At 42.6% G+C, this 60948-nt stretch overlaps 2 protein-coding genes across 3 annotated transcripts; one reads left to right on the plus strand and one right to left on the minus strand.

Moving 5' to 3' along the window:
• The first annotated feature begins 28873 nt into the window (after positions 1-28873).
• Positions 28874-29812, plus strand: LOC147613824 (uncharacterized). Its single transcript, XM_086781240.1, has 3 exons — positions 28874-28913; positions 29024-29089; positions 29271-29812. Exons 2-3 carry the CDS (start codon positions 29027-29029, stop codon positions 29739-29741), a joined length of 534 nt encoding a protein of 177 aa, XP_086637366.1. The 5' UTR covers positions 28874-28913; positions 29024-29026; the 3' UTR covers positions 29742-29812.
• An 8255-nt stretch (positions 29813-38067) lies between these two features.
• On the minus strand, positions 38068-42791 carry LOC147613825 (protochlorophyllide reductase-like). 2 transcript variants are annotated; one of them, XM_086781794.1, is made up of 5 exons: positions 42469-42791; positions 42279-42356; positions 41043-41571; positions 39370-39728; positions 38068-38505 (listed from the first exon to the last, which is right to left on the minus strand). In XM_086781794.1, the coding sequence occupies exons 1-5, from the start codon at positions 42532-42534 to the stop codon at positions 38350-38352; spliced, it is 1188 nt and encodes a 395-aa protein (XP_086637920.1). In that variant the 5' UTR covers positions 42535-42791; the 3' UTR covers positions 38068-38349. The 2 variants fall into 2 exon arrangements, with proteins under 2 accessions (XP_086637920.1, XP_086637919.1); XM_086781793.1 differs by having other exon boundaries at positions 42279-42374; positions 42469-42670.
• Positions 42792-60948: the final 18157 nt, after the last annotated feature.

Raw genomic sequence — 60948 nt, forward strand, 5'->3', positions numbered from 1 at the left:
TTGATGGTTTGCTACCCCATTTAAAGGTCAGGGTTGAGTTGAAGAATCCCAAGTCTTTTGATGATGCAGTTAGGGTTGCTAGGGAAAAGGAAGGCAAGGTTTTGAAGCAGATAGAGATGGGTATTTATCCATATGAAGGTATTGAGTCTGTAAGGGATATGCATGTAAATTTGGTTGAGGTGGATAAGAGTTCTATGCAAAGCTTGATTAGACAGGAGCCTCAAAGGCCGATACAGGTGCAAAGGGGGATGTTTTATATGCCTTCTGATTTTTTTCCAAAGCATGTGCAGGTGGATGAAAAGCAGGTGAAGGAGACTTTTGCAGATAAGAAGTTGCGAGTGGATTCTTCTTTGGACGAGGACGTCGTGGCTGTTCATGATAGTGATTTGGAAGGTTCTATTGAAGATCAATTGCATTTGGATCTGGATGACATGCATGCACATGGAAGTAAAGAGGATGATGCCTTGGGATTGGCTGATGATGAGAAGGAAGAGGAGCTGGATACAAGATGCTTTGAGGATGATTGTTTGCCAGATTCTGCAAGGAAGGAGGATGGGATAGAGACTTCTGATGAAGTGAAGATGGTTTATGATGCGGATGTGGAGAGCATGGAGGAAGATCCTATCATTATGGATTTTCTTGAACAGCTGGATGGTGATATGGTACCTGCGATGGATGATGTGGATGTTGTTCCATTTGATGCATTAGGTGCTGGGGAGTCTTTGGACAATGATACCAGGGGGGTTGGCAACACTCAAAAAGATATGCATGTAGATTTGGCTGATGAGGAGCGTTGTGAGGTGAGTATTGTGCCTGAGGATAATATATGGGAAGTTGCTAGCCTTGATGAGCAGGAGCCAGAGGTGGAGATGGATGCAGGTATGGTCGAGAGTGTAGCAAAGGCTTCTTTGCGTGTTGCTGAAATGCTGAAAGCAAAGTGCATGGATGATAAGGAGCGTTGTGAGGTGAGTATTGTGCCTGAGGATAATATATGGGAAGTTGCTAGCCTTGATGAGCAGGAGCCAGAGGTGGAGATGGATGCAGGTATGGTCGAGAGTGTAGCAAAGGCTTCTTTGCGTGTTGCTGAAATGCTGAAAGCAAAGTGCATGGATGATAAGGATTCTGAACCACTTGAGCTATATGATTGTGAAGGGATGCCTAAAGTACAAGAACTGGAAGTGCTTGTGGACACTGCTGTTGGAGAGGATGTGGATTTTTGTGTGGATAAAGGTCAAAATGTTGGAACCTGGCCTTCATTGGTGATGATGGATGGGATGCTAGATGCTGCAATGCCACAGGTTTTGAAGACGGGGAGGTTGGTTGTGGGTGAAGAGCGAAGGCTTGAGGATGATGCTGTGTGGTCAGAGTCTGTGAATGCTGATCAGATGATGGACAGAAAAGATTTTCTGGATATGGTTGATGTTTGGTATGCAGTGATGCAGCCATGGTATTTTAGAGATGCTGGGGAATGGGATGGTGAGTTGGAGCTGTTTCCTTTTGATCCTGGTGGATAACTATTGGACCTTATGTGTTTTGCTGCTGAGCATGAATGCTCTAGCAGATGGGGGGGTGGCAAAGTATGTCAGGCATTTTTTTGAAAGATCTTTTGGGCTCGTGTATATATGGATGCGTGGCGTGTGTAAGGGTTTTGCCTGTGAATGCGTTGGCAGAGTGATTTTGTGGATGGATTTGTTTTGAGGCTCGTGCAGGCCTATCCGGAATGTGATCAGCTGCTGCTGCAGGTGCTATCAGCCGTTCGATGGCTTGAAATGTGGGCGCGTCAAAAATAGAGTGGGCACTGGGGTGGAGAGTTGCATTTGAAAAGGGTGTGGAAGCCTGGGGGGTAATTAAAGATTACGGGACCAAGGTAGCCTTGAAACATGGTGTGAAATTGGAGGCTCTAAGCATTGTGGCTATATTCCAAGAAAAATAAAGAAAATAATAATAGTAAACGTAGCCATTAAAAAGAATGACCATGTGGAAGGACGATGTTGCCAGCGCCTCTTCTGGAAAGATGGCGAAGCTGGCGAGTTCGAGAAGTCGGCGTGGGCTGGAGAGAAAAGGAGACCGTCGAGTTGTATGAGGGGGGGCTCTCTCGCATAGCTGCAGAACAGTGCCAAAGAAAGGCTGCAGGCAGGCGCAGCTGAGGGCGCCAGCTGTGTGTGGATGGGCTGGTGTAACGACGGCCTTTGACATGGAAGCGAGGGTTGGCGCCGACGTGTGGGTTTGTGAGGGGTAGCGAGGACAGAGTCTGGAGCGGAAGACGAAGGGGTGCCTTTTGTCGTGTGGTGAACACAACTGAAGACGGGCTGGCATGGCTGAAGCACCGGGGCGGGTGTTGGCAAGGACAAAGGGGGCTTCTTGGGGACGCTAACAGGAGAGAGCGCAGCTACAAGTACAGAGCCACGGGGGTTCTCGGGCGTGTGCAGCTGAGACGGGCTGGTACTGTAGGTGCTGGTGTTAAAGGCCGCCATGGAAGCCTTGTGACGACTGGATGTTACTGTAGCTGTTGCAGGTGCGAGAGGAGAAGGCCCTTGAGGTGATAACAACAGCGTGGAGGCACCCTGGTCATAGGCTGAGAAGTTAGCTGTGGAGGGCCGCCTTGTGGTGGTAACGGGACGTGCAGGCGCGCAGGGCTGCTGGTGAAAAGCCGACAGCAGGTCAAGGTGAGGCTGGCCGTGTGGGCTGGGAAAGGAAAACGTGGAGGTGGCAGTTGATGCGTGAGCTGCAGGTAAAGATAGCCGCCTTGTGGGCTGGAGTGAAGACAGCCGACGTGGTGTGTGGATCGCCTTGCAAGAGAGTCTGCACAGCAGATAGCTGGCGAAGGCGTGAAGACATTGGTAGCCACCTTGTGAAGAGCTTTGCGGTTACTGTTGCAGCAAGAGGCTGGCGTCAAGACATTGGGGCTGGTAAGCTGAAGCAAGGGACAGGCTGGCACAGGCAAGCAGAGCCGCCTTGGTAAGGACAGCTAACAGGCTGTGAGCGTGGAGGGCACGTGTAAGTGGAATTAGGGCTTGGGTCAGTCGGAGAAGCTGACGGGGAGAGGTGTGTGGCCGTCGTGTAGCAGAAGAGGGGCTGGACCACCTCAGTGAGCGCAGCTGGCTGGCAAGAGGGAGGGCTCTCTGGGGACCAGCGTGCAGATGGAGAGAGCCTGGTGGGGTTGTGAAGTGTGGGAGCTAGTGGAAGCACCGGCGGGTGCTGGCATCAAAGGGAGCTACTAACGAGGACAAAAGGGAAGCAGATAAGCTGCAGGTGACAGGCTGGCTGGTGTGGGCCGCGTAGGTAAAGCCTAGAGCGGGGATGGACTGAGGTGGTGTGGCCTTGGTTCGATCAGTCAGAATGGACGCTGAAGACTGGTGGCTGGTGTGGGCTGCCTAGGAGACAGGACAGTGGACAGAGTGGGTGCCGACGAGTGAAGCAGAGAGAGATAAAGTGTTGCTGCTTGGTGGTGGGCCGGTAGTAGCAGGGCAGATAAGCTGCAAGAGGAAGGGTTTGAAGAGGCTGGCAGAGGATCAGCACAGAGAGTGAGAGAGAGATGATGGTGTAGCTGCTGGCTGACGACATATGCAGAAGAGATGGGCTGCAGAGAGTAGAGGGTTAGCTGGTGTGGGTGCCTTCTGAAGTGAGAGTGGCTGGGTTCTTTCTGGTGTGATTGGTACAGCAGGCATGCGAATGGTTCGCGGTGATTGGGGATGTTATGTATCCTCGGTAGTGTGACAGGTCTGAGTGTTTGTGGGTTGTGTGAGTAAGGCTTCTGTGTCGGGAGAAGCTTGTATAATGTTTTGATTTGGAATATAATTGCTGGGTGTTTGCTTTTATCTATGATGCCCCTGTTTTTTGATGTCTGTCTGGCGTGGGTGGGTGAGTTCCAGCCGGTGGTGGCTGGTGGTGCCCCCGTTCGTGTGTGTTTTTCCAAGTTTGTGAGGTGGAAGAGCTGTAGAGGCAGGGTGTTCTTTCTTTTTTTCACCTCACAGTGTTGAATGGTTGAATCGTCAAGTGGTGGTTCGTGTATGTGAGCTCTCCCTCATGGGATAAGCCTTCATGCACTAATCGGGTCGAGTCCTCGGATTGACATTGTGTTTCTTAACACATTTGTTGATCGGTAGTACTCTAGGAGCACTATATTGCACAGTAGAGAGAACCGCTCTACAATGGCGCCGCTACCGGGGAGCGAGTGCCTACATTAGTTGAGCACCATACACACACTACCACTCCTTGTTAAGCTCCAATCGGTTGCAAAACCATTGGATAGGAGAGCAGGCTTTGGGACTAATTTTGGTACTTATTTAAGACTAATCTTTTGTTAAATTCTCTTTATTGTCTTGCAATTTGAGTGCGATTGGCTAAGCTACGCCTCTCCCTTGAGGTCACAACGATAAGGATTCAACACACGGGAAGGATTGGAGGTAGGTGCTAAACCTGCCAATTTCAATTTGTGTGCGAAAGAGAGAGGCCTGTTTTTGCATTTCTGTCATTCTATTTGAGGATAATTTTTGCTGTATGAGGTTAATTTTTACAGTTTCAATTTTCTGCATGTTCGTTTTATTTTCTGTTCTTAGCTTAGTTTAGTTTTCTGCATCTTTAATTTTGTGCATTTTAGTTCTCTGTTAAACTTGCACCTGTAGAAAAATTGAAACCTGTACACACACATGAAGACTGAACATTTCGAATTCGCTAAACAAATCTCACAACTGCACACGCATTGAATTCGCTCTGTAAATCTCACAACTGCACACGCATTGAGTTCACTGCACAAGCACTTCAAAAAAGGAAAAAATAATAATAATAATAAAAGAAGGCGGCTATGTGTGAACAGTGCACTGCACGAAAAGACCCACACACTGCACCATAAAGACCGCCACCGCACCATAAAGACCGGATAAGGGGGTGCAAAAAAAAAAGATTCTGGAAAATTTTTCATTTTTTGCCGCAAAAAATTGGGAGGTTATCTAACTTTTCGAGAGGAGTTAGAAAACACCCATCGTCGAAATTTCGGTCCCGGAACCATTTTTCCATAGTGAGTCAGTATGGGAAACTGGTAAATTTTAGGCGATTTTCGATCCTGAAAAATACGCTATTTTTTTGGCCTAATGTGTTCGAGGGGGTTCAAAATGGGTTCTGGCAAAGTTTGAGCCAACTTGAAAATTTTTGGATTTTTTTGAAAAAAAAAAACCTTAAAATTTGACCTTATGCACTTGCGGTCGGGACGTCATATAGACACTTCCATAGGGTCTAGGACACCTTCTAGAGTACCTACGCAGGAAAGTGGGACCCAATCGGTAGGAAATTTGGCAGATATTGCTGAAACCTTTTTCGAATCCCAAACTGATACCCTTTCTAAGACAACTAGCTCATTGTCTATGGACAATCTAGGGCCGTCAAATAGTCATCCCTTAGTCCCAAATAGGACACCCACAAGATCTTTTAATCCATTTGAAGTCGACATCATGGGGTTACCACTCAATGTGAGACTTCAATATGTCTACACGAATGCTCAAGGAGCTGAGATCTTTAGGGATCCACAACAATGGTATCTCGTTAAGATTGCAGACTTTTTCTCAAAACTTGATAGAGCACCTCTAGTCAATGACCAGGGTAACATGTACATGGGTGGAGATGGTGTTCGCTCTACGAAGTCACCTATCATCCAGAGAATGTAGACAAATTAGGAGAGCTCTCTAAGAGTGAGTTCCTAGATTTATCAAAGCCTTCCAGAGCAAGGGAGTCTAGAGATGATTGGCTCATTGAGCCAGACATGCCTGGACCATCCAATGCCCAGTCCTCAAAGCCATCCATAGATGATTTACTTTTTGTAGATTTAAATTTGGAAAGGGACAAGAAAGGCAAGAGCAAAATGGATCAAGAACCAATGGGAGTTTGTACGACAAATTCCAGTGACAAAGGTCTTTCAGGATGACCCACTTCAAGAGGTCTATAAGGACTCTTTAGAAGGATATTATGCCACAACGCGATTGCCAGAGCTAGATCTTCCTCTAGCACTTGTGGTGGTAGTCGAGAAGCTTGCAGGAGGATACAAGAACCGAATCATTGATAAATGGGCCAATGAATACCGAACCTTAGATTGGAACGAGATTCGTGAGCTCATGTGGAGAGGACAACCATTATTCATGGCAAAAGCAATTGTATATATGAAAGATTTTTTTCTTACAAAACAATGTCAGGTCTCTTACAAAATTAATGTTAATGTTACAAATGTAAATATAAGTCTAATGATGGTGATGCCGATCAGAATAGTCAGGGGCATGGGAACGACATCGTGATTGAGAGATCGACTGCGCTTGGGACTGAGGAGGCCGTCGATTTTGCTCCTCTTGCAGCCTTTCCATTTCTTCCCATAGTGTTTCTTCTCTTCCCCTCTCTGCGCCTGCTATATATATAGCTTGACCTGCCTTCTGGAGTCCACCCACTCATCCACCTCCGCTTGCAGCTTGTCATACTCATTCAGGGCAGCCACATGTTCTTGGACTTGTCTTTGCCGCTCCTCGCCTTGCTGACATATTCTCTCTGTAGCTTCCCTTGCAAATTCATCCGCCCTCCTGATCTCTTCTTCTCCACAATCATGGACAGCCAAAATAATTCTTTGTACAGATTTTGTCCTAAATTGTTTTACGTGTGCAAGGGAGAATATTTGTTCAGACTTATTTCCTGTACACAGAGAAAAGCTTTGTTAGGGACGTTATAGCTACGTTTGATTATGCAAGTCTACGTTACAAACATCACTTACATCATGAAATCTAAAATTTTCTTTATTAAAAGATACGCGTTAGGGCCGTCCTCCATCCACAACTGACATCATTTGGCTGGACTGGCACCCTTATCGTCCTATGATATGTCATGCATTGAACAAGGTTTGGCTCCATTAGGAGATGTTCCAATGCATATACAAACTTTTGAGCATATCTGAGAGGTTCAAAAACCCGCATCATCTTATCCTGCTTAAAGAAATATACATGCTTGTGGAAGAGGGAAATGTCAGTAGAGGGACTTACTCTCTAATGCGGCCATGATATTGCTGAACAGAGTTAGCAAAATAACATGTGTTTTGCTCAATATGGTACAACATCAAACTTCAGTGTCGGCTGAAAAAAACTAAGAGGACATAGGTGTTATTAAAGCAAACACATATAGATTACTAAATATTTGATGTTAATTTTAAACTTAACATGAGACTCACTCTTCATGGTAAGCCATGAAAACAAGTCTTGCCAAGTCGAGGTTCATTGGTTCAAACTAGGATATAAGGTTCAAAAATGTTGAGCTTTCATTTTGTAATGCCGTGAAAATGAGAGGATCCACAGTATATGTACAATTTTGGACCTCTTCTGGTAGTAGTAATATACAATACCTAAAGGCAACAATGAAAGGAACAAAGAATTACTCCACTGGTATTATAGCTCAGTCATGCATCATACTATACATACCATAGTAAAATATTGACAATGTTATCTGTGATTTCGAATGCGTCATTCCTCAAAACATTTAAATCGTATGCATCCAGATGCCTGACAACTCTTTGGCCCTGAAGTGAAAAAGCCGCTCTAACCGACGCAACAGCCTCCAAAACTCTCAACTCTCTAATATTGTCTACTCCCTCTCTATCCTGTTTGCATCTTCTTCTTTTGCAACAATTTCAACTTCAACTACGGAGAACTATGGTTGTGCTATAGTAGCCTCCAGTTGTGGTTATGCTTGAGGGGCATCATCACTGAAGTGTTCAAGTGTGTCAACCTACTCTGAGATGAGTGTCCTTGTCGTGAGGAGCACAGGAGCTCTCAGATGGCCTTGTACGAGGATGGAGGGAGGGAACTGTAAGGATACACCGCATTCAAGGATCGCTTATTATAGGAACAAGCATCTGGTCATATCTGTATCGCAATCGACGAAGGGTATCAAAATCCCTCGGCATTATTATCAACCTGTGGTGGGCATGAGCAACGAGAAAGTAAGCATCTTCAAAAAACTCAATGATCTAGTCCTCAGTGATTTCTTGAAGACACAATAATGCAGATGATTGCCACCGCATGCCGATACTCCATTGCTCACAAATTTCCCTCTCACAATCCTCTGGAAAGGGATCGCAGGCTGCATGTGTCACTCAATGCGACGAAGCTCTTACAAAACTACCCTATGAGCTTGATACCTCCCTGTTCTGCCTTGCACCTGCAGTGACTCGATAGGTCTTTCAAGCCTCCGAGTAGTTGTCTTGGTACAAGCCATCTAAACAAATAAACAAAGCGTTATGAGAAACGCATTTAAAAAAGTCAATACCAAGCGATTTAACAGAAATAGGATTCCAGAGTACATTGTATTGCTTGGTACTGACTCCATGACCCCATGACTCACAATGGGGTCGGTACCAAGCGATATAAAGGAGACAGGATCCTGGAGTCCTTTGTTTCTCTTGGTACTGACCCCGTGACTCACAGTGCGGTTGGTACCAAGCGATATAAAGGAGACAAGATCCCGGAGTCCTTTGTTTTGCTTGGTACTGACCCCGTGACTCACAGTGGGGTCGGTACCAAGCGATATAAAGGAGATAGGATCCCAGAGTCCTTTGTTTCGCTTGGTATTGACCCCGTGACTCACAGTGGAGTCGGTACCAAGCGATATAAAGGAGACAGGATCCCAGAGTCCTTTGTTTCGCTTGGTATTGACCCCGTGACTCACAGTGGGGTCGGTACCAAGCGATATAAAGGAGATAGGATCCCGGAGTCCTTTGTTTTGCTTGGTACTGACCCCGTGACTCACAGTGGGGTTGGTACAAAGCGATATAAAGGAGACAGGATCCTAGAGGCCTTTTTTTGCTTGGTACTGACCCCGTGACTCACAGTGGGGTTGGTACCAAGCGATATAAAGGAGACAGGATCCTGGAGGCCTTTGTTTTGCTTGGTACTGACCCTGTGACTCAAAGTAGGGTCGGTACCAAGCAATATAAAGGAGACAGGATCCCGGAGGCCTTTGTTTTGCTTGGTACTGACCCCATGACTCACAGTGGTTGGATACCAAGTGATATAAAGGAGACAGGATCCTGGAGTCCTTTGTTTTGCTTGGTACTCACCACGTGACTCACAGTGGGGTTGGTACCAAGCGATATAAAGGAGACAGGATCCCGGAGTCCTTTGTTTCACTTGTTGTTGGTACTGACCCCATGACTCACAGTGGGGTCGGTACCAAGCGATATAAAGGAGACACGATCCCGGAGTCCTTTATTTCGCTTGGTACTAACCCCATGACTCACAGTGGGGTGGGTACCAAGCGATATAAAGAAGACAAGATCCCGAAGTCATTTGTTTCGCTCTTGGTACTACTGACCTCGTGACTCACAATGGGGTCGGTACCAAGTGATATAAAGGAGACAGGATCCCGAAGGCCTTTGTTTCACTTGGTACTGACCCCATGACTCACAGTGGGGTCGGCACCAAGCGATATAAAGGAGACAGGATCCCGGAGTCTTTTGTTTCGCTTGTTTGGTGCTGACCCCATGACTCACAGTGAGGTCGGTACCAAGTGATATAAAGGAGACAAGATCCCGGAGTCCTTTGTTTCGCTTGGTACTGACCCCATGACTCACAGTGGGGTCGGCAACAAGCAATATAAAGGAGACAGGATCTTGGAGGCCTTTGTTTTGCTTGGTACTGACCCCATGACTCATAGTGGGGTTGGTACCAAGCGATATAAAGGAGACAGGATCCGGAATCCTTTGTTTCGCTTGGTACTGACCCCATGACTCACAGTGGGGTCGGCACCAAGTGATATAAAGGAGACAGGATCTCGGAGGGCTTTGTTTCACTTGGTACTAACCCCATGACTCACAGTGGGGTTGGGACCAAGTGATATGAAACAAACAGGAGTCCAGGAGTCCAGAGAGGTACCAATATCGCTTGGTACGATAAAATAATCTAAAATACTGAGTGCTCTATCAATATCAGAAAACCAACCTAACAGCAGCCAACCAATGCTTCGTATACCTAGGCTATGCATAAATCTACTCAACTGTGAGACCGCATACTGTATATCTGGACTCGTATTGCACATATAAAGAAGGGATCCAACAGCCTGCTAGTACAAACCAGCGTCAAAAGAGTCTCTTGCATCTTGAAGACTAAGTCAAGTATCTGTCTCCATAGGTGTAGCCACAGGTTTATAGTCTTCAAGATTAAACCTCTTCAATAGATTATGTATATATTTAGACTGCAGCATAACAATGCCATCATTGCACTACATAAATTGAATCCCCAAATAGTAATGCAAGAGCCCCAAATCTGACATCTCAAATGATTACTGCGAATCAGCCTTAAAGGCTAAAATCTGATCTATATTGAGTCCCGTGAGCAGCATGTCATCAACGTATAGAACGATAACCAAAATGTGTTCTTACTCCTCTTCACATAGAGGGTACTCTCTGTTGGACTGTTGCAAAAATCATTTGCAACCAAGTATGAATGAATCTTCTCATACTATGCTCTAGGAGCCTACTTAAGGCCATAAAGAGCCTTTTTCAACCTGCATACTTTAGACTCTTCTCCTTTCATAGACAACCAGGAGGCTGTGATACATGCACCTCCTCATGTAAATCACCATTCAAGAATGCAATATTAATATCCAACTGATGTATAATCTGGCACCCATGATGTGCTGCCAAAGCAATGAGACACCTAATGGTAGTCATACGAGATGTGGGTGCAAAGGTCTCATCATAATCAATGCCCTTTTGTTGGGCGTACCGCTTTGTAACAAGTCTGGCCTTGTAGCAATCAATACTACCATCTGCTTTGTGTTTTAACTTGTAAACCCACTTAGTACCAATGGCCTTCTTTCCATGAGGTAGATCTATCAAATACCAGGTGTCATTCTTAAGTATATAGAGTTATACTCATCCTGTATAGCATGCATCCACACCAATGATCATCATCCTCTGCTTCCTCAAAGGAAACAAGTTCCTCCTCATTACAGAAAGTAGAAATGAGAACATGATCCACATGAGAATAATCTGCATGATGAGAACTTGCACGAGTTCTACTAGGTAAAGGAGCTGCCAACTTGCTATCCCTCAATGTCTGTACAAGCCATTTTGGCATACACCTAGATTCTTCTATGGCTGCTCTCTCCTCATCCACTACATCCTCAATAATTGCCTCATTCAAAAGGCTGATTTGCAAGCTAATTTTGCACCTACAAAGGCTGAATTTCAGCACTTGGTTGAGCATTCAATTGCTATACATATGGCTGCCTCCATTAAACAAAGGTAGGAGCGAATCAAACATGTCTTGTGAGCATACATTTTGCTATTTTTTGCATGAAAGCATGGGTTGAACTGAGTTTTCTACAAAAACATCTCTACTTACCGAAATCCGCTTTGAGGCCGGATGGTAGAGTCTATATCCCTTGCTTTCTGAACTGTATCCCACAAATATGCATTTAACTACCTTATCATCAAGCTTATTGCGTTGTTTCTCAAGCAAAAGAGCATAAGCAAGACAACCAAAAACATGCAAATGAGCCACAGAAGGCTTCCTTCCATGCCAAGCTTCATAAGGAGTTTTAGACTGCAAGGCCTTGGTAGGGCATTTGTTCAACATATAGTTTGCGCACATAGTTGCCTCTAACCAAAAACCATGAGGTATTTTGGGCTTTCACCATACATCGTGCCATATCCATGAGAGACATGTTCTTCTTCTCAGACACACCATTTTGCTGAGGTGTGTATGGCATTGTACATTGATGCCTTATGCCTTTTTCAGCCATATATGCATGCTTGGACATATACTCCCCCCCTCGAGCACAATGAAGGGTGCCAACTTTACATTCACATGCATTTTCAAACATGGATACAAAGTGCCTAAAGCACATAAAAACCTTTGACTTTTGCTTTAATGGATACACCCAGCTATATCTGGAGTAATCATCAATAAAAACCTTTGACTTCACATGCATTTTCAGCCATGGATACAAAGTGCCTAAAGCACATAAAAACCTTTGAATTCTGCTTTAATGGATACAAAGTGCCTAAAGCACATAAAAACCTTTGACTTCTACTTTAATGGATACACCGAGCTATATCTGAAGTAATCATCAATAAAAGTAGAGATATCCCCTAATAGATGGTGTCCTCATAGGACCACATACATCACTATGTATAAGCTGTAATTTCTTAATAGCTCTCATAGATCCATCATTTGGAAATGATGCCCGATGCATTTTACCAAGAATACACCCCTCACATACATGTCTAGTAGGGGTCTCAAGCGTTGGCAACTCAGACACCATCTCATGCCTTTGAAGGCATGACAAACTGCCATAATTCAAATGGCCAAATCATGCATGCCATAATTCTACATCACTCATAGCACGAGTCATATAGATTGAGCAAGGATCATGCTGCAACTTCTCAAATACATCCATCTTGTATAGGCCATGAAACAAAGTACCTGAGACAATGATAGAATAACCATCATTTATATCCTGAACTGTACATTTATCATCCACAAATTTCACCATCAAGCCTGACAAGGCTAAGGCTGAAGCTAATAGCAAGTTCTTCTTAATGCCTGGCACATATAAAACTTTAGAAAGAGTAAATGCGCCCCCATTTGTAGTAGTGAGCAAAACTCTACCAGCTCCTTTTACAAGATATGAGGAACCATTTACACATGTGATGGTTCTTGCATTTGGGACAGATTCCAGAGATAAGAACAAATTTTTTTGTGAAGTAATGTGCTTACTAGCACCACTGTCAAAGTACTAAGCATCCGCTGCCCACCACTGACATGCATACATCTCATGAACAGAAGGGTCATAACTGCAATGTATAGTCCATGCCCAATCATCTTGAGCAAAACTTGCAGATTCCTTCTTCTCTGCACTTGGTGCAGATGCATCATCCACAGCCATGCCTGATTCTTTCTTTTTCTCCTTCTCTAGCCTTTTCCTTGCACTCATTTATGTAGTGCCCTGGTTTCCTCTGCAATAGTGACACTTGCCCTTCTTGTTAGGTTTATCACCTTCTTTCTCTGCATCCTTAATTGAGGATTTTGATTTTGGCTTATAGCCACCATAAGAAAAAGCTTTACCTTTGCCTTTTTGACTAGCAAAACAACAAAAGCTAGGTCACCAACTCGCATAACAGATCTGTTTTGCCTAGATTGCTCTTCTTTTACAAGAGTACTGAAACTAGCTCATCAAATGTAAGGGCATTTGGATTTCCCTTCATCTCATGAGTCTGATAAGAATCCGAAAATGCATTGAGAACTGTGGACACCAATGTTCTATCAAGATATATCTCATCCACTAGCAAGCTACTCCCTAAAATATTTGATCTTGGTCAAGAAGCTCTCCATTGAGTCTCCCTCATTCATGTGCTCAGACTCCAACTGTTTGCACATATATGCAGCACGTGCTTCATTGCACACATGGTATAATGTAGCAAGTGCATCCCATGCCTGTTTTGAAGTCTTACATGACCGAATATGAGGAATAATGCTTCGCTTCACAGAAAGTGCAAGCAATGCATGTGCCTATGTATCTCTTCCATCCCATCTTGTTTGAGCAGCAGTGGGAGATACTAGTGGTGTGTGTGGAGGAGCTACATCTGTATCAGATTCTACTTTAGATGTACCTGCAGCACCTAGTTACACTGGTAGTTGTGAAACAGGATGAGTTTCACTACCACTGATGACCACATTCCAAAGGCCTTTAGCAAATAGTACATGCCTCATCATATAGGACCACAATGGGTAGTTAGTCCCATCAAGTTTATTCTCAGCCAGACAACATGTTGAATACATCACTACTGTCAGCCATGACTGTCTACCAAATGCAAAATCTTTTAACACACTACAAGTACTCAGTATTCATTGAATGCAACCCCACGGATGGCTACCAACTGACCTGAATCACCTGCAACCACTGATGGCTTCTACCAACTGACCTGAATCACCTGCAACCACGGATGGCTAACAAACTGACCTGAATCACCTGCAAAGTGTATGAAAAATAACACAGAGTAGAGAATAGAGTGTTACTCGAGTATGTATGATAGTCGATGATGTTGAAGACACTGTAGATGCTGCTGTACACCAAATCTTTGCCGCTGTACAACCCAAACACCCAAAATCAAGCAGAACCAATCCAAAATGATGCCTCTCCAGAATGTCTGCTCTGCTCTGCAAAATGTCTGCTGCTGCAGAAATCTTGTGGTGCCCAAAATGTGTTCGAATCGCGCTGCAGACCCAAAAAACTATAGTATATACTTGCTTCTCCTAAGAGGGTATCTCAATTGGAAACAAAAAAAATAGGGTCGTGAGATGAGGGAGGCAGACTACTAGATCAAGTGTCAAGGAAGCTAGCTCTGATACCAATTGTTGGAATTAGGGTTAGGATTGCAACAATGCACACACACAAGATAGAGAAGCTTGAGAGCACACATAATCACTAGATTAGAATGAACAAATGTGTGCCAGATACAAAAGATAAGTACACACCCCAAAATGAGTAGATAAGAGGGTGTACATATGCACGGGGAAAAAAACCTCCTAGTGAGGGAAAAAGTACCCCAACGGTCCTAAGTGTGTTCACACACACCACTACCATATAATGCTACAAGTACTATGTATTAATTAGAACTATTTTGTGCTTAGTAATTGGTACTATATACTGTTAGTATTATATAGGAGTACTAGTACTATCTATAATACAAACACTTAGTACTTAGTACTATTTAGTAGTAGTTACAATAGAGATACTATTAGAGACACTATTTAACACTAGACACTATTTAGTTTTACTTTAGTACTATTTGATAGTACTATTTAACACTAGACACTATTTAGTTTTACTTTAGTACTATTTGATAGTACTAAAGTAGTGTTTAGTACTAGTTATAATAGCTGTAGTTAAACCATGTGTATTTAAAACTATTGGAGATACTATTTAGTACTACTAAAAATATTATCTAGTACTATCATATGTACTCATTATTATTGAATAGTGCTATTAATAGTACTTTTTAAATAATATCATTAGTACTGTGTAATATTAAATAGTACTATTTAATAGTTCTTAATAATTATTTAACAATATTGGTTGTAATAACATTCAAAACTTCTAGAAACACTATTTAGTAATATTAAACAATAGTATTCAGTATTATTATTGAGTGGGACTTAGTACTAAATAGTCATCTTTAGTAGTACTAAATAACTGCTAGTATTAAATAGTACAATTTAATAGTCATAAATATTTATTCTCTTCCCTGCACTAACCCTTTGTTGATTATTGATTATTATTGAGTGGGACTTAGTACTAAATAGTCATCTTTAGTAGTACTAAATAACTGCTAGTATTAAATAGTACAATTTAATAGTCATAAATATTTATTCTCTTCCCTGCACTAACCCTTTGTTGATGATTGATTATACATGTGAAATTCTTCATAAATTTCATAGAGAAACATCCCTCAATAAACATTAGCGTCCATGCATTTCAGAATCTTAAGCCCTATTTCATCAAAAAACTAAAGGAAAGGAATACTCGTTGTTATGTTTACCATACAAGAATAGATTTATTCCGACTAGCAATGAATTCCATGAGACAGGATACGATGTCATTGCATGTGGATATGTGTGATTGCTTATCCAAGGTTTGTAGGCTCCTAGGGAAAGAAAAGTGTATTGCCAACACTAGCACCTACTCTTCTATATCTAAAATGTGGAATTCAGTAGTACATCCAAAGAAAGAGGATCATGAATGGCACAAGCTTTGTGACAAATGTCCAAAACCTTTCTTTTTCCCTTGTGAGCTAAATGATGCAAATGGTGCATTGATAAGGTGGAAGACCTATGAGTATGTTGATGAGGACATGTGGAAAGGTATTGCTAAGAGGAGAATCAAACTTGTATATAAGTAAAAGCTCTATCCATCATCATCCCACAATTCTTACAACACTTAAAGGTTTTTATCATGCATAAATTTTACAATTATTGGCAACACTCTCAATTTAAAGAGTGCGTTAAAAACCTTTCAGATGATGTGGTGGTTTCAATTGTTGACTTTGCAAAGAACTATACATTCAAAGTGAAAAATGAAGTCCAATCAATGCATTGGCATAATGACTAATGTACCATCATGGTTCATATTTGCTATTGGAAGGAGATGGGATAGATAAAAAAAAATAAGCCAGCTCTTTTACATTTTAGATGACAAACAACATGACACACTATTTGTGCACATCATTGCTTTATGCTCCACTACAAATGGCTAGTGTCCAAAGGCCTTAAGTTTAAAAGACATTGGGTCAATTAATCTCCTATTTTAGATTAATTTACACATTTGTTGATGCACATAACTTAGCATTACCTTGCTCTATCCAATGATGTGCTCAATTGTTTGAATTAATTAAGGAATTAGTGGTTAATTAGAGTCCTTAATTAGTGTAAAAGAGGGAAAGATTAGTGAAAGGATTAATCTTTGATTAGTTCTTAATCACCTTTTTATATAACTCGTTAAGGCTAATGAGCATTCAATGAGTAGATGCCCATGAGTTGTCAAATTTTGTCCATTTTGGGGGTCATTTATGAAGGGTGTAAGGGGGTGTCATAAAAAGGTTGACTTTTTTTTATTCCCACTTACCTTTTTGGAAAAATGTCCATCTCTTTAATTTTAAATTCAAAAAATATCCCCCCCCTAAACAAGGAAATTTGTATTTCCCACTAGACTCCAAAAAATAATAAATAAATAAATAAATAAATCGAAAAAATGGTTCATGCACATGAACCATTTTCTACACACGCCTTAGGGTGTCACAGCATAAAGGTTCATGCCCAATTTTTTTTTTTTGAAAAAATTGTTCATTTTTTGCACTCACACCTTAAGGTCTCATGACCTAAAGGTTCATGCCCAAAAAAATAAAAATAAAAATAAATAAATTCAAAAAAATGGTTCACACGTGAGCCATTTTCTGCACTCACGTCTTAGGGTCTCACGGCCTAAAAGTTTACGCCTAAATAAAAAATAAAAAATCGGTTCACGTCCTAAGTGGTTCACGGTGTAAACCAGTAAGTGTTTCACGTCGTGAAACAGTCCCCGCGTGCATACAAAAAAATCAAATTGAATTTTTTTGTAAAGTCCACTTTATGATGCCGTGAAACCCTAAGCATTTCACGGCGAAACACTAAATATCTCACGACGTGAAACAGTCCCAAAAAGAAAATCAAATTTGATAAAATCCATGAAGTTTGCTTCACACCGTGAACTACACCTTGCTAGTTCACGACGTGAAAGGGGGTCTGTTTGGAAAACACCCTTGTTTGGAGGCTCGTATCTCCGAAATCATGAATCCGATGAGGGCGCTCTAGTGCTCATCGGAAAGTCGACATCGAGCTGTTCAAATTTGGTCATTTGAAGTCAAAAGCGATTGTTTTGGCCTCCGACCAGTAGCCTCAGAATTCGACCCAAAAATCGAGGCAAAAAATAGCCCAAAATGCACTAAAAACTGTAAAAAACTGCGCGAAAACAACTTCAAACCGTATTCGGGCTACTTTTTAAGGATTTAAACGACAAAATCATGAACGACTCAGGGAGACAAAGTTGTAGTACTCCAAAAATTTTACAACTCTCTCATATAGAGTTTTTTCAAATTCCTTTTGGAACACCCTCAAAAAACATGTTGCGAAACTGGGAAAAAAATTCTCATAAATTTTTTTATCTCGAGATAGTGATGGAAAATAGGTTTTAGGACCTCCTCTTCCATTTGGGAAGTTACTAGGATGAACTTTTTTTAGAAAAATATCCCTAAGAGACCGTTCACATGCATGTAGCGTCTAACCTAATTAGGGCAAACTAACACTCATTTGACCCAATGAAGAGTACGCCAAACCTCTTGAGGCTTAACGGGATGTAAGAAAATATAAAGAGCAAAAAAAAAACACACGTGTGCTTGCTCATTAAGGAGCAATTGATAGCATCAAACATGGCAACAATAGAGAGACTACGTGGGCCGACACCCTCACTGAACCCAATGGCTGACATCTTTGAACCATTGAGATCTATGCCCCAACTGCAACTCCCAATACCATTTTCCATACCAACAACAAGAGTGTCATCAGGTTTTGTATCCCCTGCACTTCAATCCCATCGGGCTGCTTTGGTCCTTTACCTAGCATTCCCACCAATCTTATAGGTACCAACTCTTTTCAACCCCTGGTGGATGCCCACATCTTGGACATAATGACTAGTCTAGGAAGGGGGTAGCCCAAGGAGTCAGTGAGTCAATACCATCAAAAGCACTCACATATATAGCCTCAGCGACTCATACAAAAGTACGACCGTACAAATCTCCAAAATTATGGGCAAATATGATGGAACAACTGATCCTATTAAATTCATACAAAATGTTTGAACAACGATGCAAGGCCTTTGGAAATCCCAACTGCCCCACCAAGGTACATGCGTTAAACCTATGCTTAGAGGGAAAAGCTATAGTCTATGGTTCATCACATTGATGTTGGCGATCAAGGCCAACTTTAGAACCTTGAAGTCAGCCTTTATCCATGGCTTTTTAAGACAAGGTGATTGGTGGAGTACAACGAAAGAACTCTATTCAATTGAGTTTCATCAAACAGGAACATGTACATATGCAATACACCCAAACAGTTTCAAGTGAGACACATCTGGTCTTATGCCTGTAAACTTTTGTTTAGGAGTCATACCATGAATAGCTGCAATGGGTGTCCTATCATAATGTACACAGTAGTTGCTTTTGTCCAAAATTAATGTGGCATATTCTTTTCAGCCATCAAGGTACGTGCCACTTCTACAATGTGCCTGTTTTTCCTTTCTGTAACGCCATTCTGTTGCGGAGTGTACCTACACGTAAACTGCCTCTCTTGATTCCCTACTTTCTCAAGAAATCGCTGAAGTCATTGTGGAGAAATATTCTCCTCCACCATCTTATCTTAGGTATTTTATTTGCATGCCTTTTTCCTTCTCGACCAAGGCTTTAAATCTCTGAAAGTGAGCAAACACCTCACTTTTCTCCTTCATGAAATAAACCCACACTTTCCTAGTGTGGTCATCAATGAATGTAACATAGTACCTGCAACCTGCAATTGTTGTAGTCTTGGTTGGTCCCCATACATCTGAATGTATGACATCCAATGGCCTTGCACTGACATGCTTCTCATGTGAGAAAGCATGATTGGCCTTCTTACTTAGTTGGCATGCTTCACATACCTTATGTATACCGTCAACCTTGAACTTTGGCAAACCTGCAACAATATTATGGGCCTGCATAGACTTCAGTCACTGTACATTCATATGACCAATGCGCTTGTGCCATATGTCAATATCTGTAATGACACCTGTTCCATATGCAAACATGGCTGCCTTTATCTCAGGCATGTTTACATCCAAAGTAAACATCCTGCCATTTCTGTTAACCTTTGCAACATGACACTTATTTTTGAAGTCTAACACAAAACATCCTTCAGGATTAAACCTCACTTGCATTGCTCAACCGTCTGTCCAATAGAAACTAGGTTCTTTGTAATATTCAGAACATGAAGTACATCAGCCAAGTACTTCATTTTGCCATCCTGCATAGACAATGGCACTTTACCAACATGCGCAATGGGATGTGCAGTATCATCACCTGTTTCTACATAACCTAGTTTTTTCATTTTCTACATATCTCTAAACCACTCAACATGATTGGTCATGTGGTTAGAGGCGCCAGAATTGACCTACCATATATCTTGAGATCCTGACACATCCCTTGTTATGGAACTAAGCATGTGCTGCATCACAAACAACTGCTCACTTCTGTCATCACCTCCATGTTTGCTAGATGATGCATAGTTGCCTTGCTGCAACTTCCCACTTTTAATGTCATTCTACTTTTTGTAGCAGTCCTTTACCATGTGTCCTGGTTTGCCACAGTAATAGCACTCTATGCTATTTGCATTTTGATTTCTTTACCATCCACCTCGGCCTCTTTGGCTCCCCCCTGCCTCTAGACGGAGCTCTTCCACCTATGTATGATTGCTGCTGCTGTGAATCATTGGACTATTGTTGTCCAGTATTCTGATTTCCTTATCGGCCACCACCTTGGTCTCGACCACGGCTCTACCTGAATTAGAGTAGAAGGCCTGTTCAAACATGTTCTTGCTTTATGAAGAAGAATCCTCACCTAAAGCCTTTTCTTCTATGATCAGCATAGATATCAAGTCCCGAAAGTTGGGAATATTCTCCCTGATTGCAATGGAGGTCTTGAATAGCTTGTACTCTTTGCCAAGCCCATTCAGACAGACACTCACCAAATCATCATCCTCCACTGATACATTGATAGACCCAAGGGATTCAACAATTCCCTTAATCTTTAAGGCATATTCATTGATGGACATGCCTTTCTTTTCCACAGTATGCACCTCTTGCTTTAACTGTAACTTCCTTGCCTTTGCGTTAGTCTGGAACATCTGAACCAGATTCTGCCATGCAACTACTAGAGTGTGAGATCCCTCTGCTCCCTTGAACTCCGTACCTTTGCAAAGCTTCAAGATCAAAGAAAATATTAGCAACTAATGTTGCTTTAATATGTACTGGTGAACCAAGCTTCTCAAACACCTCTGAGTTCATATGTTGGCGTGCAGAATTTACTTGCATTGGTTTTGGAAGTAACAAAACTTTATGCTTCTTACTTTGACATTTCTCTGCTAGTGCCTTAAACAGTATACTATATGCCTTTGACATTTCTCTGCTAGTGCCTTAAACAGTATACTATATGCCTTCTGAGAGATGCCAGTCTCATCTAGCATTGCTTGCACTTGAGTTGCATCGAGCTAGTTCTTGTTCATAAAAGAAGACACATGCTTCTCATTGATTTTTTGAAACTTCTTTTGATACAACATCTCTTCCACTATTCCTTTTGGTACCAAATGACTATAATGCACTCCAGCTTTGGAATGTACCTTGGACTCTAGATGAAGTAAAGATCTAAGAATAGAATAACATCAAATCTGATTACTTATGTCTAGTTTCAAACAAAACCTAATATAAAAAGAGAAATATATATGAAACAAGAGTTAACATTACCTTTACAGCGTGTACTCGCTTCTTCATCCCTCCACTTCCAACTTTCATTTTCTCTATGTTGCAAAGTTGCCTTCTTCTTTTACGTGGTCCTAGTGTTGTGTCCTTTCTCCTTAAAGCATCAATCTTTTTCTCCAAGTCTTGAATTGTTTCTTTGTTTGCCATAATCTTCTCTGCATACAACCCATTTGCTTTTTTTATTTCAGTGTTCTCTATCTGTAGAAAATCCCTGTATTGTTCTGTAACCATCGCTTTTGTTTCCAAGTGTTGGGCATAACCCAGCAAACCTTGTCTACCATCACCAGTGAAATGTAGTAGGTTTGTAATGTTACAAAATGGAGGTGGTGCATTTATAAATGGATCCTTGGGATACATTGAGCCATCAGTCCACAAGTCCTTGGGATACATTGAGCCATCAGTCCACAAGTCCAAATGATGCTCTTCATTATTCCTCCTTTGCTCTTTTTGCTCATTACATAAAAAGAAACTCTTATTTCATTTCTTCAAAGGCTGGTACTGAGATTGTATGTCCACATGAAGATGGTAAGTATCATATGTTCTTTTACATGCACCATTTCTACTACTGTTTTACTGAGAATTTAAGTGTCTACATGTGTTCTTGATGAAGGTGGATTAACTGGAATCCCCAAATTTGGATTAATGTTCTCATTTGCAAAGCTAGTATTTTCTATCATCATAAAACATATTAAAGAATTGAAACAAGAATTAACTCGATTAGTAAGGATGTTTTTTTTTTAAGTTTCAGTAGGAAAACCCCCCACGGTCAAGATGATGCTTAAAGCTTTCCTTAAATCTTTTAAATGCACAACTACCTCAAATTCTATGAAATCTTGGTTCTGACAAGTTTTACGTGCATCCAACAAAGAATGATGCCTCATGATGAAACCTCATTGAAAGAATATGTATATTTTAATATATTTGAACCTACTAATATAATAGTAAAAAATGAGCCGAATTGCAAATTTAGATATGTTTTAAACCTTTTTTATTTTCTCTCTCTAAGCTGAGTTGGCACTTCTTATAGGGCCCAAAATTGAGTCTACATTTCTCCTAATGGTAGGATCTGCAAGTGAGGTTTAATCCTCAAGGATGTTTTGTGGAAGACTTCAAAAATAAGTGTTGCTTGGTTGTAAAGGGTAACAGAAATGGCAGGATGTTTACTTTGGATGTAAACATGCCTGAGATAAAGGCAGCCATGTTTGCGCATGGAACAGGTGTCGTTGCAAATATTGACATATGGCACAAGCACATCGGTCATGTGAATGTATAGTGACTGAAGTCCCAAAATATTGTTGCAGGTTTGCCAAAGTTTAAGGTTAATGGTATGCATAAAGTATGTGAAGCATGCAAACTTGGTAAGCATGCCAAACATGCTTTCCCACACGAAAAGCATGTCAGTGCAAGGCCATTGGATGTCATACATTCAGATGTATGGGGACCAAGACTGCAACAATTGTAGGTTGCAGGTACTATGTTACATTCATTGATGACCGCACTAGGAAAGTGTGGGTTTATTTCATGAAGGAGAAAAGTGAGGTTTGCTCACTTTCAAAGATTTAAAGCCTTGGTTGAGAAGGAAAAAGGCATGCAGATAAAATGCCTAAGATCAAATGGTGGGGGAGAATATTTCTTCAATGAGTTCAGCAATTTCCTGAGACAACAGGGAATCAAGAGGCAGTTTATGTGCAAGTACACTCTGCCAATAGAATGGTGTTGCATAAAGGAAGGCACATTGCAGAAGGCCTTGATGAAAAGAATATGCCACATTGCAGAAGGCCTTGATGAAAAGAATATGCCACATTACTTTTGGGCAGAAGCAGTAGCAACTGCTGTGTACATTATGAATAGGACAGTTGTTCATGGTATGAAACTTGAACAGAAGTTTACAAGCATAAGACTGGATGTGTCTTACTTGAAAGTGTTTGGGTGTATTGCATATGTACATGTTCCTGATGAAGTGAGAACAAAGTTGGATCCAAAGGCAGAGAAATGCATCTTCATTGGTTATGCTATGGAGCAAAAAGGTTATAGATGTTATAACCCTACCACTTGTGAGATGCGAGTAAGCAGAGATATCTTCGATGAGATGAGTAGCTGGTATGCACTAGTAGTGAAGGCAACAGAAGATGCAGATGTAAGAAGTGCTGATGTTCCACCACATGTAGAGTGACAATCACAGGTGTGTTGAGTGGACCTGGAGAGTCCTCGAGCAGTGGATCCAATGTTAGCCCATGGTCAGGTAGGTTGAGAAATGATGCAGGTACACATGTATCGACCCATGTAGAGCAACAATCATCATAGGTGCTGAGTGGACCTGGGGAGTTCTCGAGCAGTGGATCCAATGTTAGCCCATGGTCAGGCAGGTTGAGAAATGATGTAGGAAATGGAAGGAAAAGGTAGATCAACCTTTTGTACTTGATCTGTTAGTAGGTCACTCATATGTGGATGGTGACTCTAGTGGCTCGAGAGGCAGAACCTTGATGAGGAGCTTGGCATTCCGTCTGTGGTTACTCCTGGTGTAAGGATCCTGGTGTAAGGAGAACCAGGACTATTTTGAGGACACCTGGCACACAGTGATCCAGGTGTACGCAAGTCTACAAGGGTTAGATACCCTGTTTTGATAGGTTGAGATATGATGGATATACAACCCATCATTATGCTTACATGGTAAAAGCAATACAAGAGGTTGATCCCACTTGCTTTGAGCAGGAAATTGGAAATAAGAAATGGAAAGATGCCATGGAGATGAGGAGATGGTAGCATTGGATGCAAATGCAACATGGGAGTTAGTGCCTTTGCTTAAGGAAAAGAAGGCAATTGGATCTAAGTGGGTGTATAAAGTCAAACACAATGTTGATGGTTCAGTGAGCAGGTACAAGGCACGATTGGTTGCCAAGGGCTATGTGCAAACTTATGGCATAGACTATGAGGAGACATTCAGCCCGGTTGCAAGAATGGCAACCGTGAGAGCTATCATTGCTATGGCTACAGCAAAGGGTTGGTCTTTACATCAAATGGATGTAAAGAATGCTTTCTTGCATGGGTGATTTGCAAGAAGAAGTGTACATGATATAGCCACCAGGTTATAAGAGTGATGCACATCCAAATTTTGTGTGTAGGTTACGCAAAGCCTTGTATGGCTTGAAGCAGGCACCCAGAGCATGGTCAAACAAGATCGGGGAGTGTCTTGTTACCATTGGATTTTAGATATCCAATGTAGATTTTTCACTATATGTGAAAAAGACAGATAGAGGGAGCATGCTATTAATCTATGTGGATGACTTGATTATCTCACTGGTGATAGTGATGCAGACATACATGATGTCAGGATGCTTTTGAAGCAGAAGCTTGAGATGAAGGATTTGGGTGAGCTGCTGTATTTCTTGGGCATAGAGGTGGTGAGATCACCTCATGGCATTTTGCTATTGCAGAGACAGTATGGCTTGGACATGTTGTCCAAGTATGGTATGACAGGCTGTAAGCCTATTTTAGTGCCATTGGAGGAGAACACGAAGCTTTCCGTAGATACAGGTGAGCTTTTGGAGGACCCCACTACATACACACGCATAGTGGGTAGTCGGATCTACATGACCATTACAAGGCCAGACTTGAGCTATGTTGTTGGACTTGTGAGTCAGCTTATGTAGGCCCCTAGGAAGCCACACTTGGATGCGGCTAGACAGATCCTCAGGTACATAAAGTCCAGAGTTGATTATGGACTTTTCTATGAGGCTGGTAGTACAGAGATACAGTTGCATTGGTACACAGATGCTGATTGGGCTGGTAGTATTGCAGACACAAGATCTACCAGTGTTTTTATGTTCTCATTTGGGAGTACTGTTGTGAGTTGAAGCACAACAGTTTCCTTGTCGAGTATAGAGGCAGAGTACATGGGTGCTACTATGGCAACTTGTGAGGTAGCTTGGTTTCAGAAGCTACTTGGTGACATGGGAGAGCCCGTGGATAGGGCAGTTGTCATATATTGTGACAACATGAGCAGTATACAGTTGGCCAATAACCTAGTATATCATGCTGCTAGAACGAAGCACATTGAGGTGCATCATCACTTTGTGAGGGAGAAGGCTCTAGTAGCAGGAGATGTAGATCTAGTATATGTCAGCACCACAGAGGATCAGGTAGCTGACATCTTCACGAAGGCATTGGGCACAGAGACGCTCCACAGGTTTCGGAGCTTACTTGGAGTGCAGTGTGTGGAGTTGAGCTCAAGGGGGAGTGTTGAGATATCGAGCTCAACTAGTACTACGGCAGACATTGATGACCCGCCTGGGTGATAGCTTCCACATCTACACCATTGTCACTCATGGTTGGTGAGATTATGGGTGATATGCAGCTAGTGGGATGACAGGCTATGTGACAGCCATTTTGGATTACTAGAGACTAGCATAGTTATAGTGCCAACTCATTTAGTTGGATTCACATTATGGACCGACCCTTGTATGTTGTAGTAGGTGAGTACTAACCCATATAGTGTGTACTCTGATCTTTATGTTATGTTGGTTGAGTAGAGAAGAAGAAGATAGAAGAAAATTCAGCTATCCATCTCTCTTGTGTGTATGTGTTTGCTTGCTAGGGTTTGAAGCTCTCCCTCTCCCCCACATTCTCTTTACTTACTTGCTTGCTAGGGTTTGAAGCTCTCCCTCTCCCCCACATTCTCTTTACTTACTTGCCTTGTTCTTGCCTCTTGCTTGCCTCCTTAGCTCTAGTCATACAAACTGGAGCTTTGATACCATAAAGAGAATATGAGGGAGAGGGAGAGCTTGAGTTCCTTGCAAGAAAACACACATACACAAGAGAGAGAAAGACAGAAGAGAATGCGACAGAGAGGGAGGGCTTGAGTTCCTTGTAAAGCAAATACACATACTTACACAAGAGAGAGCAATACACAAGAGAGAGATGGATGGCTGAATTTTATTCTCTTCTCTATAACCATTAACATAAAGAGATAAGAGTACATACTATAAGGAAAAATACTCTCCTACTGTAACTTACAAAGGTTAGTCCATAGTGTGAACCTGATTATATGATCTAGTGCTATTACTATGCAATACTCTAGTAATCCAAATATGGTTGTCATAGCCTGTCATCCACTATTGGTATATCAACCATAATGTCACTAACCATGTCAGTGGAATAAGTATAAAAGTTATTACCTAGGCAGATCATCAATGTCTGCAGCACTAGTAGTTGAGCTTGATATCTCAATATATTTACCCCATTACCTTATAGCCACACTCTTAGTAGTACTAACAACCATTTAATCTCCCTCTGTAAGAGCGCAAAGGTGTGGAACACGACTATCCTAATGCAACCATCCTCATATCCTTCTCTTATTATTGCAATATACTTTACTTCTCTCTCATTATCTTTATTGTGCTTAAGATTTTTTTTGAAAAAGATCCTACACTTTGTGAGTGTTGTAAGTCTATAGGGTCATTACAGGCTAGCTTACAATTCTTAGAATATGTTCTTAGATCAACCCATGAAAGAAGTCAATTCATTCTTACTACAAGACTAGTTGTGCCACTAGTAATGTTTTAGATAAAGAAATATTATACTTAGTGTAGAGTAAACTAAGTTAAAAATCTCAATACAAAATTCTAAGTTAAAGTTATTTAAATTCCAATTATCATTGAACCTCTTCACTTTGGTGTATGTATGTTGCACACTCTACACCTTCTAGGCATTAACAGCATCATTCCATTGCCATTACTAGCATCATTTCATCCACGGTAAGAATGTTTAAATGATCAAGCCAAGATAGAGTGTCTTCAAAAGGCAACCTTTGAAAACTCTTTCTATCAAGTTATGAATGGGGTACTTGGTGCTGATGTAGCTTAATTTAAATGAGTTAAATTTGTCTGATTTGCTTATTGAATTAATTTATGTAATGTGTAAGCATATTGGTTGTTTACTAATTGAAGGAAATGATGCTTCCACTCCAAAAACATTTGATAGTCTTCAAAAGAAGGATATGAGATTGGAGAGAAAACAAAATTCATTGCTTGTTATCTCTCGACTAAAACACAAAAATCTTCATGTGACATGGAGAGAAGATATGAGTTTTCTTTAGAAATTGGATGCCGATCTAGGCTAGCTTGACCCATCCTTATAAATTGTAACAATGAAAAGGGGGCCCATAACGAGTGAAAACTCAAGTAATTAGTTTGCACAAGATATCGAAAAACATTGGTGAACTATGGTTTAACGACAAAATTCAATTAACACTAGTTTGGTACCAAAACAGGACACTTAAGTGTCCTTTTTTGGGGGTTGCGAAAAAAAATCAAACTCCTAATGTAGGCTTTAAAAACCAAAATGCTTCATTGGGCATGTAGAACATAACCCTATGCTTATGTAAAAAATGCTAAACATATGAAATGCCTTTTTATTTAGAAGTACATAAGCAACAAAGTAGCATATGTCTTGAAAATGAACATTTTTCAGGATTTTTCCAAATATGCAAGCATCATTCTCTCAAAAAAAATCCAATGATATCAATAGCATTTTTCCCAAGATATTTTGATAGCATACATCAGTCCAAGGAGGTAGAAGTTCACCAAAAAAATCATTTTCCTTTCTTAAAATTTTTTCTAAAAAAGTTGCATAAAATCAGCAAAAGTAACGCGTATTATCAAAACTCAATCACGCCACTAAAAAATAATGTAGCCCTATAAATGAGAATGTTGATTATTGGTTTTCATGCTTGAGATGAGATAAATAAGCCATAATTTGATGTGTATGACACTAACTTAGCCTCCACTTAAGTAGGTTCTTATCGCCTAGCTCTAAAAAAACTGTAAAAAATAAAAATGTAAAATTTGATCATCTTTTATCAAAAACTAATCATAACTATGCTTGCACAAGTAGTCTACACCTATAGTACAACAAATAATGCACTTACACAGCTTTCCCCTTTGATGAAAATCAAAATTAGGCTCATAATTAGACATTTTATGTATTAAAAACAGGTTGCGCAAAAGGCCATGTATGAGAAGAGGCCCAAAAAGTGGCTCTAAAGTTTTAGAAAATTCAAAACAAAGTAGTATTTACCCTACATAACATGGGTGCACCTCAAGTTTTACATTATTAGCTTGCATATGGAAGGAGAAAAATTCATGCTCCACCTGTATAAAAAACGTCATTTCAATATTAGCGAGTCAAAAAATTATCCAATAGTTGTCGTTTGATGATTCCAGGATTTAGTTTACATCATGGGCTTTCCATCAAGCCAAGTTTTATAATCAAACTATGTCCCTTCTAAAAGTTATGTCCAAATTACTACTAATTTTTGAAAACAGCAAAAATCATGCATTTTATTAGCATGTGTCTAAGAAAATTAAAATATTGCCTTGCAAAAGCTAAGAAAAGTGTAATTTAAAAAATCTCAAGGATTTTTTGGGTCTTGAGGAACATTTGTGGATATTAAGCATTTCAAAACTCTTAATAGATTGCCCACAAAAATTCAAAAACTTTTTAGGACACTTTAGTGTTTCAGAACACTTAAGTGTCCAATTACAGAACTAATGTTAACCTTAGATACATCAACAAGCCCATCACAATGTGCATAGATAGGTAGAAGCATATGTCAATAGTTTTGATTAAACGAAGAGATCGAAAGGGTGGTGACCTTTCCCACCTCGGCCTCCTTGTTTGCGCCATGCAAAGAAACGCATAACTCCTTCCTTGCAAGCATCGCTCCAAGCTGCACAAGCCACCCTAATGAAGCCACTAATCCTCGAATCCAAAACACAACAAGGTCGTGGACAGAGGTACGTCGTTTTAAAGCCTGATTAAACCGACTAATCTCGATCCCGCATGGAATTGAATTACTCTTAATTCTATCTTAACCGACAATAATTGGCAGGGCCGTGGGTTGTAGATAATGCAGCACGCTGGTGTGGAGCAGGAGGGTGAATTTGGAACAAGCAGCGGGCCGGCAAGGAAAGTGAGTGCCCGCCGTTAATGGTCGAAGAGGATTAACACTAATCATCTACAAACAGTATGAGACAACCTTAATCCATATTGAATGATTGCCTCAACGCCGCATCATGCATCATTATTTAGAGAGTTTAATCGTAGGCTATATCGATTAATTGCCTCAAAATATCGTGCATTTAATCGTCCAGGTGGTGACGAGGTCCAACACGTTTTCCACCACCTTAGAAAGACGTGTTTCTGCTACGAATAAACGGAATTCGTTTAAAGATCGATCAGCAAGTCTCAGTCTGAAGGACCGCGAAGCCCTAGTCGGTGGCGTGCATTTACACTCGTCCGGCCCTATTAGAGAGGTGGAGGTGGTCGGATACCATCAAATATTAGGTCAAGGAGGTGATACCACAAAAAAAACCATGCCACCAAAGGAAACCATCATGACTAAGGGTGGAGGGGGCACTCATCATATCAGTGGGATTCCTAATGCCAACAACAAGAGTGGAGGTTGGGCCTCATGCAAAGAGTGGTGGAGAAAACAAAGACGGTGCATGGTGTGGGTGGTCATGGCCTTTGTGGTGGCTCTTGCCTCTGCTCTATTGTACCACTTGCATGTGAAGCACACCCAAGAAATGGCTCGCAAAAAGCCCAAACGTTGGTGGTTCTAGCTCATTTGCCACTACACTATCTCAATCTCTTGATGATCCTTTACGTCCTAGTCAAGCCCTTTGTAATACAATACAACATGGTTAAAATTAACCATCTTCTGCAAAATGTTTAAAACATTTTATATGGCATCTTGTTCCATATATCTCATCTTGAAAGCGGTCATCTTCTACATCATTTCAACAATTCAATAAGTTCTTCTACATAGTTTCAACAATGCAAAAAGTTTTGGTATTTCCATAAATTAGAAAGGGGTTAGGGGCCATCAAATAAGGGTGTCTGGGTGAATGCGCAAGTTTAAAAAAATAGAAAGGAAAATTTCATGTAAAATGTCAAAATTTGTTTTCAAGCACTCTCATCTAGGTCTTCTCCACTCATTTCTTTCTTATCCAACATACATTCATGATTTGTCTTACCATATATAAAGTTAACATTGCTTGATTAAGGGTAAAGTATTCTTATAATTTCCACTCACTTGTGTGTTTAAAATATGTGAAGCTTGCATGCTTCATTGGTTATTAACTATGAATATTTATCATTGATATGAATTTGCAATAAAAAAACTTTAATAAAATAGTAAATACAAGTACTTTTTCTATGTTCTAAAGTACAAAGAAAGAAGTAAAGTGAAATCATTACATATTAAAAGTGTAATAAAACCTTAAACTCTAATCTTAAGTTGTTAGTTGGAATTTGGAAAGGGAAAAACACTTGAGAAGTTTTAGCTCTCAAGAAAACTAAAGCCCTACTCACATACAATGCAAAAAAGGAGAAACTTTTGCCCTAATAATTGTTAGAACTATAAATCTTGCATAGGTAGTGGGGATTGCACGATGGAAAAAGGGATGCCAACTAATCCCACATGCAAAGGTAGTTGAAAGATGAAGAGGTACATATAGTCCAAAGGGACGCCTCCTATCTTCAACTCCCCTAAGTTTGTCTGTTGTGGATGAGTAGAGGGCTGGTTAGGTAGAGTGGGGACCTGTCTTAGCATACTGGAGCCTCCGTATGCCCATGAAGATGTGTGTGCATCTAGGGGTGCTAGCCACCCTAGAAAGCACATTGGGCATAAATGTTGGCCCATTGTTGTATCCAAACTTGGTGCGCAAACCATGCCACATCATGGGCGGTGTGCCAGCTCTTGGTTTCCAAGATGGTATTAGAGCCAGGGTTCTTGGTCCCGAGCTACTTTCCTCTTCTGTGCTCGATTGGAGGGGAGCTATTGGAGGTGTAAATCTCCCATGAGTAGTGGGGATTGCAAAATGGGGAAAGGGATGTGAAGTAATCCCACAGTGCAAAGGTAGTGGAAGTATTAGAGGTGTAAATCTCACCATGAGTAGTGGGGATTGCCAGATGGGGAAAGGGATGTGAAGTAATCCCACATGCAAAGATAGTGTGGAAGATGAAATGGTATATATAGTCCAAAGGGACTCCTCCTATCTTCAACTCCCCCAAGCTTATCTTTTGTGGAAGATTGGAGGGCTGGTTAGGTAGACACTGGGACATGCATTAACATATCATAGCATGGAGATGTGTATGTTTTTAGGGGTGCTAGTGGCTCTAGAAAGCATAATGGGCACTAATGTTGGCTTGCCATTATATCTATGAGCTCACAATTGGGACTTATAGTTTCTTGGGTTGCCCTCATAATGTTGATCCATGAGTAGAGTTAAATATATAATAAGTGCCCCTACTTGTAAGCTCTAGTGTGCTCTATCAAATATATAGGTCATGCCCAAGCTATGTAATCTCTAAAATTTCAGCAAAACAACTGCTTTATATATATATATATATATATTAGATTCTTAAATATCAATGCTCATTTCTCCAAGACAATGGGGTGAGAAATTTAACATTCTTTCACTAGCTTTGTCCGGATCTCGAACCCAAATGTATGTAATGAAACAATCCATGTCACATATTTTTTATAATCGAATCATGCAAATATGTAGTAATCTTTAAAATAGGTTTTTGGGAAATTGTTTTGAAGCATATTGAAATAAATAAGGCTTTGGTGTTTGACATATGGCATTGATGCAAACCTAAGCATGTGGTGCATTAATTGGGCGATTATTTATTTTGATGTGCTAGCCTTGCATAGTGATGGCATTGATTCTTAAGCATGTAGAGAGCATTAACTAGATCACATTGTTTTGTTCTCAATAATGTTAGAAAAGATTACAAAAGAAATTCTACTTCTTGAAACAACACAGGGGTAAACAATTCATTATCATTGTTGCTATAAAGTAACATAAACTGTATTTTATGATATAACATATAAGGCAAAAACTAATCCCAATTTCTTATCAACATGGAAACAAGGATGCTATGAGAAATGTACCTATTGGAATTTCAAAAGAAATTATTAAGAATAAGTTAGATTTTTGATCAAAAATATAGTAGAAGCCTCTTACATAATCCTTAGTACACATTAATATATTAACTAACATTACTTGAAAGAAGTTAATTATTTTGACTACAGTAATGGTTTTTGTGTGTATGTGTATGTGTATGTGAGTGGGTTTTTTAAAAGCAAAATGTAAGGCAGCAACCCTAGCATCATCAGAGGCCATGGTGGTGGCACCACGTAGGGTGGAGCAGGGTGCAATTAGTGGTCCAATGGGTGTATTTAAACATGGTGATGGTTGCATTTCTTCAACCGACCATAACATTACACTAGAATGATAGTTGGGTTAGCGTTTCTCCAGCCTGAAGGGAGCATAAGGTGAGAGGAAGAGTTTCTTATGTTCATTTGCACCTAGAGAGAGAGAGAGAGAGAGAGAGAGAGAGAGAGAGAGAGAGAGAGAGAGAGAGAGAGAGAATTGCTCTTACAATGAAACAAAGAGAAGGGAACACCATGAAAAAAGAAGAGAAACACAACGAAAAAGTAAAAGATGAAAAAGAAAGATCTAAAGCCTACATAGAGATAGAGAAAGAAGTAGAGAGAGAGAGAGAGAGAGAGAGAGAGAGAGAGAGAGAGAGAGAGAGAGAGATTCCGAATGGGCCAGATATCCCAGAACATTGACAGATAGGCCCGTAAAGGTCAAAGATTGGATTTTTGGCAAGATTCCGAATGGGCTAGATAACCCAAAACATTCAGTTTTCTTTTGATTTTTTCAGGTGGACAAGTTTGTGGCATATCTGGTTAACTAGGAATGCCTTCATATTTGATGCAAAAGTGGGTATTACAGCTCACATAGGTCGTATATAAAAGGGCTACTATTATGGCAAGTCTCTTCCTTGCGGTCACCTCATTTGATGGAGAATGACACGACTATATATTGGATGAGGGTACTCCGAGCTACACCTATGGTTTGGAGTAATTAGTGAGGGAAAGCTAGTACATCACATGGCGGCCATGTGGCTATTTGTAAAGTAATTTTGGTAATATATCTTCTATTATGAAGAGAGAGAGAGAGAGAGAGAGAGAGAGAGATTATAAACCACTCCTACAACGAAACAAAGAGAAGAAAATACCATGAAAGAAGAAGTAAAACACAACTGAAAATTAGAAGATGAAAAAGAAAGAAAGTGGGCAAAGAAAACGACATGAAAGCAACAAGGGGAAGTGGGAAATGCAAGAACAATCCTTGAAGTCATTGATCGATCAATTTATGTTTCGTCTTTAGAGCAAGAGGCTTCATGACCATCTTTAGGTCTAGACATTATGTCTTTGACGAGTGTTTCTGTGAAGTAGTAGACCTAGGACACAATCTACAAGATAGAGATATAGAAGTCATCCCATTAGAACCAAGAGATAGGGGAGACATCATCCAAAGAGTTAGCTATGAAGGCTGCCCAACCACTTGCAAGAGCCTTAGTCAAGGACATGAGCATGGATGAGTTCGTAAAAAATCTTCTAAACTGATAATACTAGTAGTAGTGACATTCCCAAGGGTGTAAGGTCCCGCCCTCTTTGTAACTAATGACCTCAATCATTTTCTTTTACTCTATACTCCTATGTTGTAAAAATTAAACTAGTGAATTTTGTCAGATAGCAAGCTAGGAAAATTCTTAAGCTGCCCATTATAAAGAGATAGAATATTACTTTTTGATCCTGAGACTCATAGATAGATAATAATAGATATTTTATAAATTTCACATGGTAACAATAATGTAAATATTAGACGAGAATTTTTACTAGACAAAGAGCTAGAAAAATTCTTAAGTTAGCCATTATTGGAAATTATGCTGATAAATCTTGATTTCAAGTTGGGCATGGTACAGATGTGCCTACTTTCCTAGCACTTGGGAAGTTTTTTTTAATCATAATTAATCTTCCCTCTTCTTACCTATTGCCTCCTACTCCACTCGAGTGATTTTAATGTAGTTTCTAGATCTAGAAAACCACAACCTACTCTCCCAAAGTCAAGTTGTGTGTATTGGTAGTAAAACTCAGTTTTTTCTCTGAATTTTTAGTAATTGATTTTATTCTTTTCCTAAGGTTTAATTATATTATTGATATGCTTTTGAGTGTCGTATAGTATTAATGCCCTAATAATAGTAATTAATTTTAATTAAGATTTTCCAAAGGTTTAATTATATTGCTAATATGCTATAGAGTGTTGTATAGTGCCCTAAGAGCCCATTTCTCGGAGCTTCCTACTCTTCTCTCTCTTTTTCTCTCAATTTTAAAATTAGAGAGCTCTTTCTCTCAAATGAAGTTAAGGAAATTCTATTAATTAAGATTAGCAATTAAGGATAATGATTAGGGTAATAGAGAAGTGAAATTGTGTGGTAATTAAGCTATAATTTAATTCTTACTTGGCAATGTTGTACTCAAATTTCTTCGATGCCAAGGCTTCTTACGACAGCCCCAATTCAATTTGCACCTTGTGTAGGGCCCGAATTCAATTTGCACCTTGTGTAGGTAAGGGTGGTGAAAAGTGGCTTTACTCAATGGAAACTTGCCCTTGCATTGAGCCTTCTCATGAGGGTTTTTTGTATTTACTGTAATCATTTGTTAACCACACCCCCTTATATTTGTGAAGGTGATATAAATAACTCTATTGTTGTGGATATCCTGAACACTCTATTGATGTGCATTAATTAATGCAATTAATTAAATGCCACCTTGGAAATGAAAGTTTATTAACCACACGCCCTTATATTTGCGAAGGTGATATAAATTACTCTATTGTTGTGGATAAAACTTTAAGGTTGTATGGGCATCAAAGCCATTTTAACTTGAAGGTGGAGCAAAAAAAATAGCTTACAAATAAAGGCCATAAAAGCAATATTTTCCTTAATAGATGGTGGGCTCCTAGGCCTTCAATTTTGAAAAATTTGAAGTGTAGGGCAAGGTTGCAAATTTCAGGCCTGCTGGCAACGTAAGGCCTCAACGAGACGATGGCACCCCCTTCTCGGACAACATCCTTCTAGCATCCTCCTGGCTTTGCTCAACATGTTTGCAAAGAGGTACGGTACCCCCCTTCTCCTTTGTGGTGTCCTCCTACCGTGGCTTTGATAGACACTGCACCCCCATGGATGTGCTCAGCAAAGAGCGCCCCCCCCCCCCCCCCCCCCCCCCCCCCCCCCCCGGCACTGTGATTCAGAGGTTTTGTACAGAGAGAGAGAGAGAGACCTCGCTCTATAGGAAAGGCCCCCGAGAGAGAGAGAGAGAGAGAGAGAGAGAGAGAGAGAGAAGAGGACACAAAGCGAGAGCGCTCTTCCAAGCTTGGCCAATTAGGGTGGGTTTGAGCACAGGAAGATGGCGAGAGAAAAAGGCCCATAGCGTACTAGTGACCAGAGAGAGAGGCGCGAGGATCCCTTCTCTTGAGAGAGAGAAACGGACACCCTCCCTTGAGCAGAGTGCGTCTTTGTGATAACAGGAAGAGAGAGAGAGAGAGAGAGGGGTATTAACGTGCAACACGAGGACATATGCGACCAACGACGGGACTTGAACTCGGGTGACAGAGCTATGGAGATTGACAGATGCATTGCTGATTTCCCATGAGAGCCAAAGAGGAAGGTTCACAACATGACATGCTATATTTGGAAGATCAAAATAAAGCAAAGGGTCTCACTGCCTTAATCGAAAAGAAAACATTTAGGTAACGTTGCTAAGGTCGTACACCCTTAATCTAACGTTTAGGTGCATATATATTCACTTTATTATATTAATTAAATTTTTAAAGAGTGCTTACTCACTCTATTGTATTAATTAATTTTTTTAAAGGTGCTTGTATTTAATTTTTTCATATTTAAACCTTAGGCACACTAAGGTTTGAAACGTTAGTAATAACCTTGGTCCTCTCCAACGTCGAAGGCCAATGGACAAGCCCCTCCATGGTTGCCTACACCAAGAATGGCGACCGCCTCTGTCCACCACGACCTCCGTTCCCCTCTGCTCACCAACCCCCTAGATGCGTCGCCCACGAGCCTCTCCTACCGGTTTCCTTGTGGCGATCTCCTAAAAGTTATGAAATCGGCACAAAAGACCATCGTACCCTTACCCATAATCACATGAGAGAACTAGGCTGAGAAACGCACAAACAGAAACGGCTGATGTTTACACAACAAGTTTTCAACGAGATGGGGTAGCTGAACCAGCAATGCCTTGAAATCTGTGCAATAATCACACGATTAAAAGTTAAACCTGCGCTCTCCTCCATCGCCTTGCACATGGCTTCTTCGGAGAGTGCCCCCTCTCGAACCTCCTCATGCGACTTGCATTGTACCTGGGTCAAAGCATGTATTGGCGGTACTACTATTTTCCCTTTTTGGTGTTACCACTTGTGCAACTTTGGAGGGAATTTCAAGTGCATTTGATTTTTCAAATGTCAATAAAATAAGGACACATTTTAAAAAGGACACGCTTAAGTGTGCATGATGGTGTGACAAGCTACGGTAGACAATGATGCCTCATTTAGGAGCCAGGCCGACAACAATGAATGGCATCTAGGCATCAGGTTGTTCTACATGGGATACATATGCATAAGGAAAGAAGCTTGACTGTTTTTCTTGACTCTGCACGAGAGAGGGAGAGGGAGAGGGAGAGAGATACGCATAACGATGGAAGCTCTTGCTTGTGTGTGTGTGTGTGTGTGTGTGTGTGTGTGAGAGAGAGAGAGAGAGAGAGAGTGACAGATGGTCATTACCAAGGAGGTTGTGGGGACGTAGTTGTAATTATTTGCAGAGAACAATTTTTTCTTTTCTTTATTTCAATTGTTTCCCCCCAAATTCACTACGTACATCAGTTTTTTCTTCTTTATTTCTGTTGTTTCTCCCCAAATTCACAACGTGAAAGGAATGTCCCAAACACCCCTTTTGTACCACCAATACATGCTATACCCCCCTATAAGGCATCCAAATAATGTCCAAGTGGCTTCATGCAATCCACTCGTACGTGCGCATGGCAACGTGCGGGTCGGTAATTGATTGAATCTTATATGAAAGGATATGGGTGAATGCATGTAAAGAAAAAGTATATGGATGAATGCATGCCAATAGAAAGTATATGGAGAGCCATCATTTTATTGCCTTATGACAGTTCATCATTTCGTTGCCTTTTTCAAGCATTAATCATTACATAGTAAAATGAATCTTAGAAAAACACTCTTATTCTTGGAAATCTCCCAGAATATAACGGAAATGCAAAAAAAACGTTTTGGTGCCAAAATATATAGTTCTTGTATAATATAATATATATTTCAAAAAATGCCATTATTTAAGTAATCGGTAAAAGGTTGTTTTCCCAAGAGCAACTTACTATTTTGCCCACATTAACCCTTGAGAGAAAGAGACGGTCACTCCCTTCTATCAAGCAGCAACCAGAGAGAGAGAGAGAGAGAGAGAGAGAAAGTGAGATCCTAAGATGCCAAAGAAAGAGAGATAGATGGTAGAGAGAGACACAGAGAGGCAATCTCACTTCCTCCTCTTGAGTGCAGCTTAATACAAAAGAGAGAGAGAGAGAGAGAGAGAGAGAGAGAGAGGCAGATTCAAAAAGGCAAGCTGCCTTTCTCCTCTCAAAGCAAGCACGTCTATGAAAGATCCAAAGGTCTGTGTGACCAACAGTCATTCAATTGCATAATTTTTCTTTCCTAATGTTGCCTGATATGCATGTTTACTAAGAAATATATCTGACTGAATCATTTCCTGAGAGAATTACTTCCAATAATGATACTATTAGTTACAAGTATGTATTAAATGTGCATGTTTACTGTACACCACCTTACTAAGAAGTAAACCTTACTGAGCCATACATGTATATAAGATGTGCACGTTTACTAACAAGTACACCTTATTGAATCATATTTACCATAATTGTCTTTTACAAAGACATAGCTTCTAAAGGTTTTCACCACCATCCATAACCACAACCTTCACTTGGGCATGAAAACATAGCATACATACTCATTCTGTATACATAAGAAGCAAGTTACAAAGCCTTCAGTATAGCCATCACAAGCCTTCACCTCTCAATTCAAGTCTAGAAAATGCCAGAGAATACAATGCGTGTACATCTCACATTCCTTTCAAACACTACAGCCTTCAAACTAGTACAGAATGCATAGACTTGAATTCTAAACTCCTTGATTGCAGTTAGCATATACCCTAATCTTGCACTACGTACTAATCATCTACAAAGATGATAATATGCATATGTGCTTATGCGAGGCCTACTAATTTCTCACTGACTTCCCACACCTTCTTGGCTTTTTCAGGATTGCTAGCTTCCTCAGAGAGGCAATTTTCAAATGAGCTGGAGTCGTTGTTCCAGCTCCAATACACTCCTGACTTGCTCAGACTTGGGTCACTCACAACCTGCATTGCATTAAGACAGAAAGAAATAAATGGATTAGTGCAAATGAGGTCCAGCAAAGTAATGCAGAAAATTTGAATGAGCGCTTCCCTAAAGAAATTTAAGCTTGCAAAACTCCACTTAGCCTGGCTGCACTACAGCCCTTATACTTGCATCAGACAGTGTAGGACCATGAGATTTTCCAGCACTCCTCACCTCCCCTGACTAGATTGACAATCATTGACAAGCCCGTGCTGTGTAACCAGAAGGCTTGTAATGCAAAATTCCCAGGCCCTGCTATGGGCAAGAAGGTAATATCATCATCCCTGACTGGGCAGTAATGATGCCTCCTGCCCTGAAGAATGTTGTGCAACAAAATAAACAGCATATTCCCACCAACAGCTTCCAATAAGCAGGGGCAAAAAAAGACCCTTCCTGGACAGCCCCCCCAGACAGAGGTTATGTAGCAACAAGGTTTTTCACAACACAATGGATGGGAAAGCATTTCCTGCCATATAGGACAATTTCTTCCCACAGCCAACAATGGGTGGGGAAGCATTCTTATCTATGTGAACAGCTTTAGACCTTCTAATTCTAGACAGTGTCACATAGTCTTGCTGAGTGAGAACACAGAAAAAACAGCATTCCTATCTGTCTATCCCTAAAGGTTGGCTTGGTTGGGCCCCAACAGGCATGTGGCACTATGTGAACAGCCTTAAGACCTCTAATTCTAGACAACATCACATAGTCCTGCTGGGGAAGAACAACATAGACAAAAGGCACACTATGTCAGCAAGCAGTACCACCCAAGAGAACATCTGGCTGCCAAAGGAGGATGCACTGGACTAACTTCCCACTAGATGACTTCTTAAGACTGGTGTACAAACCTGTGCCAGCCTCTTCCCTGACTCCTCTTCCGACACAAAGCCCTTGGTGATGTACTTTTGGAAAGGAGGAAAGAGAGTTCTGAAAAGGGGAATGTGTGCTCTGAATAGACCAGTTGTCGCGATGCATCCAGGGTAGAGAGAGGAGAAAATTATCCCAGTTTTATCATGGTAGCGCCTGTGGAACTCCTGCATTGTGAGCATGTTGCACACTTTACTGTCCTTGTAAGCTTTGGCACCATCAAACTCCCCACCATCAATCATGGGGGAGGAGTTGACACCATTGAGTCCTCCAGAAAGCCCTCTCAAATCACCCAAGTTAGCCTTGGGGGGAACATTCCCAGCAAGTGTGTTGGTGTTTCCTGCATTGCACAGAATAATAAGAGTCACCATCATCCAAAATAAAAAGGCAAAGTCGAAACCCAATCACAAAAAACCCTAACAACTGTTTGGGCTGGTTTTGCATGAAACCCTGCCCATTAAAGGCTTTTGTAGTGCACTACTGCCCATCTAGAGTTCACAGATGGCCAGGATAGGCCCTACCAACGGGGAGACTATTCATGTAAAACCAGTCTGAAACCCACCCTCCTCCCATGTTCCCACCCTTGATCTATGTCCTGTCCCTCTGGTCTCCAATCACATTCTTCTCTGTTTTTGCCTAACTAGCCTTAGGACCAAGATCCTCCTGTAGTTACCTTATCCCCGCCCTTACATGCTATTCTATCCACCTGTATATGATGCCGCCTAGGAAGCACCTTGTGAGGTTTTCAACCCACAACCTTCTGCTCCTAGACAAGCACCTTTACCACATGAACTATCACCTCATTGGGTAACACATTCTTCTCTTATAGACTAACTTTTATGTAAACAATCTGTCACCATCACAGAACCCTCCTCTTCAACTCCATATAATCACAGAACCCTCCTCTTCAACTCCATATAATCACATTAGTATAACAATTGTCTTAAAGCCTTGTTTTTCACTAGTCACATAACCCTCTTGCTTGTCACCACAGAATCACTATCTGCATGATACTCACCTTTATTACCATACTTTTAATCACAATCCTCACCATCACCACTGCATTAAAATCCTTCCACCTGACCCTCACTTTCATCACCTATCAATCAGACCCTCATCATCATCGTCGCGTTTTTTACCATCTTTACCTACACCACCATATTTAGCATTAATAAAACCTCATCCATTCACCAGTCTGCCATGTCAACAAAAGGGTCCATTCTTTTTTAATTCTTAAAGATGGTAAGCAGAAAACCTCCACATTAAACTTTAGAGTCCCTTATCTTGATGCTGTGAGGCCTAGACTAACCACCATCTCCAGATAATCATGCAAGTCCACGTTCAACTTATAAATTCCAATGTGTTAGACCATATCATCCAAGGTACAATGACACTACCATGCAAAAAAAAGGGCAGCAGCCAGCTTAATGCTTTGAAGACCTACATCTTAATACTTAGAAGGCCTAGACTGACCTTGCAAAAGCATTTCCAGCTAAGAGAAGTAAAGCATAACTTAGACATACCACATGAATCTTCACAATCATCCCCCTGACGATGGACTATTGTGTGAAAGCAGGGGGGACCCCACTTTTCATTTCTAAAAAGAAATAACAATTTCACATGATAACTGTAAAAGGGCAACAGTGAATCTTACCTGTAATAGACCCGACAATAATCATCCTCCTGGACTTGTGTTCAGACTTTTCTAAATCTTCAAGAAGTAGACGGGCAAGAAGAAAGTGCCCCAAGTGATTTGTGGCAACACTAAGCTCAAAACCTTCAGCAGAGAAGGTGGGTTCTTTGGCCGTGGGAAAGTAGACAGCCGCATTGCATACCAAAACATCTAAAGGCCTGCCAGACCTTCTGAAATTGTCAACAAATTGTCTTATACTTTCAAAAGAAGCTAGGTCCAGATGCATGATCGTGTAGCTGCCCTTTGGAATCCCAGCCGACCTGGCTGCTTTCTCAGCTTTCAGGAAATCTCGGCAAGCCATGATTATGTGCCATTCTCCAGAGTCAGCCAGAGCTTTGGCTGTTGCTAAACCCAGCCCAGAAGAGGCTCCTGTGATGATACAAGTGGATTGTGTGGCTGTTTTCTTGGCTTCAAATGGCTTTAAAGTTTCCACCGGTGCGGCCACTGCACTTGCCCTGAATGAGGAAGCTAAGGCATGCTTGTTGGATACCTGTAGGTAAGAAGACATAGTAAGTTAGAGAGGTTTGCAACTCAAATTCCATAACACAACAGGGACGAATTGGTAGCAGGGATAATACATAGACTTGCAAAAACCTTTAACTGGGAGTTTGGCTAATATGTTACATATGAAGGCAGATGGCATTCTGTGAGGCCTCACAGGCTGAGCAGCAGCAGAAAGAATAGCAAACGTTAATGAAACCATGAGACAACACCATGTACCTACGCGAATCCGTGTGCGCATGAAAATTTCATTAGGCACAAGACTCTAGCTACTAGATGGATGAAGGGTGTACATACTTAAGTTAGAGACGATGCAAGGGCTACCCTTGCAGAGAACACCCGTTAATGAAGCACATTGTGAAAAAATTTGCATGCTAGATATCTGCCCTCCATGCAAACATCGACCTCTGCCGGGTATTACAGCCTTTCACATAGTTAGAGGGCATTTACCCTCCAGTCATGTGGGAACCATCCTGCTTACTTCTATGGTGGCGGTTCACCATCTATGGAATCATTCTAGCTTACTGGCGGTTCCCCATCCTGCTCGGGGCTTTCTCCCCCTGAGTTACCCACCAACCCAGCTTAGAACCATAGTTAACCATAGCAGAGAATCAAGTTCTCCCAGAAGATAAAACCCAAAATGCACATCAAAAACCTTAGTACTCCTAGCAAATTCAGGACAGCAGAAGACTTCACCTTGTTTACCCTAGACAAGCTCTGACTGTGGAGGCGAAGACCCAGAAAAGAAGAATCCGCGGAAGAGGTGGCCAATTTCTGCAGACGAATAAAGCTCTATTGTATGAATTAATCAGGTCTCTTTAGCAGGGTAAGAATGAAAACCAAGGATTAAAGTTGAATAATTTCAACCCCAGGGGCGAATCCTCACCTCTTTGGCAGACACCACATGGTTCTGCAAATGTGAAGCGGCTGCACAATTAGCCAAGGCTGCCATATCCGAAAACAAAGCACAGAGAGCAAGACAACCCTATCTCCTGTAAAACCCAATTAAACCCTCAAGACCCACCGTGAAGGACAGCAGAAATATTAAGTTAAGAAACCTTAGGGAAGAAGAAGGGAAAGCTATGCGGATTTATGCACCTCTGTAGATAGTCCTAGATAGCTAGTAAGGTGGATAAGATGATACTGCAATGGAATTGTCCACGTGGCTTTCTCCAATCATATTTCCCCTTCAAAGATTTCTCCTCCCCATCTTGCGCCCACCCCCTTGTTAGTTCATCTTGTCACTCCAAAATCACATTGATGGCTACACGTAATTTTCTATTGGACTAAGGGTTTGCCCTCCATAAATATATACTAGTAACTTGCGCGTGCGACACACAAGAATGGAAGCCGTTAATACAAAGGGTCAATCCAAGGGAAATTTTCCTCTTATTTTTTTGGAAACCTGGATTTCTTTTTTCCCTCCTCTCCTTGTGCCTTGGTTGTCCACTGTTAATATGTAATAGATAGATGTGTGCGTATATATTATATAAGTAGGTGACTTGCGGCCAAGGCCATACAATAAAAAGTGTATGAACCAAAGCCTGAAAAATTATACCTTCATATGAGTTGGACCCTGGGACACATTCACCTCCTCTGGACACTATAATATGAAGTGATTCATCTCCCCACAAAAACGGAAGCAATGGCCTGCAAACGATCCCCACTTTAATTCGAAATACAAAGGGTCAAATCTATCCTTGCATAACCTCAATAGTTGAGGTCGGGGCTTCCTAGTATCCCATAGCATGCAAACCCAGTTTTTATTCTTTGACGACATTTTGGGCTCCACCAACACCTCCCCAAGAGTATACATGGCCAACAGTAACAATTTCCACATAGTTGGAAAAACCTCAACCCAAATAGGGCATGCCTAGCGCAACATATCTCTATACTCTGCCACACATAAGGTCCCAGGGTACAACATACATGAACCAACTGTCCATCTAGAAATAACGGGACTTTCTGCATAGCCAAATCTCGAACTTCTTTGGATGAGAATAGGACCTCATAGAATCCTCTAGGACCGTCAAAGATCTTCTCCACAAAATTACCATCTAATAAATCATGTAACCAATTTGTAATCCTATTGAAGAATGGAATTCATCTAGTAAAAAAGAAAATTGCAGCCTTGTTATGAAAGGATTCGACTTGTGCCACAAACCACCTTGTTTCCACTTGGGCATCTACCACTTCCTCTATTGGAACCTTCGTAGCCCTAACATGATTTGCCATCACATATGGCTGCACAATCTGATTAGCTTGTGCAACTCGAAAGTCAAAAGTCACCTCATGGTTCTCTTCTTGTGGTGCATCAAGAAGCAAGGCATACTCAAGCATCCGACCAGCCTCCTTTCTTCCATATTCACCTCCGATCAATCTCTGTCTTTTAGCATGATCTTCAAACTCTAGCTCTGGCCCTACACCCTTAAACTTCTCTGCAACTTCTGTTGAGACATCCGACCAGCCTCCTTTCTTCCATGTTCACCTCCGATCAATCTCTGTCTTTTAGCATGATCTTCAAACTCTAGCTCTGGCCCTGCACCCTTAAACTTCTCTGCAACTTCTGTTGAGACATGTGCCTCTACAAAATCCATATCTATGGTTTCGTGACTCATTTCCACTGTAGGTGTATTTTCTTTTATTTTACTAATCATGCAAAAATTGAAGTACAATGGCTCGTGGATGGGGCTGCACACAACTCCATTTCTATGTTTTCCCTCTGTGGGTTGAAAAATGCACACATCTCTCTCTCTCTCTCTCTCTCTCTCTCTCTCTCTCGCTCTCTCGCTCTCTCGTGTATGTGTGTGTTTGCTTGTAAGGAACTTAAGCTCTTCCTCTCCCCTGCATTCTCTTTATGGTATCAAAGCTTCGGTTCATGTGAGAGCTTAGGAGGCAAGCAAGAGGTAAGAACAAGGTAATAAAAGAAGTGGAATGGTTAATAGTATTTCCATCTATTTTGCTCTTTGATTTTGGAGCAACACCTTAGCTGTGAGAGCTATGTGCAGACAGGGAAGTCGTCGTCTTGGCATCCTCTTGGGCGAAGGAAGAAGACCATATTGTCTATAACATTCACCCGTTCCTTCTCACCTAAAGTAAGGGCATCACTAGGTGTGATGTATCCTGTCTCCACTTGACATCCGAATACTTCTTGTCCTAGGCAGAGACCTTAGCCCATGTTCTATCAAATAGAAGAGGAAAATTTACCTGATTTTCTTTCGTAACTTGAGGCCTCAGATTATACCAAGAGTGTGACACCCTGCCTTGGTTATCTTTATTTCAAGTCCATCTTGTGGCACTAGGACGAAATGATGAAGAGGCACCATGACCAGCACATTTTGATTACCACTAGAAGTACCTATCTAGAGACCACCTCTCTTCGCCACCATAAGCTAAGGTCTATCTTCTGTATTTGCCAAAATTTGTTTACCCTTATCTGCTAATACTTGTTTACCTTTATCTACCACTCGGTCACTTTGTTTTGCTACTTGTTTACCCTTCTCTAGATTCAAACCAGATGGCAAAACAGGAGCTAATGTATCCTTATGAGTTGGATCTTGGGACATTCAGTTGTGGCTAAGCATTCACCTCCTCTGGACACTCTAATATGAAGTGACCCATCTCCCCACAACGAAAGCAATGGCCTACAAACGATCCCCACTTTAATTCGAAATACAAAGGGTCAAATCTATCCATGCATAACCTCAATAGTCGAGGGCTTGCCAGTATTCCATAGCATGCAAACCCAGTTTTATTCTTTTATGACATTATGGGCTCCACCAACACCTCCCCAAAAGTATGCATGGCCAATGGTAACAATTCCCACATAGTTGATGGAAAGTCTACAACCCAAATAGGGCATGCCTGGCGTAACATATCTCTATACTCTGCCATAGGGTGCCAGGGTTCAACATGCACTAACTATCCATCAAGAAATAACGGGACTTTCTGCATAACCAAATCTTGAACTTCTTTGGATGAGAATAGGACCTCATAGAATCCTCTTTCAGACTGTCAAAGATCTTCTCCACAACATTTCCATCTTTAAAATCATGTAACCAATTTGTAATCCTATTGAAGAATGGAATTCGTCCAGTAAAAAAGAAAATTACAGCCTTGTTATGAAAGGATTTGACTTGTGCCACAAACCACCTTGTTTTCACTCCGGCATCTACCACTTCCTCTATTGGAACCTTGGTTGCCTTAACAGGATTTGCCATCACATATGGCTGCAAAATCTAATTAGCTTGTGCAACTCGAAAGTCAAAAGTCACCTAGTGGTTCTCTACCTATTTTGCATCAAGAAGCAAGGTATCCTGAAGCATCCGACCACCCTCCTTCCCTCCATATTCACCTCTGATCAATCTTTGTCTTTCAGCATGATCTTCAGGCTCAAAAGCTCTAGCCCTCCACCCGCAAACTTCTTTGCAACTCCTGTTGAGACATGTGCCTCTTCTATTGAGACATGTGCCTCTATAAAATCCAAATCTATGGTTTCGTGACTCATTTCCACTGTAGGTATATTTGCTTTTATTGCTAATCATGCAAAAATTGAAGTACAATGGCTCATGTATGGGCTGCGCACAACTCCGTTTCTCCGTTTTTCCTTTGTGGGCTGAAAACGCACACATCTCTCTCTCTCTCTCTCTCTCTCTCTCTCTCTCTCTCTCTCTCTCTCTCTCTCTCTCTCTCTCTCTCGTTGTGTATGTGTGTGTTTGCTTTCAAGGAACTTAAGCTTTCCCTCTCCCCCGCATTCTCTTTATGGTATCGGAGCTCATGTGAGAGCTAAGGAGGCAAGCAAGAGGTAAGAACAAGGCAAGCAAAGAAGTGGTCCGGTTAACAGTATTTCCATCTCTTTTCCTCTTTGATTTTGGAGCAACACCTTAGCTATGAGAGCTATGTGTAGACATGGAAGTTGTTGTCTCAGATTGAGGCATCCTCTTGGGTGAAGGAAGAAGACCATATTGTCTACAATTAACTATGTTAAAACTGCACATGGTTAACTGTAAAAAATTGAGTGTTTCGGTGCGATTTGGGCACGTTTCGGGCCTTGTTTTGGCTTTGTAAGTTTTTCGCATGCACTCTGTGAAGCGTTAGTTTTGACTGTGTATGCCCAATTTATGGTTAAGTGTAAAGTGTAAAGTGTAAAGTCATAATAGAAATTCGGATGCATGATTGTGGATAGGAAGCCAGGTCCTCCACACTCCACCAAGAGCTTCTCTACACCAACCATCACCTCCGACATCTCTGACCATCGTCACCCCGCCGATGCCCTCCAACCACCCGGAGCCCTCCGACCACTTCGACCGTTGTCACCGCCGATGCCCTCCAACCCCTCCGACCACTCCAACCGCCAGTGCCCTACGACATGTCCAACAGCTGTCATTGCCGGAGCCCTCCGCCCGCCCTCTAACTGCCATCACCACCGGTGCCCTTCGTCATCTCCGACTGTTGGTGCCCTTCGACATCTCCGACCCCGCCAGAGCCCGACTGCTCCGACCGTCATCACCACCGCCAGTGTCCTCTGACATCTATGACATGCATGGCCAACTCCGATGGCACTCATGGAGGCAACACCCCTCTCCCTTTCCCGAGGGAGGGCAAGATCCTCTTGATCACCATCTCCCTTCCTCGATTGAAGATATCCCCTCTAGACTACATGATGAGGGTTGGGACTTTGAGGAGGAGGACTTTAAGGAGGAATTTAAGGAGGAGGACACTCAAGGAGGAGGACACCCAAGGAGAAGATAAGGGGAGCACTCTAGGACACACTCTCTGGGAGACAGACTCTCTTTTGTAGGACATTCATTGTAGTGGTGGTTGGTGCGACAGTGTAGAGCATAGGTCTTGCATGTCTAGCCGGTGAGGTCGACTTGGTGGGTATACTTCCCTGAGAGGATCCACGCTCCCTTTTCCCCAACCCTAGTGTTTGTGTCGGTAGTCCTTGAGTTCCCTAGCGAGGACCGGCGGAGTCATCCATAGCTTAAGACAAAATTTGGCGAATAACAATGGGACTCTCCTAGAGGTCAAGGATAGTCTCAAATAGTTTTTCTTTTTCTTTTTGCTGATTTTTGTTTGTGGTGAGAGGAGTGCTGTGTATGCCCCCGAAGACTAGAGATTCACCTCTTCATTCTCCTCTTTGAACTAGTCGTTGTAGGGTTCTTCCTCATTCCCTTACTCTTCCCTCAACATCTTCCTCTTCTTCTAACCCTATGGCAGCTCCAGGGCCAAAGCCATTGGCTACTGTCCTTAACCGCATGCAAGTTAAACTACCAACCTTCAAAGGTACCATCATTGAAGATGCGGAAGACCATGTGTCGTGGTTCCTCACTATGTGTGACTCAAGAGGTCTCAACCGAGATGATGCATGCTTGGTCTTGTTCTCGACAAAGCTGGAAGAAAGCGCCAACCGGTGGTACTTCCCGAATTGGGCCACCCTCACGTTATAATTCTTGGCTACCTTTCAGCCTGGGAACTACTTTGACCTCATTACTCAAGAGCTCAACCAACTCTCCATGAAGGCGGGGGAGTCAGTGACCCAACTTGTCACAAGAGCTAAAGTTTTGGTCGCTCGGCTACCCCAAGATCCTGAAAACTACATGCTGCAATAGTGGGTGCTTCGAGCACTCCCTACTCAAATGGCGATGAAGATGAGAGAGACCTTTCCACCCCAAGGTACCTTGCAAGACTTCTAAGACAGCTACACAATTGGAGAATACTCACCTCATGGCAGAGCGCAGTACCTCTTGGTCTCGGCATGTCTTCAGCTCCTCCAACTGTTCCTCTAGCCCCGACGGTAGCTTCTACATCTGCTTCCATGGATGAATTAGCCAAGCTCAAGAAGGAGCTTGAAGATTTCAAAAGGTCACAACAAGAGGACACGGCCGTGGTAGCGCTCATCAGGAAGGAGATCGAGCAGCTCAAGGTCAAAGATCCCAAGACGAGTCCATGGTGCCTGGTATGTAGCTCGTAAGGCCGCCTTCCAAATGATTGTCCCGCCAAGAAATATTGCTCATTTTCCTCAAAGGCAGACCATGAGGACAAGGAGTGTTACTACCTCAAGTGACTTCGCCTTATGCAATAACAACTTAAGCAAGGTGCCACCCCACTTATCCCGTCACCAAAGACTACATGGTGACCCCAACCAATAGTGCTTCAACTTGTGCCGAGGCCCCTAACCACCAAGCAAACCCAACACCCTTCTTGAACCCTCAATTAGCTGGAGTAACTACCCCCCAATCCCAAGCTTTAACCTTGTCACCCCTGGTCCCTCTTACTTAGCTGCCCCACATACCCTTCCCTCCCCCATGGCTACTTTTGTACAAACCCCTCCACTGCCCCAAGCCACATCATCTCAGGAGGGGGCTCAAGTAGCCACCACGGTAGCATACACCAATACCCCTCATCCCGGAGCAACCCTACTCTCCCAACCTACCAATCGTACCTCCCACCCGTGTCGATCCCACAAACACCCCAAGTCTATCAAAACCCACCCCCAGTGGTCTATGCGGCATCTCCTCCAGTACCTCCGGCCACTAACAACACGTATGGGGCTCGGCCTAACCAAAGTTCACCAATCGCTGTCCTCCCAACAACCCCACCTGGTCTCTTATATGTTACCATTGTGGGGGGAGCAGCCACATGCAAGCTCAATGTGCTGTACTAAAGGGCTCGCCCCCATGTCTCCATTGCTTGGAGAGCCGAGACCACTACACCCGGGATTGTCTCCTAAAACCCCATTGGTTAACTTGGTGGAAGTAGTGGTGCTACCTCCCACTGGCACTCCAATAGTGGCGGCTGTTACCTGGTCCCAAGGAGCCCCAAAGACACCAACTCCTCTTGAGGAGGGTGCAGTTTACCCATCCATTGTGGAACAAGCTTATAAGGAGGATGTGGAGGAATTCATTCAAACACCACCCATGGAGAAGGACGCCTACCTTGGTCATTCCCCCAACAACCATACCTTCAAAGGCAAGTGACGGGTCTACCCAACCCAAGGTTAGTAATTTAAGTTGGGAGGAAGTGTTGGCATGAGAAAAGGTGGAAGTCACCCTTCCTTAATTATGTGGTTTGAGCCAAGAAATAGGAGAGCAACTGTTAGGCTTGGTCCAGCATTGGATGGATTTGAAGGCAACTAAGGGTGAAGCCACATCTAGTAGTAGTGGACGACTGCCCAGGAGGCAGCAGGCAAGGGTATGTCTCATTGTCCCAGGAGTGGCTGATCACCGGAGCACCCAAGGGTGACAGTCTTCGTGGGAGGAACTCAAATTACAGGGGCCAATGTGGATGGTGGTTTTGGTGTTAACATAACGCCTTAAGCTACAAGGAAAGTCTTGGGTCTTCGAATTACCGAGCCTGCCCCCTTCGCCATCCGAGTGGCAGACCACCAGAGAGAAGTGATGCCCGCGTGGGACTACTCATGCAAGTTCCGATGACTTTTGAGGGATTAGTATTTGAAATGAAATTTGTGGTATTAGACCTCCCACCAGCTAGAGGGGCCTACAGCTTGCTCATTGGAAGGCCTTGGTTGAGGGCAACTCGGGCAACTCGGGGCCGGGACAACTTGCATATCCCTAACCCGGAGGGGACGGTGACCTTGCCCTTGGAAAAAGGCCCCGATGAGAGTGCAAGGGGCACTACCCTACATGACATGATTCCCATTCGGGTGGAAGGAACCAGTGACAAGGAAGATTAGGAGGAATGACAAGGATTCCGAGTGGATTAGGCATGGGATCCATTCAGCTCAGAAGCAAAGGTGACAAAACCTCTATGGAATTGGTTAAATTCCTATGAGGGGTTCCAATGCAATATCATAAACATAGTGGAGTTGGACCCAAACCCCATTCAAAAGGTGTCCCAAGAAGAAGAGCTCTCAAAAGAAGCAACAGTACGGGATTGGACAGAGTCTTTGCTCACTTTGGCTTCCTCCTCTGCGCTACTGTCTCAACACATGAAGAGATAGAGGTCATAGGTCTAGAGGAACCTGAGTTTTATCGACAACCTCTCAAGAAGGTCTTTCAAGAGGAGTCATCAGAGGCACTTATAACCCCTCCTAAACGCACTTGGAGTGGTGGGCCAAGCACCTCGAGACTAGGGAGGAAGCCTTGCCAGTAGAAGAGATACCCATCGACTAGATGGAGGAACACATTGGTGATTTCCCTCTGGACATCACCCCAGCCCATGACCCCTTATCTCTCCATCAAGCAGCACTCGGCACCGCTCCTCTTCCACCCACCACTTACCCACGAGGAGGTGAGAGAGTTAAACCTGGGCACAATAGAGGAGCCATGCCCCATCTTGGTGGTGGTAGATTGGGTCTGGGAGTACCCTTCCACTTTTGAGAGAAGTACCAACTTTTTCAGTGAATGCCAAGATGTGTTTGCATGGACCTACAAGGATCTCCCAGGAATAGACCCAGGAAGGATCTCCCAGGGATAGACTCACAGAATTCCACTAATAGATGACAGTTGGCTAGTCTCGGGAAGGGCATCCACTGCACGGATCCAAAATATTCCGAAGTGGTGAAGACAGAGCTAGACAAGATTGAAGAGGCAGGTATCATTGTTCTCATTGAGCACTCCAAGTGGTTGTCACGTATAATGGCAATTCCAAAAAAGAAGCCCAATAAGATCAAGATCTGTGAAGTCTCAAGATCTGTGTAGACTTCAAAGCCCTCAATCAGTGCACAATCAAAGATGGGTTTCCCTTGCCTTTCATAGAGCGGGTTTTTGAAGATGTGACTAGCCAAGGGTGGTGGTTCGAGTGGAACACCCGCTTCAACTGATGTTTGTGAAGTGCCAAGTATCGAGGGTCTCTGCCTCTAAAAAAAATCCCCCCTTTGAGTTATTTTTTCCATTACACGTTAAAAAAAGGAAACAAAAAAAAAAGGTTTCTCTCTCACACCTCACCGTCACCCCCCCCCCCCTCTCTCTCTCTCTCTCTCTCTCTCTCTCTCTCTCTCTCTCTCTCTCTCTCTCTCTCTCTCTCGCACAGCTTGCTCTTACTCCCCACCCCCTCTCACCAACCACCCCCCCTTTTTTTCATTGATTCAAGCCGAACAAAAAAAAAACCCATCCTAGTTTTCTTTTTTCTAGTACAAGGCAAAAAAAAAAACACCTCGTAGTATTTATTTATTTATTTATTATTCTTCCAAAAAAACTCCCCCATCCTAGTTTCCTTTTTCCATTACAAAAAAAAAATACAAAAAAAGAAGGCCCCCTCATCATTTTTTTTTCTTCTTTCCCAAAAAAAAGGAAAAAAAACATCTCTGGCTCTCACCCAACCCCTCACCGACCACCCCCTCTCTCACTCCCCACTGACCACTCTCCCTCTATCTCTCCCCACCGACCAACCCCCCTACCCTCACCCCATCACTCCCTCACTTCCCACTGACCACTCTCCCTCTCTCTCTCCCCACTGACCAACCCCCCTACCTCACACCCTTCGCTCCCCTTACTCCTTTACCCCTCCGACCCCTCTCACCTGTGCGACCAACCCCACTAGCCCCCAACCCCCTTGTTCACTCATCCGATCAACCCACCCCTTTCCCCTCACAACCCCCCCACCTCTGTAGCTCTCTCTCCCTCCCACTCATCATTGACCAGCACCCCCTCACTTGTGCGTAACATCCCCCCCTCTATCCTCTCTTACTCACCCCGCCCTCTCTCTCCATCTTTGGGGAAGTCGTCTCCATCTCCCCCCCTTCCCCGTGTACCTAGAAAGAAGAGACACGCGGGACCAATATGGGGACTGCACATGGCGGGACCTAGAAGATGTCAAAGATAGTCTTAAAGACGACCAACTGGCGATGGTAGGTGTGACAGGACGTTGCGTGCTGTTGTGCAGGTGGCCCAGGGCTAGGCTCTGAAGAAGGATCATCTTTCGATAGGAGGGACTACGCTCTACTGAACAAGAGTGCTAATATTCTCAAGGCGGCGTATTTGGTTCCAACAAAGGTGTAGCTCACCCTTTCCCTCATGCGCCCCGGCTCACTCACTCCAGCGCTCCCCACTCCCCCCCCTCATTCGCTCCCCTCACCCGTCACACCTCTCTCTCTCTCTCTCTCTCTCTCTCTCTCTCAGGTGCAACCCCCCCTTTCTCTTGTGCGCCCTAACCCCATTCCCCCCTCACTCTCGTGCAGTGCACCAGGCCCCCCTCGTGGTGATCACCCGACCCCCTCACTGACCAAGCGCCCCCTGCCTACTCCCTCTCACCCGGCCCATTCTCTTTTTCCCCTCGTGCGTAGATGACCCCCCCTTTCTCACTCACCGACCCCCTCTCGACTCCTCCCATCTAGCCTTGCGCACACACAAAGAAAAGCAAAACAGAAATCTTTATTAAACCCCACCGACTAACCACCCCACCCCACCCCACACCCCACACCCCACACCCCTCTCTCCCTCACCCCACCGACCACCCTCTCACTCTCTCTCCCGACTCCACCCTCCCCCCTCACCGACCATGCCTCCCCTCCTCTCACCCCTCACCAACCAACCTCTCTCCCCCCACCTCACCGACCAACCCCCCCTCTCTCACCTCACCCGTCTCGTCAACTCACTCGACCCCCCTCCCCCTCTCTCACCTCACCGGCCCTCACTTCCCCCGTGCATAGTCATCGCCCCCCTCTCTCCCTTTCACCCGGCCCCCCTCCCGTCACTCCCCACACCGACACCCTCAACTACCACCTCTCACCTTTGCATTATGCTGCCTTACATGGCCAATTTGAGGTACTTTTGTTGCTGTTGGAGAAGGGTGTGTCGTTGAATGCAATGAATGATCATAGACAGATGCCTCTCATGCTTGCTTCTAAAAATGGAAGGGTATTTTGCGTTGAGTGGTTTGTGGACTAGGAGCTGATGTCCTCATATTTGGTGCATCCCATGATGGGAGGACTTGCATGCAGTACACTACACAGAGTGGGTACCTCCACTACCTTCAGATAATCTTGAAGCAGCCTTGGATTTGGGAGCATGCCTTTGCATGTTGCGACCATAGCTTTCCTCTCTGGCTGTAGAGCCCTTGGTACGGCCATCTCCGTGTGGCAATTTATGAGCAGTCGTGACCTTGAAGCAAAAGTTTTGTTGGGGGCTACCTTGGTACATGCTAATGATGATTAGTAGAAGTAGATATTTTTTGTTAATAAGGAACGGATCTTTTATGTACTGGCTATGGCCAGGTTTGAGTTTGTATCTTTGTATGCCTGGACTTCGTGCCGAAAGTTTTGCCCAGAGACGAAGTAGCGAGTGATGATTATTATTCCATTGGTTTATGCTTTTCTTGGTGTCACAATAACCTTCCTATCGGATGCCTTGCTCGGGGGATGACAGTGGTAATACAGGTAGTGATGGCTTGCTAGATGAAGTGTCTAGGAGCTCTTAGAAATGGCTTACTCAATGAAGTGCCTAGGAGCTCAGCTTGCTAGATGAAGTGCCCAACCAGGAGCTCTCAGAAATGGCTTGATGGATGAAGTGCCTCCAAGAGCTCTTAGTTCAATCATTTTTCCATAGCTCACTTGCTGGATGAAGTTGCCCAGGAGTCTAGTTGAATCATTTTTCCACAACTCACTTGCTGGATGAAGTTGCCCAGGAGCCTAGTTGAATCATTTTTATTATTTCTGTATCTCTCCAAAAGGTTTGCCCTGGAAGGATCTTTGTATGAGGTATGCTTGGGAGCCTGCTTGCCGGATGTTTTTCCCAGAGGCTAGCTTGCCAAAGAAACCACCTGTTTTTTTTTTGCCATTCATCGCTCGTGAGATGGTGAATTGAGTAGTAGTGGGTGATCTATGCATAGGAAGCCAGGTTCCCCACACTCCACCAAGCGCTTTCAAACAATAACCTCCAACATCTCCAACCGCCGTCACTACTAGTGCCCTCCGACCGATTTGACCGTCGTCTCACTGCTGTGCGAATGCCCTCCGACCGCTAGTGCCCTCTGACCGTGCCCTTCGACATTCGACTGTCATCACCGCGGAGCCCTTTGACTGCTCCAACCGCCGTCACCGCCAGTGCCCTCCGACCGCCGCTGTTTCCCTTCGACATCTTTGACCACCATCACCACCGAAGCCCTTCAACCGCTTTGACTGTTGTCACCGCCAGTGCCCTCCAACCACTCCGATTGCTATCACCGCCAATGCCCTTTGACATCTCTGATCGCCTCACCGTCGGTGCCCTCTGACATCTCTGACGTGCATGGCCAACTCTGATGGCACTCATGGAGGCAACACCCCTCTCCCTTTTCTGAGAGAGGTCGAGATCCTCTTGAGCACCATCTCCCTTTGCTGACTGAAGATCTCCCCTCTACACTACATGATGAGGGTTGGGACTTCGAGGAGGAGGACACCCAAGGAGGAGATAAGGGGAGCAGTCTCTCAGCAGAGCAGGACAAACTCTTTGGGAGACAGAATCTCTTGTGTAGGACATTCATTGTAGCACATTCTCTGTTGGAGCAGAGTCTCTCTTGTATCATTCTTGTCTATAGTTTGGTATACAGTGTTGTGCTCTGTTGGTGTTTTTCGAGCGAGGTGTGTGAGTGGTCAGTGGTGGGTGTGGTGTGAGTGAGAGGCCGGCAGGGATACTGCAGTGCTAGGTGGTGGTCGAAGAGCATAGTAGACAGTGTAGAGCATAGGTCTTACATGTCTAGCCGGTGAGATCGACTCATCCTTGTGGGTATACTTCCCTGAGAGGATCCACGCTCCCTTTTCCCCAACCCTAGTGTTTGTGACGATAGGCTTCGAGTTCCCTAGCGAGGACTGGTGGAGTCATCCACAAGGACAGTTTGTGCAAAGAATCTAAGTGTATAGGTGTTGGTGGATGTAGGTTTATGTGACTAGTTCACATATAGTGGCATTATAACATGTTTACAATACCTCTTTTGAAGGTTGCAGATTTGCTACAAGTGCATAAGGTTTTTTGCAATCACTATTTGGTAAGTTGCTGCTGTTTTGCAAGTAAAGATATCTGATAGTCTATCATAGATTCTAAGAGAGAAGTTAGACAAGAATAACTTCCAGTCATGGAATTTTAGGATGACCAATTTCCTTATGGAAAAAGGATATTAGGAGTTCATCATAGGTGATGAAAGGGAGCCGGAGATTGCTAAATAAAATCCAACCCCACAGTAGGTGCAGGCATACAAAGCACGACATGAAGGAGCCAGAAAGGTTTTGTACTGGTTGTCTGTCAGTGTGACATATTCTATGATTGTGCATATACAGGATGCATAAACACCTAAGGAGGTTTGGAACACCTTGGTGAAGATGTACGCACAAACACCCAAGCTCATAATATGCAGCTAAAGCACGAGTTGTATAATGCGATCAAAGGAAAACTGAGTCTAAATGATTACTCTAAAGGGCTTGCATATTTCCTTGCTTCTATTGAATCACCAGTAGATGATGATGATATAGTTTTGGTGGCTTGAATGGTCTTGAATGGTCTTAGAAATACAACTAGTTTAGAAATACAACTAGTTTTAGACCTCCATTAGCATTCGAGAGAGAACTTTCTTGATTTTAAGGAATCGCTTGCTCTTCTAATCCATGAGGAGATGAATATTGGTGGGGGGGAGGTTCATCCTCTAAAAATTTAAATGAGTAGGCCTTTTACTTAGATATAGGTAGAGGCAGTGAGAGATCATCATTTAGAGGGCGGAGGTGGAGTTGTTTTGGAAACAAAAATCATGGGTAGTGACAACAGGAATCAAATGTCAAAGAGGTGGAAGAGACCACTCTAGAGGTCAAGGAAGCCAAAGAGGTCGAGGTGGTTAGAAAAAAATTCATAATATAAATAGCATAGAGTGCTATTATTATGGCAAACCTAGCATATGGCAAAGGACTGCTAAAAAAAGTAGAATGATGTCAAAAGTTCTAAAGTTACAATAAGGTAACTATGCATCATCGAGTAAACAGGGTGGTGCTGACATAAGTATAAGAATATGGCACAGCGGAAAGAGATAGCAAGGCAAAGCACAATAGACAATGCAATAGATACACAATGAAGAGAATTTAAAATTTTGATTATACCAAAGAGGTACAAGTGATGGTGCTGTCCACCCGTGCACTCTCAAGTAGAGCTAGATGGCGATGAGACAGACTTTGGATGGAGTATGTATGAAGTGTAGAAGGGGGTGGATACTCACAAGCATTAGATACCTTAGCTCATGGCAACATGTCCATATATAGTATTGTAGGCAATGTGGTAGATGCATTTACAACGAGGGCGGTTACACTGCATAGACACGGTCACCACCCGCGTATCAAGAACGCGGCCCACTGACCACCTCCCACTAATGATGGACCTGGTATCCGAGGAAATATTCCTCATACTGTCTCGCCAACTAACGCTCGTACCCGACCATCTTGTAACCATCATCAATGGTCACAAAACAATGACCCCATCGGCATCTAAGCCGGGGTTTCCACTAAAGATATATGTACCATGGCTACTCCTCATAATGGGGGCCTAACAAATGTGCATTTTACATCAAATTGAGATACATGCTGAGAGGCGAGCATTGAGTGTATACCAACAAGAAGTGTGTAGCTGTTTGTGATGCAACACATGCTCAATTCTACAACAATAGCAGTTGTTTTTGTGATGCAACACATGCTCAGTTTTACAACAATAGGAGATGTGTCAGAATCAAGAGATATTTGGTATGTGGATTCTTATGCCTCTAACCACATGACCAGTCAGGGTGAGTGGTTTAGAGACATGCAAAAATTTGAAAAACCAGGTTATGTAAAAAAGGTGATGATATTGTGCAGACCATTGTCCATGTTGGTAAAGTCCCATTGTCTATGGAAGATGGTAAAATGAAGTACTTAGCACATGTACTTCAGATTCTAAAAATTATGAAGAACCTAGTTTCTGTTGAACAGATAGTTGATATTTGGTAGTGATGTGTGAACACACTAGGACAAGCCAGGGCACTTTTTCCCTCTTTAGGAGGTTTTTCCCCCCCGTGCTAGTATACACCCATCTCGGGGCATACTTATTATCTTTGTAAAGTACACACTCACTATCTATCTATCATCTCATTGTGTGCTCCCTTGAGCTTCTCCACTATGTGTGTGTGTGTGCACGCCCATTATTGCAACCTTGTTTCCAACATTTGGACAAAGCATACGCTCCTCGTCCCTATTGATGTTGCTACCTACCCTTCACCTCGAGTCACCTGTCTTCTTGAATCGGATCAAAGGAGCCCTTCTGGGAGAAGAAAGAGGACCTTGAAGTGCACAGTACCTTGTACTATGATTATGCAGTCAGATTTTCATTTCAATCATGTTTTCAGTGCCATTCGCACGATTTTTTTTTTGCAGACATCTTTGGGGACCATTTTTGCACTGTTCTTTATCGGATTTTGTAGTAGTATTATCAGATCTACTACAGACACGTGTGCAGATACACATGAAAGCATCATCAGCACTCACCACCACACCATATCTTGTCTACAAGCTACACTTCAATGACATTGCTTCTACATCTTATGAGTAAAATTTATACTCACTTTACCATGAATTTATTTCATACACCTTGTAGGTCTCCATTGTGAGTGGCCTTATTATTAGTAACCACTTTGGTTTCATCAAAGGATCACTTAGAACTTAGGCTGTGCAATTACTTGCTTGGGTATTATCTAGAAATGGCAGACACTAATGTATGTTATCTAGAAATGGCAGACACTAATGTATGTTAATGTTATCCACCATGCTAAGAAAAAGGTTGACGAGAACAACTACCCATTATGGTCCTATATGATGCGGCATGTATTGGTAGCCAAAGGGCTATGGAAAGCATGAATTGTTATCTTGGTAGATGATAGTATTTTGGAGAGCTTGTGATGCTCCTAACGGATTAAGTTGTTGCAGGATTGTTTTGAGCAACGTGTAGAGCTTTGTTATCATGCACATGAGTAAGACTCGCAGAGGGAGCACTCCATTAAGAGCCTGACATGGTCAGGAGAATCGATCTAATTTTTACTGCCACTTGTTATCTACAATAGTGACTCACTCCTGTTTTCATCATCAAAGGAATAGGGAACAAGATAGAAGGTTTGGGAGTCCCTAACTAGGCTGATTTTGAATAACATGTGTGCCGTACTTGATGCCTCTTTTTTGGAAAAAGAGCTTAGACATGCCGTTCAAGCATTATTACATGGTAAATGTCTTGGGGGATGATGGCTTCTCTCCCACATTTTTCATGAGTTTTTGGGATGACATTGTTTCAAGAGTCTTATCCACCTCATCCCTAAGAGTGGTGATATGACTAAAATTGCCCAATGGAGGCCTATCGCATTGCTTGGGATTGCATACAAAATTCTTTCCAAGACAATGAACATGAGATTTCAACCAATGTTATAGATACTCATTCATAACACACAGAATGGACTTCTCTAAGAAAGGAACATCTTTTCCTTATGAAAAGTAGTAGAGTGGACCAAGGCAAGTAATTCAATTCTTAGTAATCTTGCTACTTGATTTTGAGAAAGCCTATGATAGAGTGGATTGAGACTTCTAGAGGGTACTCTCACACGCATGAGATTTTCTCAAGATTGATCAGATGTGTCTCTTGCCTTTATCAAGAGGCTCACAGCACTGGCTCACAACATTATTCTTGCTTGTGGAGGTTGAGGTGAGTGCTTCTAGATCTCTCATATTGTATGACGACAGGGTTGCCCCTTAGCTCCCCTATTGTATCTCATGCGTTGTCCCTTAGCTCCCCTATTATATGTCATGGGTTGCAGAAACTTTGAGCACTTTCCTTTACTTCGGGTGCTAAAGTATATGGACTAAGATTACTAGTGTGCACACAGGAGGAACTTTTGGACTCTAAATTGGCTGTGATGTTTCTTGAGGATCTAACTCGTGTCTTTTCTCATTTTGCACTACCTTGGAAGAGTTTTGTCTAGAAGTTGGGAACTTTATTAATTAGCATAAGACTGTTAAATTTTGGGTCAATGACCTTGAGAGGATTGATTGGGGCACAAATGTTGGCTTCTCATGGGATTGAGAGAGAACGCATGCATTGGAAGGTACCGGCATGCATAGGTTGCTACTAGCATGCATAGGTAGCTACCAGCATGCATTGGAAGCTACCGGCATGCATAGGCACACTGCCAAATATCTTGGATGCTAGGTTGGGATAGAAATTACACCTACCCAATAGTTTTCCCCACTTCTCATGGGCATAAAGAAAATTCTCCTTCATTGGAGCTCTAAGAAGCATAGAGCCCTAGTGGTAAATGAGGTGTTGCTTGTCGTAGCTTGGTATATCATTTCTTGTTGGTGTTATGACTGTAGATGCATTACCAATTGTGAAGAGTGATCTGTAACTTCTTATGGTTAGGGCTTGATGGCACATTAGATACCAAGTCCATAGTTACTTGGGAAATTATTATCCTTCCCAAGCACAAAGGGGGATTAAACATCATTCATTTAGAGATCCAGTACAAATCTTTGCTTTGCAAGCTAGTGGGTAGAGAATTCCTTCTTGGTACACTGAGCCTTGGAAGAATTTCTTCATGTACCATATTTTTAGATATGTCCGATGGTTGATTAGAGGCACAACGCATGTTTTATTTTCTTTGAGGCAGATTACCTCCCCCCCATCCTCCCCATTGGTTTCTTCCATCATTCAAGCTTGGAGAAATATACGAATATTTTACGTCATCTAGGCCCCCAAGATCACTAGATGAAGTTGACATGCATCCCATTATGTGGAATGATCTTAATAGAGATGATCTTGGAAGACCCTATGTCACGTAGCCTGTAATGGCACGTCGGATTGCCCGTAGCGACGGTTGAGCTCGACCAGACACGTAGACCACACGTCGGAGTATGGGTGGTGAAGGTGTTCGGGGTTCAGGGGTGAGGGCGCCCGGGTCGGAGTACCGTGGGCGGTCGGGTTAGTGTGGGCAGGCAGGCCACCACTATATATGACCTAGTCATGAGGTGTTATCCTCATTCTCATATATGGCTCTCTTGAGAGCATGCCCTCTATGGTTGGGTGGTGACCACGAGCTCCTTACCCTCTCGGCTATGGCGGAGTCCATGGCGTCGTTACGTTGGCGTAACATTGGTATCAGAGCGGCGTTGTCCTCTTCCTCTCACTTGTCGCGCATAGCTTTCTTCTGGAATAACAGGAGCTAAGTCATTTGTTCTCATAAATTTCTCGTATAATTTTTTCCCAGATTGTTTTATGTGTGGAATATGGATCTATCTTCTTTGATTCCAGTTATTGGAATAGAGGAGAATACTGTCTTTTAAGTGAACTCTATATTGCTTGAGAGAAAGAAGATGGTGATAGTGTGTGTGTGTTACACATACAATGAGAAATCGAAATTGTGTGTTGGCAAGCTGTTAGGCGTG

Source organism: Cibotium barometz, chromosome 43 (assembly GCF_041138505.1).
Source record: "Cibotium barometz isolate CiBa-2024 chromosome 43, ASM4113850v1, whole genome shotgun sequence".
NCBI lineage: Eukaryota > Viridiplantae > Streptophyta > Polypodiopsida > Cyatheales > Cibotiaceae > Cibotium > Cibotium barometz.

Coding starts and splice junctions, on each gene's coding strand:
- LOC147613824 (XM_086781240.1), top strand. CDS start 29,027: ATGCAGCACGCTGGTGTGGAGCAGGAGGGTGAATTTGGAACAAGCAGC. Junction 29,090..29,270: donor GCAGCGGGCCGGCAAGGAAA/GTGAGTGCCCGC, acceptor TTAATCGTCCAG/GTGGTGACGAGGTCCAACAC.
- LOC147613825 (XM_086781793.1), bottom strand. CDS start 42,534: ATGGCAGCCTTGGCTAATTGTGCAGCCGCTTCACATTTGCAGAACCAT. Junction 41,572..42,278: donor GCTTGTCTAGGGTAAACAAG/GTGAAGTCTTCT, acceptor TCTTACCTACAG/GTATCCAACAAGCATGCCTT. Junction 39,729..41,042: donor TATTGTCGGGTCTATTACAG/GTAAGATTCACT, acceptor TGTGCAATGCAG/GAAACACCAACACACTTGCT.